Genomic DNA, 72,089 nt, shown 5'->3' on the forward strand with positions numbered 1-72,089 from the left:
TGGAAGTACATGACAGTGACACTTAATCCAGTCCCAGGAGGGGAGTGAAGGCTCTCAACCCCTGTGCTGAAACATAGAGTGAAGAAAAGAGAAGGTTAGTGGGAGGTCTGAGTAGAACACAGACATTCTAAGACAGAAGGGACAGTGTGAGCAAGAGGTAGAGTTCTGGAAATTAATGGCTAGCGGGTGCAATCTCTATTTCCAAAGTTGGGAAATGCATCCCAAGATCATGAAGTAGGGTTCCTGAAGAGAATTGTCTATGAATGCATTCAGTCACTCAGAAAACATTGCCCGAATGCCCACAGTACAGGGCGAAAGGCATGGCAAGGTTAATAAGGCTGTTCTCTTTCTTCAATGAATTCTCAGGTTAGCAAGTCTTATTTATAAATAGACAAGTGCTAGAATCAGGGTTAGAACAGAATGTTACAGGAACATACGATTGGAGTGATTACTTCTGCTTAAGCAGCTCAAGAAGTCTTCACAGGGGAAGAGATGTTGAAATTGTTAAGCAGAACGGGAAAGGGCCATTTGTTCATATTGCCACGATGTTTAAATTTGTCCACACTTATTTTAGTTTGCCCTGTTGGTGAGAATGCTTCAACTGCTGATATGCTTCTAAATTAGATGTTAATTAATGAAGTGAAAATGATGCCAGCAAGAGATGCAGATTTATTTTAGAATGACATGGTAGAATTGAGCTTCTTACCAAAGTCAAGTTATGCAAATAAAACTAACTGCATTTTTAATTGGAAGAGAACTGGGAGTGTTATTTAAATGTTAAGAATAATCTCACAGAATATTTATAATGCTAACTAATTTTCTATTGAAGTGATGTATATTTAGCATCATACATGTCTAGTTCCTTTTCAGAAATAATTTTCTCCTCAGTATTAAAGCTCTTCTTCTCTATGTACTATAGTGTATGGCCTATAATATAGTCTCTCAAATTTGATGGATGTCGCTCTGCTTTATTTTCCATCCTTGCTTTAAAAAAGATATTTTATTGAGTCAAAATGTAGACAACTGTATAAATCTGAAGTACATTTAAATTATATACTATTTTATTTACTTTTTAGTTATATGTGACAGTAGAGTCTATTTTGACATATTTGTACAAATATGGAGAATATCTTATTCTAATTAAGATCCCATTCTTGTGGTTATACATGATGTGGAGATTCACTATGGTATATTTATATATGACCATAGGAAAGTTATGTCAGATTCATTCCTCTGTCTTTCCTATTACCGTCCCCTCCTCCCTTCCCTTCATTCCCCTCTGTCTAATCCACTGAACTTCTATTCTTCCCTCTCCACCCTCTTGCTGTGGTTAGCATCCACATGTCAGAGAGATCATTTGATCTTGGGTTCTGGGGGATTGGCTTATTTCACTTAGAATGATAGTCTCCAGATCCTTCCATTTACCAGCAAATGTCATAAAGTCATTCTTTTTATGGCTAAGTACTATTCCATTGTGTTTATATATCCACATTTCCTTTATCCATTCATCTATTGAAGGGCACCTAGGTTGGCTCTGTAGCTTAGCTATTGTGAATTGAGCTGCTATAAACATGGATGTGGCTGCATCACTGTAACTCCTTTGGATATGTATGGGGGAGTGGTATAACTGGGTCAAATGATGGTTCCATTCCTAATTTTTTGAGGAATCGCCATACAGCTTTCCAGGGTGGTTGCACCAATTTGCAGTCCCACCAACAATGTATGAGTGTACCTTTTTCTCCATATTCTCACCAACATTTATTGTTACTTGTATTCTTGATAATTGCCATTCTGACTGGAGTAAGGTGAAATATCAGTGTAGTTTTAATTTGCATTTCTCTAATTGCTAGAGATGTTGAACATTTTTTCATATATGTCAACCATTCATTTTTCTTCTGTGAAGTGCCTGTTCAGTTCCTTTTCCCATTTATTGCTATGGTTATTTGGGTTTTTTTGGTTTTAAATTTTGGAGTTCTTTATATGTCCTGGAGATTAATGCTATCTGAGGTGCAGGTGGCAAAGACTTTTCTCCCATTCGGTAGGCTCTCTCTTCACACTCTTGATTGTTTCCTTTGCTGTGAAGAGCTTTTCAGTTTGATACCATCCCATTTATTGATTTTTAATTTTACTTCTTCCATTCAGGAGTCTAGTTGAGGAAACCACTTATTCATGTGACTACCATGCAGATTAAAATATAAGGCATTTCTGGAACCTTGATGGCTCCTTCATCCCCTTTCAAATTATTGCCCAACCCTGCTGAGGTACTACCTTTCTGATTTTCGTCACTCTCAGTCCATTTTGCCTGTTTTCGAACTTTATATAACTGGAACCATAGGGTTTATACTCTTGCAGACTTTGTGCTGTTTTCCTTCATTTCTATGCCTCTGAGATTGATTGTACTTTTTCATTGATGTGTTATTAGGCCATATTTATGAATATACCAAAATCAATTCATTTCTATTGAAGGACAGATTTCCAGTTTGGGGCTATTAAGAGTAACTCCTATTTTGTCTTCCTTTGGTATCTATGGCGGATTGGTACAGGACGCTTACCAAATCTCAGAATTTGTGTAATATGCTCAAGTCCACTATGTAAAACAGTGTAGTATTTGCACATAATCTATGCACATCTTCCCATTTACTTTAAATCATCTTTAGATTATTTATAAAACCTAATGCAATGTAAATGCTATCTAAATAGTTGTTATGGTGCATTGTTTAGGAAAAAATAACAGGAAAAAAGTCTATACATTTTCAATACACAAGCAATTTTTCCCCTAGTAGTTTCAACATGCATTTGGTTGAATCCATGGATGTGGAACCCCCAGATATAGAAGGCCGACTGAATATATCTTTGGTGGACATAAGCACTCATATCTAGTGGAATTACTGGGCCAAGATAGGTGGATGTAGAACCCTTTAAAGATATCACTAAGTAGCTTCTCTAAAAGTGCAACAATTTAAACTCATATCAGCAGGTTATGAGAGATTTGTTATTGCCAGTCTTTGTAGTTTTAGGCATTCTGGATTGTATATACAGTATATCCTTTGTGGTTTTAATTTGCATTTCACTGATGACTACTCATGTTGAGAAGCATCTCATATGTGTATTGTCCATTTAAATATCACCTTGTGAAGTTCTACTTAAATCTTCTATTTTTAAAAGTTGGGCTGCAACTGGAGGATTTCTGTTCCAAACACAAGTCCTTTGACTGATATGTATATTGCAAATATCATTCCCAGTATTGTGCTGTTCTACTCTTTTAATGGTGTTTGGATTTGGGAGTTGTTAGTTTGTTTGTTTGTTTTTGTTTTTTGGTAGAAAATAGCTTATTTACTTTCTTTCTTTCTTTATTTATTTATTTGCTGTGCTGGGGATTGAACCCAGGACCTTGTGCTTGCAAGGTAAGCACTCTACCAACTGACTTATTTACTTTAATGAAGTTCAGATTTAATAATCTTTTCTCCTGTGGTTAGGGTATTCTGTTTCCTTTTAAAGAAATTTTGCCCTTAGAAGGGAGAAATTCTCATGAAATGAAAACCAGAATGTGAACATTTCTCACACAACTCTCAACCCTCCACAAATAGAAATTTATATACTCACTTTGAGAGCACTAACACCCTGCAGATAGACAAACACCAAAAATCAATACCCAAACACCGGCATGAGGGAACTGAATTTTAAACCAAATGGCAAGGAGTTAAAACTTTAACGTCTTGCAAAATTTTTGCATTCTAGAGGAGTTATATGTATAATCTACATCAAATAAATACTTAAGAATTACTGTATTTCAAAGATGAAAGAATGTGAAAAAGTTCTGGGAAAAAATACAAAATGAGAAAATCAATTTACTTGAAAAGTTTTGGAGCAAAACCCTAGTTTTTCCTTCCCCTCTACACCCCATTAGGACCACATAACTCTCCCCTGGACCCGCTTTTCATTACCACCCCAACACACACACACACACACACACACACACACACACACAAAACACTTACTGTGTCAAGAGAAAATCACACAATCAAAATATTTGTGGTTTCTAAAACTTGCTCTCACTTGAAAAACCACCAAGCACATAAGATGTAATGACTGACCTATGGTTGAATTCGCTTTCAATGGTTAATTACATGCTCATATTTTAAAACTGAAAAATGCATGGAAAATCATGATTCCCCAAAAATAAATATCTTTACATTTTCATGTTTTAATTAATCAGATTACCATACAATCATATATGTATGTACATATAAAACTAATTTCAAGTAAGTAATCATACTAAAACACAATTATTCAACATAACTATACAAATTTTTTAAGCCAGGGTCTTGGGTAGTAAGTAGCATGCATTTATTCAGTAACTCCCAAAAGTTCAGATTAATTCTTTGATATGGATTCTCTGTGTAAATGAGAGTTTACGTATATAATAAAACATTTGTCTGTCCAGAAAAGTTCTAACTACAAATAGAAAAAGACACACTAAACATGTATTTTCCTTACTAGAGGCAGAGCAAATCCATGAGACAGTTAACACTGTATTTAAAATCTTGGCCAAGAGGCTGGGGATATAGCTTAGTTGGCAGCATGCTTCCTTCACATGCACAAGGCCCTGGGTTCAAATCCCAGCACATCTCATCTATCAGTGCCCCGTTAAGATATTTCACAATAATAAGATTTTATAATAAGACCCTCTGAGTCAGGTGCAGTGGCACTCACCTGTAATCTCAGCGACTAGGGAGGCAGAGTCCCTAAGCAACTGGGTGAGACCCTGGCTCTAAATAAAATACAAAATAGGGCTAGGGATGGGGCTCACTCGTTGAGTGTCCCTGAGTTCAATCCCCAGTACTCCCCCCGCAAAAAAAAGACATATGATTTATAAGTAGGGGCCTTACCTATTTTTTCATGATTATTCTAGAGAAATAAAAAGTCAGTGCAAGAACTTTATCCTTATTTTTAAAATTATCATTCATTTTAAAAAATATGAACATTTTTTGTTCACAGGTGAACAATAACTGCAGCAAAAGATGACATGTTTTGGTAGAAGGGGATACAGGGAATAGTTGGCTACAAATGAAGGTGAGCTTCACTGGGGGTGGAGAGGGACTCAGGAAGCTTCAGAGAGCTGAAAATCATGTGTGTAAGATGAATAGGGGCTTATTTCTCAGTGTCTGCCCTGCTTCCACTGTCTTTTACTCTTCTCTTCTCTACTGTTCTACTTTCCAAAAGGAATTTCTTGGATGTGTTATTAACAGCACAACCTGACCCCTCCACACAAGTTCCTCCACTAGCTGTGATGATGTGGGGGTGGAAAACAGTAATCTAGAAGCTTCCTTTAGTCTCAGGCTTGGGGAATCCATATGTGCACCTGGACTCGACATCAAAAGACCACTGATGAATAACAGTGGTGAATAACAAAGTAGTGAATAACCAGTGATGAATAGCAAAGCTCATAATAGAAAGTTTAAGGGTGAACAGTTACAAGATCCTAGATCAGAAAGATGCATTGGTTGGAAAGTTTGGAAGCCTGACTTAGGTGATGAAGGTTCAGAAAATTCAGTCATCTTTGGTTTAGCTTTAAAATCCTAATGAAAGTTGGATTTTCAGTTTCCCAATCTGTGTTAGACTGTTCCCTCCTGGTCTTAAGTACATCTCATTCTGTTCTACTAGGAGCAGGATTGAAGTTCACACAGCAGGGAGCTGATAATGCTATATTTCTAACAATTTGATATCCCTAGGGGCTCTAGTGCAATAACTACAGCGGACTTGAAGTGAAGCCCAGGTGAACTGCTCTTCTTCAACTCACATGGAGACTCTGGTTTCCAAGGAGGACTAGATCTCCACGATATTTCTTTTCTGCTAGACGTTTTCTGAAACTTCACAGTTAATTGTCAAACAACAAGCTCACCCAAGCGATTTTGATAACTAATTTCTATTTTCAAAAGAAAAATGAAGAAATATGGAGAGAACAATCTGAGTCAAAGAAATTATGCATTATTCATTCAACAACAAAAAAATCCTCTTAATTATTTCCAGCATAATGTGCTAGACTCGTCAATCCTGCCAAGTTGTTTTGTTCTTAATTCTTTCCCAAAGGCTTGGGCTTATTTTTCATATTGTATCAGATGCATGTCCTACTTAAAGGTTATTCCTCAGCAGTTTTAAATTTGGAAGACATTTTTATTAAATGCGAAGAAATTTGGGACTTTTTATAGGTTTGAGTCTCTAAATTGGTGCAAATAGGAGAGGAATAAATTGTGTGTGTGTGTGTGTGTGCATGTGAGTGCGTGCACACGTGTGCATGTATTTTGAAAAATGCAGGGATATGGTACATTGGGGGAGAGAGGTATTTTCAAGAAAATGAGGCGAGTGCTTGATGTATACCTGTAATCCCAGCCTCGGGAGGCTGAAGCAGGAGGATTGTGAGTTCAAAGCCAGCCTCAGCAATTTAGCAAGACCCTAAGCAACTTGGCAAGACCCTGACTCTAAATAAAATATTAAAAAGGGCTGGAGATGTGGCTTAGTGGTTAAGTGCCCCTGGGTTCAATCCCTAGTACCTAAATAAATAAATAGAAAAGAAAGTGACAGTGATGATAGTCCTTCCTCCAGCATGTACCGAGGAAGTACAGATATTCTTAGGGTCTACTATTGCCTAGATGAACATAGTAAGCCATCAGAAACAGTGGTACTATAAATCCCAGTTTATTTCCAATTGAGGGAACATGGACTAATGTGGAGATTTTATAGACTTGTTACAATTACTTTGTTTAAAATATGTCTTTACCAACTCTCAGCCTCTTGCCCTAACTTCTGATGTCATCTTTTAAGATCCTCAAATTAAAATTCAATTCTGTAAACACTTAGCAGCAGATGCCTTGATGCTTCAGCAGTCAAGGTCGAGGTGCCCAGCATGGCAGAAAAGTAAGACATCCTGTACTGAGCTTGCTGTTATTTTGGTGTGCAGCTCCTGGAATTTGTTCTAATCTACTTGCTCTCTAAGAATATTATTGTAAAACACCCTTAACTGCACATCCATGGCCATATTCGTGAATTAAAAGTCAAAATAAAGTTCTCTTCTTTTTTTTTTAAATTTATTTTTATTGTAAACAAATGGGATACATGTTGTTTCTGTTTGTACATGGAGTAACAGCGTACCATTTGTATAATCATACATTTACATAGGGTAATGATGTTTGATTCATTCTGTTATTTTTTCCTTCCCCCCCACCCCTCCCACCCCTCTTTTCCCTCTATACAGTCCCTCCTTCCTCCATTCCTGCCCCCCTCCCAACCACCATTATGTGTCATGATGCGTTTATCAGTGAGATCATTCACCCTGTGGATTTTTGAGATTGGCTTATCTCACTTAGCATGACATTCTCCAATTTCATCCATTTGCCTACAAATGCCATAATTTTATAGCTGAGTAATATTCCATTGTGTGTGTGTGTGTGTGTGTGTATATATATATGTGTGTGTATATATATATATATATATATATATATATTATATATATATGACAGTTTCTTTATCCATTCATCAATTGAAGGACATCTAGGTTGGTTCCACAGTCTGGCTATTGTGAATTGAGCAGCTATGAACATTGATGTGGTTGTATCTCTGTAGTATGCTGATTTTAAGTCCTTTGGGTATAGGCTGAGGAGTGGGATAGCTGGGTCAAATGGTGGGTTCATTCCAAGTTTTCTAAGGTATCTCCACACTGCTTTCCACCAGCAATGTTTGAGTGTACCTTTTTCCCCACATCCTCGCCAACACCTATTGTTGTTTGTATTCTTCATAATCACCATTCTAATTGGGGTGAGATGGAATCTTATTGTAGTTTTGATTTGCATTTCTCTAATTACTAAAGATAGTGAACATTTTCTCATATGTCTGTTGATTGCTTGTAGATCTTCTTCTGTGAAGCGTCTGTTCATATCCTTAGCCCATTTGTTGATTGGGTTACTTGTATTCTTCGTGTAGAGTTTTTTGAGTTCTTTATAGATTCTGGAAATTAGTGCTCTATCTGAAGTATGAGTGGCAAAGATATTCTCCCACTCCGTAGGCTCTCTCTTCACATTGCTGATAGTTTCCTATGCTGAGAGAAAGCTTTTAAGTTTGAATCTATACCAGTTATTGATTCTTGCTTTTATTTCTTGTGCTATGGGAGTCCTGTTAAGGAAGTCTGATCCTAAGCCAAGAAGTTGAAGATTTGGACCTGCTTTTTCTTCTATAAGATGAAGGGTCTCTGGTCTGATTTCAAGGTCCTTGATCCATTGTGAGTTGATTTTTGTGCAGGGTGAGAGACAGGGGTTTAGTTTCATTCTGTTGCATATGGATTTCCAGTTTTCCCAGCACCATTTGTTGAAGAGGCTATCTTTTCTCCATTGCATATTTTTGGCACATTTGTCTAGTATGAGAAAATTGTATTTATTTGGGTTTGTGTCCATGTCCTCTATTCTGTACCATTGATCTACCTGTCTATTTTGGTGCCAATACCATGCCATTTTTGTTACTATTGCTTTGTAGTATAGTTGAAGTTCTGGTATTGCGGTACCCCCTGTTTCATTCTTCCTGCTAAGGATTGCTTTAGCAATTCTTGGTTTCTTATTCTTCCAGATGAATTTCATGATTGCTTGTTCTATTTCTGTAAGGTACATCGTTGGGATTTTAATTGGAATTGCATTGAATCTGTATAGCACTTTTGGTAGTATGGCCATTTTGACAATATTAATTCTGCCTATCCAAGAACATGGGAGATCTTTCCATCTTCTGAGGTCTTCCTCAATTTCTTTCTTCAATGTTTTGTAGTTTTCATTTTAGAGATCTTTTACCTCTTGGTTAGATTGATTCCCAAGTATTTTACTTTTTTTTGAGACTATTGCAATGGAGTTGTTTTCCTCATTTCCCTTTCAGCTGTTTCGTTGCTTGTGTATAAAAATGCTTTAGATTTATGCATGTTGATTTTATAGCCTGCTATTTTGCTGAATTCATTGATTAGGTCTAGAAGTTTTCTGGAGGAGGTTTTTGGATCCTCTAAATATACAATCATGTCATCAGCAAATAGTGACAACTTAAGTTCTTCTTTTCCTATTCATATCCCTTTAATTTCTTTAGTCTGCCTAATTGCTCTGGCTAGAGTTTCGAGGACAATGTCGAATAGAAGTGGTAAAAGAAGACATCCCTGTCTTGTTCCCATTTTTAAAGGGAATGGTTTCAGTTTTTCTCCATTAAAAATGATGTTGGCCATGGGCTTAGCATAAATAGCCTTTACAATGTTCAGGTATGTTCCTACTATTCCTATTTTTTCTAGTGTGTTGAGCATGGAGGGGTGTTGTATTTTGTTGAACGCTTTTTCTGCATCAATTGAAATAACCATATGATTCTTATCCTTAAGTCTATTGACATGATGGATTATGTTTATTGATTTATGGATGTTAAACCATCTTTGCTTTCCAGGAATGAACCCCACTTGATCGTGGTGCACGATTTTCTTCATATGTTTTTGGATACGATTTGCCAGTATTTTGTTAAGGATCTTTGCATCTATATTCATCAAGGATATTGGTCTAAAATTTTCTTTCCTTGATGTGTCTTTGCCTGTTTGGGTATGAGGGTGATATTAACTTCATAGAATGAGTTTGGTAGGGTACCCTCCTTTTCTATTTCCTGGAATACTTTGAGAAGTATTGGAATGAGTTCTTCTTTGAAGGTCTTGTAGAACTCGACTGAGAATCCTTCTGGTCCTGGGCTTTTCTTGGATGGTAGATTTTTAATGGCTTCTTCTATTTCATTGCTTGATATTGATCTGTTTAAATTGTGTATGTCCTCCTGGTTCAGTTTGGGAGGAGCATATGTCTCTAGAAATTTGTGAATGTCTTTGGTAGTTTCTATTTTGTTGGAATACAGATTTTCAAAGTAACTTCTCATTATGTTAAGTATCTCAGTGGTGTCTGTTGTGATATTTCCTTTTTCATCACAAATTTTAGTAATTTGAGTTTTCTCTCTCTTTCTTTTTGTTAGTGTGGCCAAGGGTTTGTCTATTTTGTTTACTTTCTCAAAGAACCAACTTTTTGTTTTGTCAATTTTTTGAATTGTTTCTTTTGTTTCAATTTCATTGATTTCAGCTCTGATTTTAATTATTTCCTGTCTGCTACTACTTTTGCTGTTATTCTGTTCTTCTTTTTCTAGGACTTTGAGCTGTAATATTAGGTCATTTAGTTGTTGACTTTTCATTCTTTTCTGGAATGCACTCCATGCAATGAATTTTCCTCTTAGTACCGCTTTCATAGTGTCCCAGAGATTTTGATATGTTGTATCGTTGTTCTCATTTACCTCTAAGAATTTTTTAATCTCCTCCCTGATGTTTTCTGTTATCCATGTTTCATTCAATAACATATTATTTAGTCTCCAGGTGTTCGAGTAATTTCTGTTTTTTATTTTGTCATTGATTTCTACTCTCAGTCCATTATGATCTGATAGAACACAAGGCAGTATCTCTATTTTTTTGCTTTTCCTAAGGGTTGCTTTGTGGCATAACATATGGTCTATTTTCGAGAAGGTTCCATGTGCTGCTGAGAAGAAAGTGAATCTGCTCGTTGATGGATGGAATATTCTATATATGTCTATTAAGTCTAGGTTATTGATTGTGTTATTGAGTTCTATGGTTTCTTTGGTTGGTTTTTGTTTGGAAGATCTATCTAGTGGTGACAACGGTGCATTAGAGTCACCCAGAATTATTGTGTTGTGGTCTATGTGATTCCTGATATTGAGAAGGATTTGTTTGATGTACAGGGATGCACCATTGTTTGGGGCATAAATATTTACTATCATTATGTCTTCCTGATTTATGGTTCCCTTAAGCAGTATGAAATGTCCTTCTTTATCCCTTCTGACTAACATTGGCTTGAATTCCACTTTACCTGATATAAGTATGGAAACCCCCACTTTTTTACTGAGTCCATGTGTGTGGTAGGTGTTTTCCCATCCTTTCACCTTTAGTCTGTGGATGTCTTTTCCTATGAGATGAGTCTCTTACAGGCAGCATATTGTTGGGTCTTTCCTTTTAATCCATTCTGCCAGTCTGTCTTTTGATTGATGAGTTTAGGTCATTAACGATCAGGGTTATTATTGAGATATGATTTGTATTCCCAGTCCTTTGGCTTATTTTTGGTTTTTAAGTTGGCTTGGTTTCTCCTTTGAGTGGTTTTTCTCTAAGGTAGTTCCTCCCTTTGCTGACCTCCATTGTTGTTTTTCATTTCCTCCTCATGGAATATTTTGTTGAGAACATTCTGTAGCGCAGGCTTTCTATTTGTAAATTCTTTTAACTTTTGTTTATCATGGAAGGATTTTATTTCATCTTCAAATCTGAAGGTAAGTTTTGCTGGGTATAGTATTCTTGGTTGACAACCATGTTCTTTCAGAGCTTGAAATATGTTGTTCCAGGCCCTTCTAGCTTTTAGAGTCTGTGTTGAGAAGTCTGCTGCTATCCATATTGGTTTCCCCCTATGTGTAATCTGATGCTTTTCTCTCACGGCCTTCAAAATCCTATCTTTATTTTGAATGTTAGGCATTTTCATTATAATGTGCCTTGGTGTGGGTCTGTTGTGATTTTGTGCATTTGGTGTTCTGTAAGCCTCTTGTATTTGATTTTCCATTTCATTCTTCAGGTTTGGAAAAATTTCTGATATTATTTCATTGAATAGGTTGTTCATTCCTTTGGTTTGTATCTCTGTGCCTTCCTCAATCCCAATAATTCTTAAATTTGGTCTTTTCATGATGTCCCATAGTTCTTGGAGATTTTGTTCATGATTTCTTACCATCTTTTCTGTTTGGGCAACTTTATTTTCAAGATTAAATATTTTGTCTTCATTGTCTGAGGTTCTGTCTTCCAAGTGGTCTAGTCTTTTGCTGATGCTTTCCATTGAGTTTTTTATTTGGTTTATTGTTTCCTTCATTTCAAGGATTTCTGTTTGGTTTTTTTTTTTTTTTTTTTTTTGAGAATCTCTATCTCTTTGTTGAAATGATCTTTTACTTCCTGCACTTGCTCTTTCAGCTTATTGGTATTATCATTCATTGCCTGCATTTGCTCTCTTATCTTATCCTTTGCTTCGTGAATCATCTAAATCATGTATAATCTGAAGTCCTTTTCTGACATTTCTTCTAACATACTGTCATTGGATTCTGTTAATATAGAATCTAGATTTATTTGGATCATTTTCTTCCCTTGTTTTTTCATGTCGTTCATGTTTCTTCCCCTCTAGCAGTGCAGATCTGGGGTATTGCAGATTTCCCCCTATAGCTTATAGTGGCCCTATAGATTTCCAAAACCCTTTCTTTATGGCAAGATCAATATTAGCAGTGCCCAAATCAGACACTATGCAATCCTAGACCAAATAGCCCCTATGAGGACAATAACAAAATTGTCATAATAAACAGAATGAGTTCAATATTTTCTTCAGTAAAACAAACAGATTGCAATAAGGTCTGCAGTTTCAAATGGAGGACAAAGAGGATGCAGAGGGATGTAGAATGTGGTTGTTAATGGTATAAGAAAAGAATATACAGAAGTTCTAGATGATAGGGTGATAGTGTAATCAAAAGAAATTGGATGTTAGCATGCAAAAAAGGGAGAAAGAGACTCTGAGGGAACAGGTAAACAAAAGGAAAAGAGAGCAAGAAAAGTAAAGAAATAAAAACTTAAATTTTTTTAATAAGGAGAAAAAAGAAAATCTACTGTATAACAGTCATATACTAATGAAACCTCCCAGAGTTCAGTAGCCTGATGCATGAGAGGTACCTGACAATGAGCTTCAAGCCTCCAGCAAACGTCTCAGGATGGGTTTTGCCCCACCTAAAGATCAGAGCTACGGCTTCCAGGATTATCCAAGGTGGCCACTCTGGCTTCAAAACATGTTGGCAGATGGGGCGCTGCAGCTCAGGGTGTGGCCATGGTCAGCAGGAGGTCCTGGAGGCGGATGCGATTGGTCAGGCAGGGGTCCTGGAGGTCGGGTGTGTTTGGTGTGGTTGTGGGATCCTGGAGGCCGTTTGCAATCAGTCGGTCTGGGGTCCCAGTGATAGGGCGTAGTCAGTTGGTCTGGGGGTCCTGGCGGCAGGGAGCAGTCAGTTGATGTGAGGGCCCCAGAGGCAGTGAGTGATCAATCGGGCTGAGGGATCCTAGAGATGGGGCTCAGTCAGTTCAGCCTGGGGTCTCACGGAGCCTGGCTGTTGTCTCAAAATGGTGGCAGTCACGTGTAATCAAACCTGCAGGTACCGTAACAGTGAACTTCCAGGCAACAGCAGGCAGCTGGTGCTCCACTGGCGGTCCGCGGCGATCAGTTTGCTGACTGTTGTCGAATGATCGGGAGGTTAACCTCGTGCGTTGGGTGATGGATAGGTGTAAGGCAGGTGATGGACAGGCGAGAGGCAGGCAAATGGTGGATGATAGGCGCCTGACAGTCAAGTTCTCTTCTTTTAAGCACCTTTTGTATTGTTTGGATCTCTTTTCTAGATCAGAACTGATGCTCCTGCTTTGTGGTGGTAACGACTTATTGAAACTCTCTTGAGTTTGCTACTTTTTCTGTTTCCTCTGTTAGCTTTGTTTCCACAGTTGTCAGCTCTTGTGAGTTTGGAGCCACTTTCTTATAATTCTAAGTTTTCCAAAATTTTGGTTGATTTCAGTAGTTCTTCAAAACAATTATATTTACTCAAGGTGCCAGGGTGGGTGTGTGGACAAAAAGGCTCATCTCTGTTTGATGGTTGTAGGTGCCAACTGGTACATGTGGGATTCATCAAACTCTTCTCTCTACTTTAAAAATTTAATAATATTTGTCCTAATATTTTCATTGTTCTTTATGGCCATCTGTTTTGACGTAGGCATTCTTCATGCCATCTGTCTTAATGTAAGTGGAACTTGCCATGTTCAATAAGAGAAAAATATTCCACTTGCAGATAAGGAGGGTTTGTTAATAGGCATTCTTGTCAACGTGGTAAAGGCACTGAGAATAAATGAATGGAGACTAATTGCTGTCACAAAGCAGGGTTCCTTCTCCTAAATCAATTTTTCACCACTCTTTTCTAGGAAGATGTTTTCTTTTTCTTTTTTTAGAGTTGTTCATAGTATTCGTTTATTTTCCTGTTAATGGTCATGGGGTCTATAGTGATGTCTCCTCTTTCACTTCCTTTTTTAAAAACATTTATTTATTTATTTATTTATTTATTTATTTATTTACTTATTTTTACAGACTGCATTTTGATTCATTGTACACCAATGGGGCACAACTTTTCATTTCTATGGTTGTACATGATGTACAGTCACACCATTACTGTAATCATACATGTACATAGAGTAATGATGTCTGTCTCAGTCCACTATCTTTCCTTCCCCCACCCCTCACACCCCATTTCCCTCTTCTCAATCCAAAGTTCCTCCTTTCTTCTCTTACCCCCTCTCCCCCTCCCTGCCACCAACACCTCTTGGCCCCGTTTTTTATCATCATCCACTTATCAGAGAAAACATTCGGACTTTGGTTTCCTGGGATTGACTTATTTCACTTAGCATGATATTCTCCAATTCCATTCACTTACCTGAAAATGCCATAATTTTATTCTTAGGGAGATGTTTTCTTGATTTACTCTTTTCTAGTAGCTAAAACTTCATTTAAGTCTTATTATTGAGAGACCCTAGGAATAGTTTTGAAACAAATGCCATAGCATGGTTCAAATTGCTGTTTTTTTTTTTTTTTTTTTGGTGGTAGGGGTTGGGGATTGAACACAGGGATACTTTACCACTGAGCTCCATCTCTCTAAGTTGCTGAGGCTGGTCTTGAACTTGTGATCTTCCTGTCCCAGCTTCTCAAGTTGCTAGGATTATGAGTGTGGTAGCCACTGAGCCTGGCTGAATTGCTATTTTCCTACAAGGAAGAGAGAGGTGATAATACAACGCTCAAGGACATTCTGAGTATCCTGGTATCATATTAGGATCATTTCCTATAATATCTCTTTGAAATGTACTGTACATGGCCTGGGGAACTTTAAAAGATGACACCCAGAGGCCACCCAGATTAGTTATATCTAAATCTGGGAGTGGAGTCGGGGAGGGACATGGCATCCAGTCACTTTAATGAGCAACCCAGGATTAAGAACTGCCATTTTGTCTTTCCACTTATAACTAATAAACCAAGTTCTGTTGTCAATGATTTTCAAATTTGGGTCCTGTGCCTAGACTTAGAGCAGTGACCTTAAACTTTATCTGTGCATCAGACTTTCAGATGAATGGGGCCATACCCACATCCAAACTGACTCTAATTCAGTATGACTAGTGTTGAAGCACGGATCTCCTTTGGTAAAAGATTATCCCAAATAGTCTTTTGAAAACTAAATTTCAGGAGATACAGATCTATTTCATTCTTCCCCCTGTCAATCAAACATCAATTCAGTTGACAATTCAAGTGGGAGAATTTATACCCTGTTATTGAATATGAGGCTTCACAAAGATTATCTATAAGGAACCTGGTCATACAGAACCTTCAAGGCTAAGATAATGAGTTTATATTTTTATCCTAAGTATGAAAACTAGTTTTATATGTTTATAGGCAAGTGAGTGGGTGATATGATCTGATTTAGGCCTGTTTAAGGCCCTGTTCCTAATTTTGGTTTTGCATTTTATGCTGTTTTTCTTAAATTGTGTATGTTTTTATATCCCCTCAAATCCTGTATCTGCACATAAAGGGGTGCCTTATTTCTCTGGCTTCATCTGCCTTTGATGTCTTTGGATCTCTACCATGAGTCCTCAGACCATACCTGATTTCATGAGCCTTATAGTTGAGTGCTGCTGGAAGTCCAGGATACAGGTTAGAAAGGTTCTGGAACCCTGGTCCAGAGTCACCTGGTGGAAGATCTTGGAGAAGGAGCTGGTAATGAGTTCTCCAGGAAACTGATTGCACAGAAGTGAAAGTCTACAAAGCTAAGAAGGTGCACAATTATTGAATGGCAAAACAATATAAAAAACATAATGCTTCCTAATTAGCTTCTGTAATTGACAATGATAAATGAAATGATTATTTCTATTTTTACCAATTTACTTGGTTACCCCCATTAATATGAATCACGGTGGTTTTTTTTTTTTTTTTTTTTTTTTTTTAACCTCCAGTCTTTCTCTTCAGGATAAATTTCTTCCAATTATTTTTTAGAACTTATACTGAATATATTGTACCTAAAGACCTAAAAAAATAACTTCTGTAAAAAATAACTAGACTAAGGACATTGTGTTCCATCATTACAATGATGTGCAAACTTCCAATTATAAAATAACTCTTCCACTCCAGAAGCCATAATAGAATAGTGTTCAAATAGTTTTTATCTGATTAAATTTGGGTCACAGGGAAAAAAGTCCAGTAAAAATTGTTCTCTGTAGCAAATAGTATTTTTAATTGATTACAATTTCAATTGGTTTTCATCCATTTTCACTATTGGTTCTAGCTTCTTCCCATACTGACAACCCTAACAAGATATGGCCAGAAATAATTTCGAGTGGATTATTATTAATTATATAGGATCTTATTCCCTATAAGGTCTGTCACCATGACATCCAAACATTTCTAATCTAATTCCTTCCATTATCACTACCCCAATTTCTAACAGAAAAAAAAGTCAAAATTTACATGTCTTCCCTGGGGCATGAAATTCTCTGACATAATCAGTCACCTATTTTCGTGATGCTCTCTTGTCTCCCTGTGAATCACACTTGGGTGGAACAGGGGTTTGGTGCCAATAGCATGTCACATGCTTCAGAGCACAAATTGCAATATAAACATCTAAGTTCAAACCCAACTCCCAGTTATAGTGGAGTGACCTTGCATACATTATTTAATATATCTGAGCCACTGTCTCTTCATCTCAAAAAGGAGAAATAATCACATGTTATTGTTAGAATTAAATAAAATAATATATATAAATCATCATCTACAAAGCTTGACACATGTAAGTCTACTGCTGTTATTTTGGTGCAAGGGAACCAGTGATCATTATTACTGCAGTAACAACTATATTAAGTACCCTCTTTCCCACCTTCAATTTTGGAGGTTCAAGCTGCCCCTTGAAAGTTCTTCCCATTACAAAATTAGCCTACCTCTACATTGATCATAGTGAGTCATTCATTCCACAGATATCATGGAGTGCCTTGTACTAGGGACCACAGATGCAGAAGTCAGCAAGCAGATGGTCCTGAGTCTTGTGGACGATGTATTTCCAACTATGATGGAGTTGCAGAGACAAAACTAGTCCCAAGACAGCAAAAAACTGGAAAACTTGTCAAAATAGATGAACCACCTGTTTTCAGACACTGGACAGTATGCAGTACTGGACCATGATGTCTGAGAGAAGGGAAACGAGGTGACACAATGATTTTCCAGCTTTCTGTTCAGAAACCTTACCTGGATTGTGAGGCAGGGAAGGAATGCCCTAGTAGAGAATGTCAGTCCTGGGAGCAGAAGAGATCAGAGAAACCAGAGGCAGTTGAAATTTGCAGGCAGAGTACTGGAAAAGGAGTTAGAGAATGAGCTCCAAGATTTTGCAAACAGATCCCTCTCAGTCTTTGCCTGAATAATAAATGCACACAAAAAGGATAAAATGCCATGAGTTTGAGCAAATTTTGCAAAACTATCAAGAAAGAATATAAGTAAGAAGCTAAAAGTTCAACAAACACCAGCACTTACCCAAGGATGAGAGACACTTGAGTTCCAGCCAGCCAGAGTTAAGATTCCTTGTTTAATATCAAAGTATTTATGAAAAACTTCAGAGAAGTCACATCTTAGGAATAAGATGAAACTAGTTCTAAATTAAGGCCACTATAGACTCACCCTAACAAAATACAAAAACAAGTCTCAAAAAAAAATCGAGTTGGTTCATAGGTAAATTATCTGTCTGACAATACAACGTTCAATATTCTTTAAAGGAATAATTCACCATGTCCAATACCTAACAAACTATCTGACTAAGCTGGAAAGTATGATGTATAGCCAGAAGAAAAATCAATCAATAGAAATAGATCCAGAAATGATAGAGATGTTGGTATTCATAAGTGAAAACTGTAAAAGATGTTCAGAGATTTAAAGAAAAATATAAACTTAATAAGGAGGCAAATGGAAGCTATAGAAAATAATTAATAGAACTTGTAGAACTGAAAAATTACATTTCTAAAATTATAAATTCCTTGGATGGCCATAACATCTTGGTGGATACTATAAAAGAAAATAGTAAACCTAAAAACAGTAAAATAGAAACTGAAACACAAGATGTGACTATGTTAGTATCAAACAAAGTAGACTTTGTGATAAAAAATACCACCATGTTAGGCCTGGCTAGGTCTGCTTAGTATTTTACAGATGCGAATGTCACCAAATTCTCACACTCACCATGAGGAGTATAATCAGGAGAAAGACTCAGGGGTTAAGCAATCAGGGTCACACAGCTAGGACTGAGCCAAAAGTCCATTCTAGTTCTGCCTAATTCCCAACGTCGTGGCTCTGTACACATCACACTGCATCCTACAGAGAGACCATTATTTCTTCCTCATATTGCAGAGCCAGGTACTTCCATGCCTGAGGGTGGGAAATGGAGCACAATTTAAATGGAATTTCCTATAAGTTTTCATGGATCTCCCAAAATAAAATGTATTTTAAAATTTTGTTACTGTGTGTATATATGTGTGTGTGCATACATGTGTATAGATATATGTATATACATGTAGACAGATAGATAGGACATGCACATACAGAAAAGAGCTAAAATTTCCACACCTTAACAGACATAGGAAAGAACTCCATTGTGGTTCATAAATTAGAAATGAAGCTAGTTTCCAAAAGTGTTTTAAATAGACACAAAATACAGTGTCTCCAAATGGATCTGGTTTTGCCAATGGCTCTGACAGGGAATCGATACACAATTCTGTGACATGTTTGTCTATCACAGAACTGACTTTCCAGGAATCCTAAAGCAGTCAAGCAATCTGCCCAATGTCTCTAACCAAATGTGTATGTGAGGAACTATTGAATTGTTCCTGTTACATCTGACTCACAAGTTCTTGAGAGGAATTTAAGTGAGACTGAGAATCAGGACACAATCATTTTCCATAGTTTCATTACAGAAACTATGTGTGATGATTGCACTGGTTGTTATCTTGTGAAGAAGAAAATAATTTTGGAAAGGCAGGCAACTAAGAAGATAAAAGACAAGCTGCAGTTGTGTTATAGATTGAAAGAAAAATAGGAATAAAATCTTGCTTGGAATTACATACAAAAGAACAAATTTGAAAGAAGAAAGGTGGAACTGCAGAAGATTATTCATTAGCTCTCAACATCTGTGACTGTTTTCCAGAACTACATTCATCACTCCTTTTTACTCTGTAACTAGAGGGGAGAAAGGTGCCTATCTGAAGAGACACCTAAACAATACTTTATAACCTGAGCCATTGGTCAAGGTCAAAATAGTGCTTGAGAGTGAATGAAGGTCACACATGAAAACATTTCCATTCAACCAAGCCAGGAAAGGGCTATTCTTTTCCCTTCAGAATATCAACTACTGAGTACAGGGTAAAATCTGAAGAGCTGCCACCAGGTGTGGGCTTATTATACAGCACCTTCTGAGAAAAACCAGCAAAACCAGTTGACTCCCAGCTGGGTAGACTGCCTATAGCAGTTTTCAGAGAATCATTTCAACCAATGCAATACATATTGAACAACAGAAATAGGAGATTAAACTTTTAAAAAAGTAAGCTGATACACTTGGAGATAAGTCTTATTGGCATGTTCAGGAAATAAAATATGAATGAAAAGCAAATTTTAGCCATCAGAATAAATAAGTATTTTTAAAACTACAAGTAGTTTAGTAATCTTTATTATTCTTGGGTCTCGTAATAGAATCAGTTAAAATTATATTTATTTGACTGTTGTAAACTAAGTGCTTCCTTCAGAAAATTTCTCCCTGAAGGTAAAGACGTGAAGGGACTTACTTGCAAAGTACATGTTAACAATTTTTGAAATATCATTAATTTTTTTTTTTTAAATTCCTTGATCAGAAGAGACATCAAGATGTAGTAGGATTGATGAAGAGAGACTGCTTCTCAGACAAGAGGGGGAAATTCAGCAGGAGAACAAGCCATCTGAAGACTGTAAGATAAGAGGCCATGGACTTAGAGGAGCATTGTATTTTACTGCCCACTGTGTTTTGAAACAATAAAGCTGAACTGAACAAATGGGACTGGGAAGGAGCTCTGGAAAACACCAGAGAAACCCGGACTCATGCAAAAAAAGAGCAGGAGACGATGCTACTGCCCTGGACCTGGGCAAGCAGCTGTTCCTTCCTTGGCAAATGTCACTGAGCACCTGGGAGAGGTCAGGCTGCTATTTGGTGACAGGGACACAGTGATTAGGACAACTGGCTGTGTGAACACAATAAACACACACATACACACCCTTTATAAAAAGCCCCTAACAGTATTTTAAAGGGGAGAAGAAGAAATTCATTTAGGACTAAATAAAAATAAGCTAGCCTGCCTGTCTACTTGTAGGTGGAGAACGGAGGTCAGTGATTTGTGGGAGCCTCCAGCTGGCAGGACTGCTTTCTACAGCAGAACAGGATCACACTTAAAGAAGGCTTTACAATCAGTAGCCTCAAATGCCAAACACGATGTTTTCTTGTGCTTGGGAAAACATATTAATCCGTTAACTTTAATCCAATAGAATATAATATAATGAAAGCTCCCAAACCTTTGCACATGGCATGGACATCTCTGCTTCAAATATCTCCTCCTTATTTGTCCTCTTTTTTTTATTTTTAAAAATACTACTTTACTTAAACTCATATATGAAAAAAGACTATACTATCATGTTTATATACATACTGATACTAGAAACAATTCAGTAACAAACACATTTAAATTTTATAAGATACACAGACAGTAAAACACTGATTGGTTATAGAAAGCAAAGTAGGAAAAAAACACCATAAGCTATCATTTGTATTTTCATTAAAGAGCAGCACCCTCTGAGAAGAATGAAATCAATTAGTAATATTCATCTGCACTGTGAAATAATATATCCAAATGAATGTTAGTGATTGTACTGATTTTATTACTTTTACTAAGCTATTTTGTCTTCCTCACACTCAATGCAAAGAAATAAGACACAATATAAAGAAAAATATGTCATTATTATACACAATAAAAAGAGTCTGCTGCATTCTTGCAGGCCTAGGAGTATTGTACAATGGGGAGCACATAATGGCTCAAGTGGATCAATGTACCATTTTGATTCTGATCCACTGAATAGAATCTCATTTACATCGGGTGATTGGACTAACTCCATGGGAGCTGTGATAGACTGAACCATTTCTTTGGTATCCCAAGATCTCATTAAATAAGAAAAGACCTTATGCAAGTAAATATAACAATTGATCTGTCTAAACATGATAGGCTCTTTCTTTAGAATAAGGTGGGGGAAAAGGGGCCTTTTCAAGTACATAGATAAAAGTAATATTGTGTTCTAAAGCTTGCTGGATTGATATTGTGTTGTTACAATGAAGACAAGACACTCATCGGAAGCCAGTGTCACATTAAGAAACTTCCACAATTTTTATCAATTCTTCAAATAATGGAGCAAGTTCCTTTTCTAGGCTGACAATTAGTCCTGTATTGTCATTGCTGCTGGTTATGAAACTCACCACCAAAGATAAGCGATTAAAACTGAACCACCTGGTAGGTTAATGCTTTTATTTTTTGAAAGTCCAAGTTTGCTCCCTTGCTCGGTAGCAAGGGCAAAAGTAGATAAGAAATCAGGTCTCAAAGTGTTAGGGTCCAATATCGACTGGTCCCTGATATCGACTGATCCCAAGAGAGTCAAAGTGCACACACAGTAATGCAAGACACACAACGAGGTTTTATTGCAAGCTCGAGCCTGGACCGCAACCAGCCTCTCAGACCATTGCAATGGCTGAGTGGGGAGCGGCCCCGAGGAGCGAGAAAGCCCTGTATTTAAGAGATTTCCAAGCATTCACACACAAAGACCTGTACATTATTGGTTGACATTTGAACAGCTAAACATTTGTCCTCTTTGGTTGGGTCCCACCAATCTATTTGATTCTCATTGGGTCCCGTCAGAACTGAACGGTCCTAGAGGAAGAAGGGAGAAGGGAAGGGGTGAACTATGCAGGAGATGAGTTGGGGCTAGTCCCCCCTGTCCTTGATAGATAAGGTTTCCAGGCAGCTGCACATTCCTCAGACAAATATCTCTTAACAACCTTGATAAGCACAGGGGCCCAGCAGTCCTGTTTGTCCTGTATTGGCTCTTGAGGGTGCAGGCAGTCGCGACTGCCTGCACCCTGGTGATTAAGACAGTTAGTTGCACAGATATCACCCTGTTCTCAACAAAAGCATGTTCTGGAGCATTATCATTGGCCACTTTAATAACAGGTACTCCATCTCTATCTGAAACAACAATAGCATGGAGTCCTTCAACACTTGGTAACTTCTTATACAGGAATCGCTTCAGGTCATCCGCCATGACGAACTCCTTTTTCCCACAAGATCAATCTCCATGCCTGGTTTATGGACTGCCGGATTAGTTCCACTGCTCTACAGAGAAGGTTCCAATGAAAGGTTCCTCTGCAAAGCGCTGTCACATGATTCGTGACCTCGACAGCGCTCCAGGAAGCACTCCGAGGCCTTATTTGTCCTCTTGAGAATGTCTCTTTATTCAAAACTCTGCTCAAGTGCCTCCCTTCGGATGCCCACTCCAAACTCCCACCAGAATTCATGTTCTTCTACATTCTCTGTCTTAAATGCAGTTCTATTTGTATGCATCACTCCTTCCTGTTGTGTTTGTTTGTATGGAATCCCACCTGCTGCATTAGAAAGTGAGGGTTTTTTTTTTTTTTTAATTTATTTTTAGCCGTCAATGGACCTTTATTTGATTTATTTGTATGTAGTGCTGAGAATTTGAACCCAGGGCCTCACGCATGCTAGGCAAGCACTCTACCACTGAGCTACAACCCCAGCCTGAGAAAGTGAGGTTTTAAAGAACTTTTTTATTTGTGCTTTTTCGTTATACATGACGGTTGAATATATTTTGACATGTTCTACATACATGGATAACTTCTCATTCTTGTGGATGATATAGAGTTACACTGGCCATGTATTCATATATGAACATAGAAAAGTTATGTCCAATTCATTCTGCTGTCTTTCCTATTCCTATCCTCCCTCCTTTCCCTTCATTCCCCCTTGTCTCATCCAATGAACTTCTATTCTCCCTCCCCACACACACTTATTGTGTGTCAGCATCTGCATATCAGAGAGAACACTTGGTTTTTTGGGGACTGGTTTATTTCACTAAGCATGATAGTCTCCAGTTCTATGCATTTACTGGCAAATGCCATAATTTCATTCCTCTTCATGGCTAATATTCACATATATCATATATATATAATTCATACATATATATGTATGTTATATATATGATTCATATATATATGATATATATCATATTTTCTTTATCCATTTATCTGTTGAAGGGCACCTACGTTGGTTCCAAAACTTAGCTATTGTGAATTGAGCTGCTATAAACATTGATGTAGCTGTGTCACTGTAGTATGCTGATTTTAGGTCCTTTGGGTATAAACCGGGGAGTGGGATAAGTGGGTTAAATGGTGCTTCCATTCCAAGTTCTCTGAGGAATCTCCAAACTGTTTTCCAGAGTGGTTGCACCAATTTGTAGTCTTACCAGCAGTGTATGAGTGTACCTTTTCCCGCACATCCTAGCCAACATTTATTGTTACTTGTGTTCTTGGTAATTGCCATTCTGAAAGAAAGTGAGTTTTTTTGAGGAGCAGCATCACACCTTATATACATCTCTATGCCCAGTACATTCCGTGGTTCAGTTAATGGTTGTTAAATTGAACTGAACCTCACTATTCTTTCTGCTTCAGACCCCCATAGCCCTAGGTCAAACACTTTGATCGCACAAGCTCAAGACTTCCATAGTATTCTTAGGGTTCCATTCAATGGAAGATCCTCCTTCAAACTCCCTCATGTCTCCAAAAGTTCCCGAGGAGGAAGATCAGTTCAATCCTACATCTTTAACTATTTGTTAGTCACCTGGTCACCTGCTAAGATCTTGCACCCTCACCCCCATTCCTCCAGTGATTGCTTCCCATCCTGTGCTTTCTTCAGGACCTTGATGCCAATGACTGTTACTATTACTCCTGCTTGAGACTCTTGACCTACAACCAACAGTTTTGATTTCCTGGACTATCAACAACTTGGAGCAGATACAAGCTATCCAAATTGTCCTGAGTACCATAGCTTATATTGCTATTTCCTCCCCACATTCACCCTTTCTTCCCATCCCTACTCCTTCTCCCAACTTCCAATATCACCCACAGAGATGACATTCTGAAAGTACCACAATTCAAACATTTCCAGCTTTACTCATTCAAATACCATCCAGTGAATGATTGTTCTGTGCCAGGCACTGACTCTCCATGGGGACATAACAACGGATAAGTCCTGACCTTTAGGATTATTGCCTACCCTTAGGAAGAACACCAAGGGGGCCCTGTGTGGGTTAGAAAGAAATATTTCTTCCCACCCATTCAGAACTCAGATTTTTATAATGGTTGACCACACTCACTTTCCCATCCGCACCCCCCCTTTTTTACTTAATCACACAGTCACTTCTTAACTCACTATAATCCAGTTCTTCCATTCAAATCTTTCTTCCCAACATTATCAGTGTTGGTTTGTTGCTCAATCCAGTAGCAACCTCTCAGCTCTTTTCTGACTTGACCCTTCTGCAGTGCTTAGTAAAGTCAAGCACTTCTGTAAACACTATCACAGGCATCTAGCCAAGACGCTGTCCTGGGAGTTTTCCCCTCAGCTTTCTTCAAATTCCCTTCTTACTGTCCTAAAGGTTTCTGTCCCCTGAGGTGAACACTACTTACTTCTTAAACTTTGCATACCCCTTGACAGTTATTTCCCCAAACCTAGGGACATTGAAGCATAACTCCAGGGAACACTGTTCATGCATTGTTACAATGCTTAACTTGAACTTCCTCTAACCTAGTGTAGTCTACCTATTTCAGTGTGGGACTTTTGCACTCTATCCACCTGGAATGTTCTGTATGCACACTGCCCTGCACTCCTGAGTCCTTTACCACTGCTGAACTCTCCACCTGAAAAGCATTCTTTTTTCGTCCATTGTGACAAAACAGTCTCTGGATTTTCTTCTCAACTCCCCAGCAGCAACTTTTTAATCTCCTTTGTAGGTTTTTCTACCTTGGCCCAATATGAAAGCTCTTCCCTTTTATTATTCCTTTGAGGCAGACAAATAAATACTTCTCTTCAGTCCATGCTATAAGTTCTAGTTTTAATAAATAAAATTGCATAAATATTTTTATGTTCTACAGTTTCCTGTAGAAAAAATAGGTCTCATCTAAAATCATATGCAGTTCCCAAAAAAGTTTAGATTATACAAATACATGGCCCCTAAACACTCTTGAGTAAAAGGTGATAGAGCTATGATTTTGATCTCAAAATTCTTTGAACATTTTTCTCTCAATGAATGAGTCATCTAAGTTGGCTAAAATGATTGCTCTTTCACAGTTCCTTATAGGAAATGATTTAACCGCCTGCTCTCTAAGTGAATGGTGCGTAGAAGTGATTGTTGGGTGTGTTGGGCTTCACCATGACAACTCTTCACAGGGAAAGTCAATGCTGAGCAAATAGAGGGTTCGTGTTAGGTGCATAATCATCCAAAAGCTGTTCTTTTGAGTGTTATAAGTTATTTGGCATTTCAGAGGGTGGATAAAAATATTTTATTAATTTAGAAAGGTTCACCCACAAAATATGTATGAATCACTTCAAGTTGTTCTTTAACAGCTGCACAGTTAAGCACTATCAAGTTTGTCTCCTGTCTGTGGCATTTGGGTCAAGAGCTCTGACCAAATATCACCTCCATCAATGTTAGATTTAGCCAAGCATGGAAAAGATCACACCATTTCTTCAAAGTCCTCCCCTCTCCTGAATTAGTTACATAATTTGAGGGATGCAGTGCAAAATAAAAATGTGTAACCATTTCTCTTCCTCCCTCCCTCTTTTCTTCCTCCCTCCCTCCCTTCTTTCTTTCCTTCCTTCCTTCCTTCTTTCCTTCCTTCCTTCCTCTTTCTCTCTTCTTTCTCTCTTTCTATCTTTCTTCGTCAGGGATTGAACCCAGGGGTGCTTAACCACTGAGGCATATCCCCAGCCCTTTTTAAAATTTTTATTTTGAGACAGGGCCTCACCAAGTTGTTAAGGCTAGCTTTGAACTTGAGAGAATCCTCCTGCCTCGGCCTCCCAAGCCACTGGGATTACAAGCATGTGCCACAATGCCCAGCAGTGTAACCATTTTATAAAAAGTTATTAAGAATTCCACTACAGCCACAGTAGAGCATGAATCAAGCACAAGACCCTTGGAATACCTGCACAGCTGCAAGAAAGGGAGGCAGCCCATGCCCCTGACTCCTTGCCTTCTCTCCTGCTCATCCAGAAGGGCACAGAAGGGCTCAGTGCCTTCCCCACACCATAGAATCTCACTGACTTCTCATGTCTTCCAGGTCAGAGAAAATAGAATGTCTCCCTTCACCAGCAGATTTGGTGATGAAAGCAAACCATGTTTCTGAGTATCAACTATCCAGAATTATTAGCTTCAAAGAGTCAGAGAACATTTAAAAGAGAATATAGCTCTGCCCTGGTGTGGGTTACACTGAAGAGTCTTGATATTATCCCATTTGAGAAATGTTTCAAACTCTGTGAAAATGTGTAAATATATCACACACTTATCATATAACAAATCTACGCTCATTGCTTTAATAATAGGAGGAATATATCTATTATTTATAGGAAGTCTGGTCTTTTTCTTTCAAGTATATTACCATTTAAGATTCTTAAAAAAAAAAAAAAGATATGAAAACTAGTCCTGTCATCCAACTATGGTATGATACAAGAAAAAACAGCCATGGTTGAGGGATATCTTTCTCAGATGGAGCATAACTCAGTATTTCCATAAATGTGCCCTGCAGATTACTAATTTTACAGCATGAAAGGACTCTGTATGCAAATAAGACTGGGACCTGCTGCACTGGGGAGTCACATAAAAGGTGCATGTCCTGTGATACTTTTTATAAGAAAGGAAACAAAAACTAAGAAAATCCATAACCTATTTATCTTGGTATAATCCTGTTTTGCCAAAATTATTTAATCAGATAAATCTTTCTTTGTAAAAACTATTCCTCCAGAACCAATAATGAGTGAACTCTCCCTGGGAAACACCGAATTAACAGACCCACAGAGGTCAGAGGTAGAGAATTAGCATGGTTGAGCACCTTCCAGATTCTATGCTCTGTGTAATTGGCATGATTTAAACTCAATACAAAAACCAGCCCTTACAGTGCTACCTTGATCCCTTTGAGGTTGATATGCTAAATAACAGGGAGGTTTGTTTTTTTTTTTTTTTTTTTTTTTTTGCAATACTGGGTATGAAATACAGAACTTCATGCATGCTAGGCAAGTACTCTACCACTGATCTGTATCCCTGGTCATAAAAGTGCAGTTTTAGGTAGTGTTGGGGTTTTGATCCAGTTTCTGACTCTAGAATCCCACTCTGGCACTCAGAACATGTCAACAGTGGAAAGAAAACAACAGAAAGTATTTATACCACCTTATGAATGAATCTCAGTTCTGAAGGTTGAGTGTTTCATAGGATATGTGAAATTTTTTTTTTTTTTTTACAAATGAAACAATGAATTTGCCTTCTTCTGCAGTCTGCCATCTGTTATGAGCCCCAAGAGACAAATAGTTCCTTTCACAGCAAAGCTAGACTGAACAGTCCTACCAAGTAACTTAAATCAGAATGCAGAATCCTTTTGTGGAGAAGCAGAACTGAATAAACTCTTCTGAATACTGTCAAATTGTGGCAAATGCTGAGAATATTATAAATCTCATTAGATTCATTTTAGAGACAAATGTGTTAGGAGCTTAACTTTTAAATTTTATTAACCAGTTCCTAGAGGCAGTGGCATCCAAATCAAAGTGGACTTTTCAGTTTGCATTAACTTCTGATCAGATCCTGAATTACACTTAAGTCTTAAAATGGAAACTGATATTTGCTCTTGAGCATCTTTTCACTCCATTTGAAATACCTCAGCACTTCACACTTGCCAGTTTCTCAGGAAATGGCTAATCTTTAATTGGTGAATCATGGCACATATTCATATTAAATAAGTATTCTCTAAATAAAACAAATCTAGAATCAAGGCTGCATATAGTAGACACCCTGAAGGCTAACAAGGAGAAACAGAAACACAGGGTAAAATGGGGTAAACCAAAGAGGCTGCTTAACTGGAGGTTACAGTGAGAGAAGACCCATTTACAGAAAGCCCAGTTCATAATGGCACCACTTGAGGGATAAGTAGGGATTAACTAAAGACACCTAGTCGGTTGACTGTGCTGCAGTCCATCTGAAAACACTGACACTCAGCTAGTAAGAGTCTTTTATTCCTCTTCAAATTGAAAAAGCATGTATCACCACCGATTTTTTTTTCATACCATGTGATATTTGTACTGCGAATTGTTAGCTCCATGGAGAGTATTTGCTGACTTGGTTGGAGGGTAGGGCTTGGGTAGGACTGGGGGAACTGGGGTTGAAGACTCAGGGGAGGTTGGGAGCGCAAGGGTAATACCCCGGCTGCTGAAGGACAGGAAGATTCCAAGAGTAACCTCTTCTGGAAGCTGGCGGGCCCATCCCTATCAGAGAGCTGTGTCCCCTCCCTCAGGGTGGTGGCTGGGTAAAAGTGGAAGTCACACTCATAGGACTACTTCCAGAAAGCCACAGTATGATGAGGGGACCACAGCAGCAAGGGGTCAAGATTAGCAGGCAGCAGGTGAAACCCAGAGAAACTCATTCTGGGACACGCAACAGAAGAACCCCCAAAAACTCTCAAGAACTGGGGAGAGTCTGGAGGGTGGCTAATTTCTAGCAATCCGCCACTACACAGGAAGTATAGCTCCATGTTATTGTGGCAGGCTGATGAGTTCTGTTAGAAATTGAAACACTACATAACAATATAGAGTTAGATGAACTGGTTGTACTGTTTGTGCCAGTCCAGCACCTACCTCTCCTGTAACAATAAAGAGCATATAAACCAGGATGGCCAATCACAGTGTGTGGTGCCTGCAAGTCACTGTGAAGGGGTCAGGCATGAGCACACAACCAAGAGCAAGTAGGTCAGAATATATCCTTAAACTTACTTGAGACTGATTCAAATAAATAGTATGAAAGAGATCCAAGATGGTGGACTAGAGGGTGACTGCATCTCCTGTTGCTCCAGAACCCAGGATTCAAGAAGGGGAGGCATTGAGAGACTCGGACTAAAATAGAGCCACGGGGTGAGTCTCCCCCACCGGGTGAAGCTGGGCCTGGGTGGCAGGCCCAGATAGGCGCGGCTTATCAGAGTAGGGCAGGGCAGCTAGAGTCTTCCCCAGGCAGCCCTGCGCACTCGGGCGGTGGGCTCTTCCCACACGGCCAGTTTCTCCAGCTTCTCGGAGCAGGTCCCCCAGTGAGAGCCTTTCTGCACAGCACCAGCTCCAAGTCCTGAAGCCAGCACGGGGAGCTCTGGCCCGCAGGCAGGACAAGGATAGGGCAGCCAGGGACTTCCCCGAGCAGCCCAGCCCCTTCCGGCGGGAGGCACCTTTCAAGGCAAGCTTCTCAGAGCAGACCGCCCAGTGAGAGCCTTTCTACACAGAGCCAGCCACAAGTCCCCAAGTCAACGGAGAGCTTCGACCCGCAGGCAGCCTCTGGGACGAGGGCAGGGCAGCCAGAGACTTCTCCAGGCGGCCCTGCCCCCTCTGGCCGCAAGCCCTTTCCACAGGGCAATCCAAGATGGTGGACTAGAGGGTGACTGCATCTCCAGTCCCTCCAGAACCCAGGATTCAAGAAGGGGAGACATTGAGAGACTCGGACTAAAATAGAGCCACGAGGTGAGTCTCCCCCACCGGGTGAAGCTCTGCCTGGGCGGCAGGCCTGGATAGGGGCGGCTTATCAGAGTAGGGCAGGGCAGCTAGAGTCTTCCCAAGGTAGCCCTGCTCACTACGGTGGTGGGCTCCTCCCACAGGGCTGGCTTCTCGGAGCAGACCCCTCCAGTGAGAGCCTTTCCGCACAGAGCCAGCTACAAGCCCTGGAACCAGTAGCGGGCTAGGGCAGCTTTGTTCCGAAGCACTGCATTTTCAAGTTCCTCCAAGACTTCAGGCTACGGAAGGCTGGGAGTTGATACACTGGAAATCTACAGGGACATTATAAACCAATAGAGGAAATCTGCAATATCTCAGAGTCCCATTGACATCTGACTAATATGAGAAAACAAGGGAAGAAAATGTCCCAAACAAACCTAGATACTATATCAATAAAACCCAACGACAGCACAGCAGAAAAAATGTCAAAAAGGGAGTTCAGAATGTACATAATTAAAACAATCAGGGAAGCAAACGAGGAGATGAAAGAGCAAATGCAGGCACTGAAGGAAGAGATGAAAGAGCAAATGCAGGCATTAGATGATCGCACCAATCAACAGTTAAAAGAGCAAATACGGGAAGCAAAAGATCATTTCAGTAAAGAGTTAGAGATACTGAAAAAAAAAAAACCAAACAGAAATCCTTGAAATGAAGGAAACAATAAGCCAAGTTAAAAACTCCATAGAAAGCATAACCAATAGGATAGAACACCTGGAAGACAGAACCTCAGACATTGAAGAAAAAATATTTAATCTTGAAAACAAAGTTGGCCAAACAGAGATGATGGTAAGAGATCATGAACAGAATCTACAAGAATTATGGGATATCATGAAAAGACCAAATTTAAGAATTATTGGGACTGAGGAAGGCTTAGAGAAACAAACCAAAGGAATGAACAATCTATTCAATGAAATAATATCAGAAAATTTCCCAAATCTGAAGAATGAAATGGAAAACCAAGTACAAGAGGCTTATAGGACTCCAAATATACAAAATTACAACAGACCCACACCAAGGCACATTATTATGAAAATACCTAACATACAAAATAAAGACAGAATCTTAAAGGCTGTGAAAGAAAAGAACCAAATTACATTCAGGGGGAAACCAATACGGATATCAGCAGATTTTTCAATCCAGACCTTAAAAGCTAGAAGGGCCTGGAATAACATTTTTCAAGCCCTAAAAGAAAATGGATGCCAACCAAGAATCTTATACCCAGCAAAACTTACCTTCAGATTTGACGATGAAATAAAATCCTTCCATGATAAACAAAAGCTAAAAGAATATACAAAAAGAAAGCCAACATTACAGAACATTCTCAGCAAAATATTCCATGAGGAAGAGATGAAAAACAAAGAAGCAAATCAGCAAAGGGAGGAGCTATCCTAAAGGAACTCTCAAATAAAGAGGAACCAAGTCGTGTCAAAAATAAAAAAATAAATGAATAAAATGAGTCAAATGACTGGGAATACAAATCATATCTCAATAATAACCCTGAATATTAATGGCCTGAATTCATCAATCAAAAGACATAGACTGGCAGATTGGATAAAAAAGAAAGATCCAACAATATGTTGCCTGCAAGAGACTCCTCTCATAGAAAGAGATACCCATAGACTAAAGGTGAAAGGATGGGAAAAAACATACCATGCACATGGACCCAGCAAAAAAGCTGGGGTATCCATCTTCAATTCAGATAAAGTGGATTTCAAGCCAAAGTTAGTCAGAAGGGATAAAGAAGGACATTTCATACTGCTTAAGGGAACCATAAATCAGCAAGACATAACAATCATAAATATCTATGCCCCAAACAGTGGCTCACCCATGTATGTCAAACAAATCCTTCTCAATCTCAGAAAGCAAATAGACCATAATACAATAATACTAGGTGATTTTAACACGCCTCTCTCACCACTGGACAGATCTTCCAAACAAAAATTGAACAAAGAAACCATAGAACTCAATAACACAATCAATAATTTAGACTTAAAAGACATTTATAGAATATACCATCCAACGAAGAGTGAATACACTTTCTTTTCAGCAGCACATGGATCCTTCTCTAAAATAGACCATATATTATGCCACAAAGCTAATGTTAGCAAATACAAGAAGATACAGACACTTCCTTGTATTTTATCAGATCATAATGGATTGAAATTAGAAATAAATGAAAGAGTAAAAACAGAAATTACTCCAACACCTGGAGATTAAACAATATGCTATTATATGATGAATGGATAATAGAAGATATTAGGAAGGAAATTAAAAAATTCTTAGAGGTAAATGAGAACAAAGAAACATCATATCAAAATCTCTGGGACACTATGAAAGCAGTACTAAGAGGAAAATTTATTTCATGGAGCACATTCAATAAAAGAAGTAAAACTCAACAAATAAACGACCTAACACTACAGCTCAAAGCCCTAGAAAAAGAAGAACAGACCAACACCAAAAGTAGTAGAAGACAGGAAATAGTTAAACTCAGAGCTGAAATCAACGAAATTGAAACAAAAGAAACAATACAAAAAAGTGACACAATAAATAGTTGGTTCTTCAAAAAAATAAACAAAATTGATAAACCTTTAGCCACACTAACAAAGAGAAGACGAGAGAAAACCCAAATCACCAAAATTCGGAATGAACAAGGAAATATCACAACAGACACGATTGAAATACAAAACATAATTAGAAGCTATTTTGAAAATCTATACTCCAACAAAATAGAAAATTTCGAAGATATCAACAAGTTTCTAGAGACGTATGAATTGCCTAAACTAAACGAGGAGGACATACACAATTTAAATAGACCAATTTCAAGTAATGAAATAGAAGAAGTCATCAAAAGCCTACCACCAAAGAAAAGTCCAGGACCTGATGGTTTCTCTGTGGAGTTCTACAAAACCTTTAAAGAAGAGCTCATTCCAATACTTTTCAAAGTATTCCATGAAATAGAAGAGGAGGGAACTCTCCCAAACTCATTATACGAAGCCAATATCACCCTGATACCTAAATTAGACAGAGACACATCGAGGAAAGAAAATTTTAGACCAATATCCTTAATGAACATCGACGCAAAAATTCTGAACAAAATTTTAGCAAATCGCATACAAAAACATATTAAAAAGATAGTGCACCATGATCAAGTGGGTTTCATCCCAGGGATGCAAGGTTGGTTCAACATTCGGAAATCAATAAATGTCATTCACCATATCAACAGACTTAAAGTCAAGAATCACATGATTATTTCAATAGATGCAGAAAAAGCATTTGATAAAATACAGCACTCCTTCATGCTCAAAACACTAGAAAAAATAGGGATAGTGGGAACGTTCCTTAACATTGTAAAGGCCATCTATGCTAAGCCCATGGCTAATATCATTCTTAATGGTGAAAAACTGAAAGCATTCCCCCTAAAATCTGGAACAAGGCAGGGATGCCCTCTCTCACCACTTTTATTCAATATCGTCCTTGAAACTCTAGCCAGAGCAATTAGACAGACCAAAGAAATTAAAGGGATACGAATAGGAAAAGAAGAACTCAAACTATCCCTATTTGCTGATGATATGATTATATACTTAGAGGAACCAGGAAATTCCACCAGAAAACTCTTAGAACTCATAAGTGAATTTAGTAAAGTAGCGGGATATAAGATCAATGCTCATAAATCTAATGCATTTTTATACATAAGTGATGAATCTTCAGAAAGAGAAGTTAGGAAAACTACCCCATTCATAATAGCCTCAAAAAAAATAAAATACTTGGGAATCAATCTCACAAAAGAGGGGAAAGACCTCTACAATGAGAACTACAGAACACTAAAGAAAGAAATTAAAGAACACCTTAGAAGATGGAAAGATCTCCCATGTTCCTGGATAGGCAGAATTAATATTGTCAAAATGGCCATACTACCAAAAGTGCTATACAGATTCAATGCAATTCCAATTAAAATCCCAACGACGTACCTTACAGAAATAGAACAAGCAATCATGAAATTCATCTGGAAGAATAAGAAACCCAGAATTGCTAAAGCAATCCTTCACAGGAAAAATGAAGCAGGGGGTATTGCAATACCAGAACTTCAACTATACTACAAAGCAATAGTAACAAAAACGGCAAGGTATTGGTACCAAAATAGACAGGTAGATCAATGGTACAGAATAGAGGACACAGACACAAACCCAATAAATACAATTTTCTCATACTAGACAAAGGGTCCAAAAATATGCAATGGAGAAAAGATAGCCTCTTCAACAAATGGTGCTGGGAGAATTGGAAATCCATATGCAACAGAATGAAACTAAACCCATATCTCTCACCGTGCATGAAACTAAACTCAAAATGAATTAAGGACCTCGGAATCAGACCAGAGACCCTGCATCTTATAGAAGAAAAAGTAGGTCCAGATCTTCAACATGTCGGTTTAGGACCAGACTTCCTCAACAGGACTCCCATAGCACAAGAAATAAAGGCAAGAATCAATAACTGGGATAGATTCAAACTAAAAAGCTTTCTCTCAGCAAAAGAAACTATCAGCAATGCGAAGAAAGAGCCTACAGAGTGGGAGAAAATCTTTGCCAATCATACTTCAGATAGAGCACTAATCTCCAGAATCTATAAAGAACTCAAAAAACTCAACACCAAAACTACAAATAACCCAATCGACAAATGGTCTAAGGAAATGAACAGACACTTCACAGAAGAAGACCTACAAGCAATCAACAAACATATGGAAAAATGTTCAACATCTCTAGTAATAAGGGAAATGCAAATCAAAACCACCCTAAGATTCCATCTCACCCCAATCAGAATGGCGATTATCAAGAATACAAGCAACAACAGGTGTTGGCGAGGATGTGGGGAGAAAGGTACACTCATACATTGCTGGTGGGGTTGCAAATTAGTGCAGCCACTCTGGAAGGCAGTGTGGAGATTCCTTAGAAAACTTGGAATGGAACTACCATTTGACCCAGCTCTCCCACTCCTTGGTCTATACCCAAAGGACTTAAAATCAGCATACTACAGAGATACAGCCACATCAATGTTCATTGCTGCTCAATTCACCATAGCCAGATTGTGGAACCAACCTAGATGCCCTTCAGTTGATGAATGGATAAAGAAACTGTGGCATATATATACAATGGAATATTACTCAGCCATAAAGAATGATAAAATTATGGCATTTGCAGGCAAATGGATGAAATTGGAGAATATCATGCTAAGTGAGATAAGCCAATCTCAAAAAACCAAAGGAAGAATGATCTCGCTGATAAGTGGATGATGATACATAATGGGGTGTGGGAGGGGTTAGTTTTAGGGTTAGAGTGAGGGTTAGGGAGGGGGGCAAGAATGGGGGAAGGAAGGACTGTATAGAGGGAAAAGAGGGATGGGAGGGGTGGGGGGAAGGGGAAAAATAACAGAATGAATCAACCAACATCACCCTATGTAAATTTATGATTACACAAATGGTATGCCTTTACTCTATGTACAAACAGAGAAACAACATGTATCCCAGTTGTTTACAATAAAAAAAAAAAGAAAGAAACAATGGATGGAGGCAGAGAGCCACCTTAATAGAAACTTTTGGTCTTTGTATCCTAATACTAAGTAACCTTGGGACCTGGATCTTCTTTAATTCATGGCTGTATTTCTAGTGCCTAGAACAGTGCCTGGCACATAATAAGTACTCAGTAAATATTTGTTGAATAGAAAAAAAAAATAAAATAAAATAAAATAGAACATATTTTATGCCACAAAGCTACTGTTAGCAAATACAAGAAGATAGAGATACTACCTTGTACTCTGTCAGATCATAATGGATTGAAATTAGAAGTAAATGACAGAATAAAAAACAGAAACTTCTCCAATACCTGGAGATTAAATAATACGCTATTATATGATGAATGGATAACAGATGACATCAGGAGGGAAATAAAAAAAATTCTTAGAAGTAAACAAGAGCAAGGCACATCATATCAAAATCTCTGGGACACTATGAAAGCAGTACTTAGAGGAAGATTTATCTCATGGGGCGCATTCAACAAAAGAAGTAGAAATCAACAAATAAATAAATAAATAAATACAGCTCAAAGCCCTAGATAAAGAAGAGCAGACCAACACCAAAAGTAGTCGAAGACAGGAAATAGTTAAAATTAGAGCAGAAATCAATGAAATTGAAACAAAAGACAATCGGAAAAATTAACAAAATAAAGAGTTGGTTCTTTGAAAAAATAAACAAAATTGATAAGCCCTTAGCCACACTAACAAAGAGAAAGAGGGAGAAAACTCAAATTACTAAAATTCGAAATGAACAAGGAAATATCACAACAGACACAATTGAAATACAAAACATAATTAGAAGCTATTTTGAAAATCTATACTCCAACAAAACAGAAAACCTCAAAGACATCAACAAGTTTCTAGAGACATATGAATTATCTAAACTGAATGAGGAGGACATAAACAACTTAAATAAATCAATTTCAAGCAATGAAATAGAAGAGGTCATCAAAAGCCTACCAACAAAGAAAAGTCCGGGACCAGATGGGTTCTCAGCCGAGTTCTACAAAACCTTTAAAGAAGAGCTCATTCCAATACTTCTCAAAGTATTCCATGAAATAGAAGAGGAGGGAACCCTCCCAAACTCATTCTATGACGCCAATATCACCCCGATGCCTAAACCAGACAGAGACACATCGAGGAAAGAAAATTTCAAACCAATATCCTTAATGAACATCGATGCAAAAATTCTCAACAAAATTTTAGCAAATCGCATACAAAAATATATTAAAAACACAGTGCACCACGATCAAGTGGGTTTTATCCCAGGGATGCAAGGTTGGTTCAACATCGGAAATCAATAAATGTCATTCACCATATCAACAGACTTAAAGTCAAGAATCACATGATTATTGCAGAAAAAGCATTTGATAAAATACAGCATCCCTTCATGCTCAAAACACTAGAAAAAATTGGGGTAGTGGGAACATTCCTTAACATTGTAAAGGCCATCTACACTAAGCCCATGGCCAATATCATTCTAAATGGTGAAAAACTGAAAGCATTCCCCCTAAAAACTGGAACAAGGCAGGGATGCCCTCTCTCACCACTTCTATTCAACATTGTCCTTGAGACTCTAGCCAGAGCAATTAGACAAACCAAAGAAATTAAAGGGATACAAATTGGAAAAGAAGAACTCAAACTATTCCTGTTCTTTGATGACATGATTATATATTTAGAGGAACCTGGAAATTCCACCAGCAAACTTTTAGAACTCATAAGTGAATTCAGTAAAGTAGCAGGTTACAAGATCAATGCTCATAAATCCAATGCATTTTTATACATAAGTGATGAATCTTCAGAAAGAGAAGTTAGGAATACTACCCCATTCACAATAGCCTCGAAAAAAATAAAATACTTGGGAATCAATCTCACAAAATAGGTGAAAGACCTCTACAATGAGAACTAAAGAACACTAAAGAAAGAAATTAAAGAAAACCTTAGGAGATGGAAAGATCTCCCATGTTCTTAGATAGGCAGAATTAATATTGTCAAAATGGCTATACTACCTAAAGTGCTATACAGATTCAATGCAATTCCAATTAAAATCCCAATGATGTACCTTGCAGAAATAGAGCAAGCAATTATGAAATTCATCTGGAAGAATAAAAAACCCAGAATAGCTAAAGCAATCCTCAGTAGAAAGAGTGAAGCAGGGGGTATTGCAATACCAGAACTTCAACTCTGTTACAAAGCAATAGTAACAAAAACGGCATGGTATTGGTACCAAAATAGACAGGTAGATCAATGGTACAGAATAGAGGACATGGACACAAACCCAAATAAATACAATTTTCTCATACTAGACAAAGGGTCCAAAAATATGCAATGGAGAAAAGATAGCCTCTTCAACAAATGGTGCTGGGAAAACTGGAAAACCATATGCAACAGAATGAAATTAAACCCCTATCTCTCATCCTGCACAAAACTCAACTCAAAATGAATCAAGGTCCTCAGAATCATACCAGAGACACTGCATCTTATAGAAGAAAAAGTAGGTCCAAACCTTCAACTTGTTGGCTTAGGATCAGACTTCCTTAACAGGACTCCCATAGCACAAGAAATAAAAGCAAGAATCAACAACTGGGATAGATACAAACTAAAAAACTTTCTCTCAGCAAAGGAAACTATCAGTAATGTGAAGAAAGAGCCTACAGAGTGGGAGAATATCTTTGCCACTCATACTTCAGATAGAGCACTAATTTCCAGAATATATAAAGAACTCTAAAAACTCTACACCAAGAATACAAATAATCCAATCAACAAATGGGCTAAGGAAATGAACAGACACTTCACAGAAGAAGATATACAAGCAATCAACAGATATATGAAAAAATGTTCAACATCTCTAGTAATAAGGAAAATGCAAATCAGAACTACCCTAAGATTTCATCTCACCCCAATTAGAATGGCAATTATCAAGAACACAAGCAACAACAGGTGTTGGCGAGGATGTGGGGAGAAAGGTACACTCATACATTGCTGGGGTTGCAAATTAGTGCAGCCACTCTGGAAAGCAGTATGGAGATTCCTCAGAAAGCTTGGGATGGAACCACCATTTGACCCAGCTATCCCACTCCTTGGTCTATACCCAAAGGACTTAAAATCAGCATACTACCAAGATACAGCCACATCAATGTTCACTGCTGCTCAATTCACCATAGCCAGATTGTGGAACCAACCTAGATGCCCTTCAATTGATGAATGGATAAAGAAACTGTGGCATATATATATACAATGGAATATTTCTCCGCCATGAAGAATGATAAAATTATGACATTTGCAGGCAAATGGATGAAATTGGAGAATATCATGCTAAGTGAGATAAGCCAATCTCAAAAAACTAAAGGACAAATGATCTCGCTGATAAGCGGATGAGGGCATATAATGGGGGGTGGGAGGGGTTAGTGTTAGGGTTAGGGTTAGGTTTAGGGTTAGGGATAAGGAGGGTGGTAAGAATGGAGGAAGGAAGGACTGTATAGAGGGAAAAGAGGGGTGGGAGAGGTGGGGGGAAGGGAAAAAAATAACAGAATGAATCAAACAACATTACCCTATGTAAATTTATCATTACACAAATGGTATGCCTTGACTCCATGTACAGAGAAACAACATGTATCCCATTTGTTTACAATAATAAAAAAAAAAAGAAAAAAGAAAGTCCCAGTGAAAAGGTCAGTCTTGAGGAGTATATAACAAGGCCTGGGAGGGATTTGGGATATTGGAGGCCATTCCATTTGGTGGGAACAGTGTACATGTTGGCCTCGAGCCTATTCCAAAATCTCTCCTTGGTGATGTCCAGAGAGACAGCAGGAGCTATAACTGAAATATTGAGAGCTCTGGGCTATTTTCACCATCTATTTTTTTTTTCTTTTTTTCATTTTCACCATAGAACTAGAAAGGCCAGAACTTCTGAGACCTAAAGAAAAGAAAAGAAAAGAAAAGAAAAGAAAAAAGTAGTCATGGTATTGGGTCCAAAAAGAAAACTGTAAAATTGAATTCAATAAATATTTAAGCAACTACAAAAAAAAAAAAATAGTATGAAAGAAGTCAGAATCAAAATGGAGTCCCGTATGTCAAACCTTAGCAAAAATTTAAAAATATAGCCAGGAAGTGATGACGAAGGGAATCTTATGCACTTATGTCTGATAACAAGAACTATTGTGAGAAACCCTACCAGAATCACAAACTTGCGCAAAGGCCACCTCAGCCTTACACAGAAAATACTTTTGTGCTGACATTTACTGAGTGACTGCCTATTCAACCTGGCACTGTTCAATCTTGAACTGTTTGATCTTGTTATTGATTCTTATAGCCAAAGGTAATTACTTCAAAGCAGCTTATGTAATCTTCCTCGGTTTATTTTTAAAAACTTTCATCTCCCTTTGCCTTCCTGAATATGCACATTGTTTACTGTGGTACACATATCTCTGTCGCAACGTTCATTCTTCAATAAAGTCATGATTTGGGGGTAGCTCTCCATTTCTTGTTTCAGGTTGACAATAGTCACAAAATATTTATATTTGGGGAACATCATATGCTGATTGGATATTTAATGAAATAGAAAATCAAAATGAATGGTTTAGTCATGCTAATATTGACTTTGTCCTTTAGATATACATACTGAAATATTTATGGATGAGTTCATTTGAAATCTGATATTTGAATTGATACATTAAAAAAAATTTGAGATGGTAAGAATACACATGTAATTTAGCTTCCTGTTGCTATAACAAATGCCTGAGATAATCGATGTTTAAAGAGAAAAGGTTTATTACATTGGCTCACAATTTTGGAGGCGTCAGGCTTTGATTTTTGGTGGACCAGTTGTTTTTAGGCCTCTGTGATGGTGCTGATGGCAATGACAAGGAGCAGATGGTGGAACAAAACCACTTACCTCATAGCCAGGAAGCAGAGAGTGAGGAGAGGGCTGTGATCCCACAGTCCTCTTTGAGACAATGCCCACAAGGGCAATGACCTAAAGACATTCCACTCTCACCCCATCTCTTCAAGTTTACACCACCTCCTACTAACACCCTGAGACCAAGTCTATAAGGCATGGTCTTTGGGAGGATATCTGAGAGTAGAATAATTAAAATTGTCCAATTTAAACAGGATGATAGGTACATGGGAGTTGTTAGACCGTATTCCCTACTTCCATCAATGTTCAAGTATTTTTTTTTTCATGATTATAAAAGAAAAGAAAACAAAAATCACAGAGATTTTCTCCACTGAGACTTGGGGAAAGAAGTTCTGTATCTTCTTAAATTGCTATGCTTTGAATTACTGGCAGATATCTCTACAGCAGTTGATCTTTACCCTGCTGGAGAAAACCCATTTGTGGCGAGTGGGAGACCATCCTGCAGGGAGAAGAGAGACAGTGGATGGAGAATGAGAGAAAGGGTGCTGATTTATGGAGCCCTGGGCCAGAACTTTCTTTATATACTAATGGAAGCCTGCTGATTAAACATAATCCTGTTGCATAAAATGTATATTTGTTTATATAAAGAAATGTATGTATCTGTGCACAGAACACACACACATATGTACATGTTTGTGTGCATATATATATTGCATTTAATATATTTCATAAATGAAAATGTAAATATTGCTCTTTAATCTTTAGTCCTTCTGCACTTTATTTTTAGAACATAATTAGAAGTATATGATTTTCCCCCCCAAGTAATTAACCCAGCATCACTTATTGAATAGTTACATGTGATTTTCCCACCAATTTGATATGTCAATATGTCATGTTAATGGAATCCCAAATGCTTAGGCCTGCATGATCTCATCTATTATTTTCATCTGCATATTAGAGCACATATGTCACATGCTTTAATTTTGTTTGTATACAGAACAATGCAAAATATGAAAGTTCAAGTTCTTGCTTCCAAAAATTACTCCCATTTTTCATTATTTTATTTTTGGTACTAGGAATTGAACCCAAGGGTGCTTAACCACTGAGCCACATCCCCAGCTCTTTTTTAATTTTTTTTATTTTGAGACAGGGTCTCACTAAATTGCTTAGGGCCTCGCTAAATTGCTGAGGCTGACTTTGAACTTGATATCCTTCTGCCCCAGCCTCCTGAGTTGCTGGGATTACAGGCATGTACCACCACATCCAGCCCATTTTTCACTATTTTAGATGCCTTCCTACTCTTTTAGCCTTCAAATAAAATTTAGAATAATATTTCCAAGGTTTTGCAAATCTACTTTTAAATTATAATTGTATTACATATACAATTCATATATTATTTAGGGGGATATTAAGAACCCTGGAAATGTGAATAAACTTTTTACTTAGTTTATAGATCCTAAAACACCCTGATCAAGGAATACAAAATGCATAGTGCTTTGAGTTTTCTTTTTAGGAAAACTGTCACAACCTTTTAAAAATCTGAGTTTTTCCATTTGATGTTTCTACTAATATTTTTTCTTTTCCCCTTCTCATTCTTCTCCTTCTTCTTTTTCTTCTTTTTTAACAACATGCTTCTTTATTTCCAGTATTGTGGACAATGAAGAATCTGGTAGGACCAGTTCTGTCAACAGAACTTTATTTGAATTGTCTTCATTTCTAATGTATGTTTGAGTTTCTGAAAAATTTTATCAAAGCCAGGTTCTGTATTTTGTCATTTAAATCACTGTTGAATTCCAGAGAAGGCAAGTGACTATGCTTGGAAATTGGGTTCCCCCTACTGGTAGATTTAGTGCCTTTATTGCACCCTATTCTCAAGTCTTAAAATCCAGTTCTATTTTATAGCATCTTGGACCTAAGAGATTAAAGTATTGCTTACTACTGTGCTAGATTGTTGGTGTGGAGAAGACTTATGGATGAAGACTTATGGAAGTTTATAGGACCATATAATTAATTCTAAAGTGTGCAAACCAGAACTAAGAAAGAGAAAAGATGGCTATGGTTTGAAGGCACTGAGTGGTGTGCTGGTAAATGTTTAACAACTAGCTCTCTGAAAAGCATTGATTTATAGCATTTGCTAATTTTCCTGGTATAAATATTTCCACTATGGCTCATTGCAAGATACTTACTATGAATTCACAAAATATGGATTGAGAAAGGGGCTAATAATTGGCTCCCACAAGCCAGTTCCAGGACACCATTTGTAGGACATGGGAAAGCTTGAGCAGTTTTGTTTTCTGCATAGGTTATATGAAAGGCCATAGCGCACAGGAGAAAAGTCAAAGTTAAATCCAAATCCACAGCTTTCTAGCTTTGAACAATGTCTTCTTTGAATCTAAGAGTTCTTGTCTCTAAAATGAACAGATAATACCTACCTTGCAAGATTATTTTAAAAATTTAATTGGATAATCCATATAATCACCTCAGTACAGCATGTATTTCTAATAAATGGCAAGTTAGCTGTACAAATACATACAGAGGAGGAAGGACTGTCTAAATTAGAGGACAAGATAACTAGGGACCGGGATGCTTACCATGCCCTGGACTGGGGCTGTTATACTCAACAGTCACTCCAGTCCTCCAGCCTCAGAGAGTTGATATTGAGGAAGGGCAGTCTGTTCAATTTGCTTTTAGGCAGTCACTGTGGTCATCCTGAGAAACACATGTTGGAGGAATATGGAACATGGGATAGCACATAAACATTATGTCTTGATTTTTATTTTCTCAGGAGGCAAGAGAAGGCATTAATTGTCAATGATGAAGAGCACGTTATTTGGGGCTGTGTGGTCTTGGTCTAATGGCAGAAGGACAAGGAGGTAGGTTTTTCTCCTTTTTGTATTTTTCTGCTGGGGTGGATTTATTTCTAGTCTTTACTCTTGGAAGAAGAGCAGTCCTTTAAAAGTCTTTACTTAGTATAGGCCTCTCAGTTCCATCTTCCCACCCTAAGCAGACCCAAGACTTCATTCATCTCTCATCTCTCTCTAGGTATTGAGAAGATTCCCTGGGCAGCTGAAGACTAAGAGTCTCCTAGATTAGTGAGACCAACAACCCGTCCTTCAACTGCCAGAGCATTGATGTGCTTCCAACCTCCCACAGTCTTCAACACCAGTTCTTCAAGCCCTTCCCAAACCCTGCCCTCCAACCAAGCCAGAGAACACTCTCCATAGAGCTAACAATCCACAATGGATAAAAAAGTCTGTGACAATAGATGCTTTTTTGATTTGAAGAAAACTAAAAGCAGCAGAAAAAGCAGATAGAATCATCAAAGAAAAAATTTCAAAAGTTTTTTAAAAGTCTCATCTATAAATGATTTTGTTAAAAACCTCCCATGGTAAATTTCCAATATTTTTTAAAAGGGAAATTAAAAGCTTCAGTAATCAAAATTAAAATTACATTTTGTGTAAACTCTTACACTAGGTGTACAAATTTTAGTCTTTAATGTTCAGTGTCTGTACTTTAAAGTCACCTACTATGTAACTTTCTATCATGGTCAACGATCTGTGTCAATTTGGCTAGGTTATGGTACCCGGTGGTTTGCTCATATAGCAATATTTTTAAATGAGATTAGCATTTAAATCAGTAGTCTTCAACTAAAGCAGATTATCCTTCATAACATGGCCTTCATCCAATCTGGCCAAAAGAGAAAAGACTGAGATTTTCCAAAAGGGAAGGAAATTCTGCCTCAAAACTACAATATGGAAACGCTGCTTGAGTTTGCACCTTGCAGATTTGGATTCAAGACTGCAAACTCAATTTGTGTTGAACTTCTAATCTGTTGACCTGCTCTGCAGTTATTTGCTTTGCCTTTTCCTATCTTTTCTGTCTCTCCATATGTATCATTTTGATTCTATTTCTCTGTAGAACCCTAACACAACTGCTATTTTCAATATGGAAACTAATATTTTTTAAAAAAGATGTAACAGTCTATCTTTTAGATGAAGGGATGAGTGTGTCTATTCTTTGAAAAGAGCTAGGGACCTGATTTTGCAAGGTTTTCCTAAAGGGAATACTCCTTGCACATTGCACTAAGACCTAACTTAATGGGAAATGTTCCAGCAGACACTGTATCTTACCCTTCACCCAGCAAGGCTGTATTCCAGAGCATCAGTCAAAATATTGTTTATGGGAGGACTCTCTGATGTGATGAAGAGATAGAGGTTCCAAAACCTTACCTCACTGCATGTCTGTATTATGTTATTAGTAGATATATTCAGCACTGAAACTACTTCAAAGTATGTTAAAAGATGAGTTGTAAATCCCTTCTTCTCACACACATTAAGAAGGTTATTATAAAAAAGTGGAAAATAAATGTTGGCAAGAATATGAAGAAATTAGAAACTCTGTCCACTGTTGGTGCAAACAAAAAATGGTGCTGCCACTACAGAAAACAATCCTCAAAAAGTCAAACATAGAATTACCATATAAATGAGGAATTCTACTTCTGAGTGTATACCTAAAAGCACTGAAAGGAAGAACTTGAAGAGATACTTTTATACCAAAGTTCACAGAAGCATTATTTGCAATAGCCAAAAGGTGGAAATAATTCAAGTGTCCATCAAGAGATGAATGGATAAAGAAAATGTTGGATACATTGGGATATCATCCAGTCACAAAAAGGAAGGAAGTTCAGACACCTGCTACAACATGGATGAAACTTGAAGATATTATGCTGAGTGAAATAAGACAGACATAAAATGAAAAATGTTCTATGAATCTACTTATGTGAGATATTTAGACAGTCTATAGAAGAGACGTCACTAGGGACAGGGAGTAAAGAGTTTAGTGGAGAGTTATTTATTAGTGGGACAGAATTACTCTTTGGGATGATGAAAAAGTTCTGGAGATGGATGTTGGTGATGGTTGCACAACAGTGTGAATGAACTACTGCTCTTGAATTATACCCCTGAAAGTGATTTTAATGGTGAATTTTATGTTATGAATATTTTACCACAATAAAAAAATTTTTTTTGAATCTTGCACATAAGTCCAGAACAAACTCATGCTGCTGTAGGAGATGATGTCAGAGCCGTTATTTAATTCTGAGGGAGATCACCAGTCAAAAATTTCCTCCAGTTTTACAAAGAACTTACAGATAATCCAATTTGTTCTTGTATTTGTTAAAGTGATAAACATGATTGGATGGCACATTTTAAAGGGTAGATATGCAGAGCAGGCACTATTCATGATACCTGTAAGCAGAATGGGACCACATCACATGAACCCCACCTAAGAAATGGTCGCGTTGTACTAGAGGATTTGCCTTGCTCAGCTTTCCATTGCTGTGAACAAATATCTAAGACAAGTAACTTAAAAGGAAGAAAGATTTATTTTGGCTCATGATTTCAGAGCTTTTGGTCCAAGGTTTCTTGGCCCCATCACTTTGGGTCTACGGCAAAGCAGAACATCATGATGGGGTTGCAGGTGAGCAAATCTACTCACATTATGGCAATTGGGAAGCAAAGAGAAAGAAGGGTCCAGAGTCCCAATATCCCTTCCAAGACTACACCCCTAACGTCCTTCCACTCGTCCCATTTCCTAAAGGTTCCACCACCAACAGAGGGACCAACCTTTTAATACATGAGGCCTTGAGGGACATCCGAGATCCAGCCCATAACGTGTTATGCTTTTGTTTTTGTTTTTCTGATCTGAGAAAATTTGGGAAAAGTTCTAGGAAGGATGAGGCTATATTTTCCCCACTGGCCAAAGTGCGTCGAACATTACAGGCATGTCTCAGCTTATGTAGAGCAACCTGAGTGCTTTACAATTATCCCCGACAGGGAAAAGCTATTCTTCCCGGTGTTCCTGATGATTTTGCTTCGGCAATAGCTAAGATCACTGTCAACACACTGAAGATGTTATTGGCTGTCTCCACAATAGATGTCCATTTAAAAGAGAAAGCCTAGGGAGACAGAACATCAGAATGCCTAAACAGTCACTTTGAAATGGTCAAGAGAGTTCTGAAGCCACTTTTTAAAAATTATTATAATTTTTAAAATTTTTTACAGACTGCATTTCGAATCATTGTACATAAATGGGACACATCGTTTCCTTTCTATGGTTGTACACGATGTAGAGTCACACCATTTCTGTAATCATACACGTACACAGGGTAATAATGTCTGTCTCATTCCACGATTTTTCATACTCCCCTCCCTCTCATTTCCTTCTACATAATCTAAAGTTCCTTCATTTTACTCTCACCCCCACCTCCCAACCCCCATTGTATATCATCACCCACTTATCAGGAAAAACATTTAGCCTTTAGTTTTTTGGGACTGGCTTATTGCAGTGACTACACGTCTGTCTGTCTGTTGTTAGTGAAGCAAATAGAGAAACTTTGGCAGGATCCATCCTGCTGAATGAAACACAACCACAACCACAACTATGACTCAGCAGGCTAGCACGTCACATGCTTCACACCATCTGATCTGAAAGGATGTTGAGAGGATGAAGGGAGATGTGACTTTGCTTCAGTGATCTCACAGAAGTGTTCAGTGGACAGAGCAAGAGGGAAGAAAGCTCTCCTTCTTAAGAGGGTTTGAGCCCCGGTTGCTTAACTAAGACCCTGGGAATCATTCAGGTGGGACATTATCAACCAGAAAAATCTTGTTTTGGAAAAAAAAAAAAACACTATAGAAAGTTAACAACCCCAAAATTTTCCCTGAATAAGTTGAAACAGCTTTAAAATGTGACACCATGACTGGAGGAAGAGTGTTTGTGGGTAAGGATCTAACCTATCTGGCCTGCTCTGCTGTCCTTCCTGTCATTCTCCACCTAAAAGACAGAGCTCAGCATTCTGTGTTATGTCATCAGGAAACCAGTCCACCAAGCCCTCCCAGGCCAAATCATATTTGGGTTCCATGAGATTAAGGACAAGGAATTTTCCTTCCACAGGTACTCCAGCTAAACTATTAATAAAAAGTAAACTATGATGGGTATTGTCTAAACTTTATACCATTTCAGAAAAAAAAAATGTAAGCTCTAAAATGTAAACAAAGGCCAACTTTTCCATTTGCTTATTTAATTTGAATTTTGGTTGCTGGGCATTGTGTTAATCACCACACCCAATCCTGTCACTCACTCACTCAGCTCATTAATTGACCCTAACACGCAGTCACCATGTTTGTATCTATAAATATTTCCTTGACACTATTTGTTCATCCCCTTTTGCAAATGTCTTCTCTTTTAAATATCTTTACATGTCACCCTCTTTCAATGCACTGTAGTTCCTTTTTATTCACATTTTTGCTTCCCAAGATTTTAGTTAGTGTAATCAACTGTAGTCCAAAAATATTAAATGTAAAATAAAAAATGCATACGTTTAAAATTGCATATCATTCTGAGTGATGTGACAAAATTTTGTGCTGTTCTGCTCTATCCCATGAAGGATGAGAATCATTTCTTCATCCAGCATATCCATACAGTTGACCCTCAGCAGTCATAAGTTCTGCCTCTGTGGCTTCAATTAACCAGACTTATATTTTTTCTGCTACTGGGGATTGAACCCAGGGGTGTTCTACCACTGAGCGACATCAAAATTTTATTTTGAGTCAGGGTGTTGTTAAGTTGCTCAGGCTGCCCTAAGTCTTGTGATCCTCCTGTTTCAGACTCCTGAGTTACTGGAATTACAAAAAAATGTGCAAAAATGTCATCTATAGGACTTTGGGAGATTGTACAATAGGGGAAATTGAGGTGATCAATAGAAAAGTTGTTATTAAATTGTTTTATGTATTGATTGTGGTGTGTGGTGTGTAAAAGGGCTAATTTTACTATACATACATTATGTCTCAATAAATTCTAATTTAAAAACAAAGTGAAAATCGTACCCAAATAGTACAAATTCTCAAAAATGCTATGGTCTAAATGGCCATAAAATTAAATATAGCCCTTAAATGTTAGTGTGTTTAATATTACCAAACAGTTCTACACAAATGTTAGTGTATTTAATATTACCAAACATTTGAAATTACGATGCACTGTAAGCCTATTATTGCTTTGTATTTCCACTTAAACTTTATAAGACATAATGCTCTTTGTAAATCTAAATGAATCTAGGTGATACATTATTCCTGCATATTCTTAATAGATGTCAACTTATATCCCTATCTAACTATCTGAACTTTTAAAAAGTTTATTATTTAGTAAATAAATTTAATAAAAATAATGATTTTCACAATCATTGTTAGTTATAATATTTTATCTTTGTCATCATAAATATTCATTTCTATTTTAACTGATGCCTATGAAATTCCAGGTTATAGCTAGAATGTCTGTTTATATTTGAAGATGAGAATGACTTGTTTGAATTACTGACATTATGCCACTTGGATATGGTGGATATGGTGGCAAATTATGTAATTGACGAATCATTCCTCATTGATCAACACCGAAGTTCAGGGATACCAAATGTGATTTTGAAGCAAACATGTTGTGATTTGACTTTCCAAAAACTGAACACAAGTTTAAGCTTAAAAGACATATTTCTGGTGAATAACATAGCCAACACTGAATTTTATATGTGTTCTTATTTTACGTTAATCATATGTAGTAACTGCCAATACACAGAATAAATTAATTTTGGAGTTTTAAATATCTTCCTTAGGAGGACCTCTGTTAATTATGAGTGGGAGTGAAATGGGTAGTCAATGCACTGGTCATTTTTGACCCACTAACATACCAGAAAAAGAACAGCTCCCTGTAGCCAACTTCAAATATACCAGGAGTAATGTGATAAACTTAGGTTTTGATGAAGCACTGTGATCACTCACTCTAGTGTCTAGGTCATCAGATACTTCAGTCTATTCCAGAGGAAAAAACAAAGAGAGATTAAGGCACATTTTTTTTTTCTTCAAAGAATCCTTTTTTGTTGCCATCATTGTTATTTTTATCTTTGCAGCGCTGGAGATTGAACCCAGGAGTTCTTGGGTGCTAGAAAAACACTCTACTTCTGAGCTGCCTCCAGACATTTTTTGTTATTTTATTTTGAAATAGGGTCTCAATAAATTGCCCACACTGACCTTGAAAGAACCACCCTTCTGCCTTGGACTTCCAAGTACCTGTGATTATAGGAGGGTACCACCATGTCTGGTTTAAATAATTCTTTGAAAAGTTTGTATACACCTGTGAATATTTGTACTTGCTAAAAATATTTTGTTGAGGTGAAATTCACATAACTTAAGATTAAGCACTTTAGGGACTCACCATTAGCCACTAATACTTACTGCATTTACAGTGTTCCGCAAACCACACCTCCACTAGTTCCAAAATATTCTAATCACCCCAAAGCAGACTGGTTCCCATGGCTGCTTAGCCACTCTCCGTTCCCCTCCTGGTTGGTCCTGGCAACCACTAATCTGCTTTCTGTCTATGGATTTACCTCTTGTGGATATTTCATATAAATGGAATCATACAACAACTGATTTTTCTCTCTGGTTTCTTTCACTTAACATAATATTGTCAAGGTTCCACATATGCTTTCATATACTAAACCAGAATAAAATAAAAACAAGGTCACCTCACTTTGCTGAAATGCACCTAGTCCCTGAGGAGAGATTTCTTGCTGGTGCTGCAGCCATTATCTGTTGTGATGTCCTCATAACCACTCACTTTTTTACAAAACTTCCAAAATCTCTCAGTGGGTATTCATTAGCCATTCTGTTGCCCAGACTCTCTGGAATTGTTTTTCTTAGCACATTATAGTTATGCATAGTAGCTGGATTTATTTTAACAAAATCATACATGCAAGGACATTCTCCTTCTACTCTGCTGATCTTCCTCAGGTGGGGCTAGTTCTTGTGTGGGGTGAGCTCGCTGTTACTTGGCTGAGTTGTGAGTATTGCTCTGCAGCAGGATCTCAACTCTGTGATCTTGAAGAGTACCAGTCACTTTCCAGTCCCGCTGAGAGGAAGGGGAAGCAGGAATAGCACTAATGTTAGCAGCAGATGTACAGCCTCGAGATAAATGTCTGGTGTCTACGTGGATACCTATAACACTAATTGTCCCCTGTATAGAAATACTGGGGTCAGTATTTAACAACAGTATCAACAATAAAAAACTGTAAACTGGATCAGGCATTAGAAGCTGATGTCTGTCAATCCCTGTATCAAAAATCATAACATGAATGGGGTAGAAATTGTTTAAACTATAAATTTGTGTTATTTTGTGGGATTATAGTTTCTTACATGAAGCAAAATTAGGGTGGGAAGGCAAGAGAAAGTTTGAATAGTTTAAAAAGTGAACACCAGAGAGGCGGAAGATAGCAAATGTCAGCTCTAAAGAAGAGGAAATAAAAATAGCTGAAAGTAATGGAAGAAAAAAAAGTGGAAGAGAAAACAGGAAAATTTGGCTGTTGTAGGGTAAAGATTAAAGATCAAGAAAGGGGCGATAAGAGGGACAAAAACCAAGGTGCAAAAAAAAACAAGCAAATCTAAGATCAAAACAACTCAAACCCAAGTATAATTACACCTTACCTGTTAAACTAAGGTTAAATAATAAAAAGGTACAGAGGAAAGCAGTTAAAGTGAAAGTAAAATCATATATAATTTTTTCAAACCTCTCTGCACAGTGAGAACACCCCCCCACAGATACATACACACAAAATTGTGTACAATGGAAAAAGGTAAAAACAAATATTAAAACACAATAAAATGATATTTGAGAGAATTTTAAAAATTAAAATTTTTTAAAAAGTTAAAAAAAGTATATTTTAAAAAGGGGGAAATCGGAAAGAAAAAATAAGAAAAATGAAGGAAAAAAGAGAAAAATCTAAATGATAAAATAAAGGGCTTATTTCTGCTGTGGTAGTCAAATATTTTGGCAGGAATGCATGTTCATTCTTCGTATTTGTGACTCTGTAACCCTTAGGTCAAGGGCTGGGGGTTGCTAGCAGTGTCTTGAGTTCCTCACTTAGTTGCCAGCCATGGTGACTAGGAGGCAAAGTGCACTGCAGTAGCTTCCTGTCACCCCATCTAGGGTGGGATAGACTGGGGGGTGCTGCCATATAGTGCGTTTCTGTCACAGGGTGGTGCAGAATTCTAAACTAGAAGTTACAGCAGTCGGAGTTTAGTCTTGACTAAACTTAGGAACTTTGTCAGTGAGTATTTGAGATTAGATCCTATTGCTGGGGTGATTGATGCCAGTCTCTGCAAGATGTCTGGATCTCTAGGGCCTCTAGTAAAATCCACTTTTAGGGTACAGGGACTAAGCCTCCACAGGTTTCAACTTCACTGCTATTAATATGGATTACCAGGTATTTGCCCTAGAGTGCAGAATCTCCTGCGTGACTCCTGTGCTTTAGATATCTTCCTAACACCTCTGGTGGGGCACCAGCAACGAACGAAGGGAGCATTCTGCCCTTAGTAACCAGAGCCTACAGGGTCCAGGTTTAATTTTCTTTGTGTCTAGTTTAGTCACTCTGGTTTGGGTACACTCTGGGAATTTTAGTGGGTGATTGTTGGCAACTTCCTTTATGAGTTCCTGATCGCCTGTCTACTCCTGCTGCACAGTGCTTATAGCTGATTCCTATACCTGCTGATTTCTGTACCTGCAAATGTTTTCCATGCCTGAGATCCCAGTTCCTGCTGAACTACTCACCATTGGGGTGAGTGATTTTTTTTGTTGGGTTTGGTTTAGTTTTCACTTAACCACTTCCCCCATGGACTCTGTGTTTTTTAAGATTGCTCTTCCTATCTAATCCACAGGTTCTCCCAAGCCAATTTTTAAAATAAATTCTTTATTCACCAGCTATGCTGTCTTCTTTATCTTCCTGTGCTCCCTGTTTCCCTCAGTCACCCCAGCTACTCTTGCTAGCAGCCAAGCTCTAACGTATTGTTTCTTATATTATGCAAAAGGTTTCTGACTTTCTGTGCCTCTGGTTTCTTTTACAGTCCAATATTAAGTTTCAGGGTGTTCTGTTAGTTACTCATCTTGCTGAGGAACAGTCTTCCAGGTTTTTAAGTCTGAGGTCAAGGACCTGCTGTAAAGGGCATTCATCCCCTAATCCACCATCATCTCTCTTCCCTCTCTGAAATTTCATCAGAGGATTCCTAGGCATCAGATAGATGGCTTTGCCCAACTCAGCTCTCTATTTGCCTGGTCTTCTGTAAGTGTCATTCCTTCACATTAAACTCATGGGATAAATCAAAATATCTTTCACCCCCTCTGGCAACTGAGTTTTGGCAGTAGGAGTGGGTCTCCCAGATTCTTTCTCACAGGAGGATTTCTAGCTGGAGAAACCTTTGGATCACTAAAATCTGCTTACCTCTAAATCCTAGTCAACAGTAATTTTAAACATCTCCCCTCTAAAAGGGACACTTTTAACCCATTCCAGTAAAAAGTATGAAATATTATCTAGCATTTTTCCCAAGTCACTCCAAAAAAGAATGTTCTCAAGACTACCATGCCACATTTGGAGAATTAGTTTATATTTTTAATATTTATTTCTCAATGGAACACATTGTTAGGTTGGGACTTAAGCAATTGCATGGGAGGGAGCAGAACAACTAAGGTAGCGGGCAGCGCGCCAAAGAGCTAACGATCAAACACGGACAGATAAACCTCACTGACCCTTACCTCCACCTATCACTCAGCAGGACCCCCGCCTATTTCAGCCTATAAAGACCCTGGGCAGCTGGGACCACATGCGATTTTCTCCGGCTCTCCACCCTGACCTGTACCCGAGGAGGGTTGGGAATTTCGCCCGAGAGCCAAATTGCCATAAAGCTTTGCTTCAGTAGTTTCTGTCCGCTTTTTGGTCACCAGCCCTCACCCTCGAGTTTATGCACATAATCTTTTTGGAGGGGCCTGAAGCATCTAACAGGAAGATTCTCTGCAAACTCTAATGTTTTTCTTAAATCCCAATTGCCAAGAGAACCAAAAAGTTGGTACTTTTTCTTCTTGAAGGATTATGGAATGAAAGGAGGAAGGCTAGGTGGAGCTAGCTGCCTGCCACTTGTGGAACTTCCTTTGAAAGATTTCATCCAAGAAGTTAGATCTCGGGAGCATGCGCGTAGGTCTCATGTTAGGGCTCAACTCTAGAATCCCTTAGGTCCTGCCAAATGCGTATAGGTTCCTTAGGAAACAATTATAGTGCCCTTTGTAAGTGGAGATTTTACTAAATAGAAGAAAGGTTTCAGAAAAATGTGGGGGAGTCTCTTTAAAGAAAAAAATCAAGAGCCAAGCACGGTGGCGCACACATGTAATCCCAGCAAATGGGGAAGCTGAAGCAGGGGAATCACATGTTCAAAATCAGTCTGGGCAATTTAGTGAAACCCTGTTTCAAAATAAATAATAAAAAAGGTCTCGGAGTGTGACTTAGTGGTAAAGCACCACTAGGGTCAACCCCCCTGGTTCTGCTGCAACAACAACAACAACAAAAAGTTTGTGTATTTGTATGTCTTGTTGTTTGCTTTAATTGGAAACTGAGTTTGATAGGTTTTCAGAAAGCATTTGACAAGATATTTGCTTTAAGATTTTAACCTGTTATTTTTGTAGCTTAGTGGCTTATTTTATTTGTAAATCCTTTTTAGAAACTGAGGCTAAGAGACTTTTAAACAAAATGAAGTTTTTAAAATGGCCTCTCTCTCTCTCTCTCTCTCTCTCTCTCTCTTTCTCTTTCTCTCCCTCTCTCTCTTTTTCTCTCTCTCTCCTATTTTCCTACTTTAGATTCAGAAACATGGTGGAAAGTTTCTATAAAGGAAAATGTTTTGTTTTGAGCTTAAAGGAAAATGTTTGTTTTGAGCTTTAATTTGTTTTTAATTAGAAATAGAGGCTGGAGCTTTAAACATAATTTTTTTAAAGCCTTGTCTAATTTTGTTCTTTATATCTGAGGATCTGGATTTTCTTAACTTTTGTCTATTACTTTGTTTGATACCAGAAAATGTGCAACGGATCTTAAAACACTGTTAGGTATTGGAAAAGTTTTTTTTTTTTAATCACTTAAAAATTATAGAGACAGACTTGAGGCTGCATGCTTCTGCTATTTGTTTTACTTGAAAGCATAAGCTTTTAATTGTAAATTGCGTATTTATACCACACAGTTATTTCCAGATGGGTAGTGGCTAAATTCATTCGTTCTTTATTTTATTGAAGACATAATTACGGAGCTCCCATTCTGTGCCAGCCACCTCTTAGACTTTGAGATACATCAGTGAACAAAACAAAGTTCCCAACCTCACTAGACGTGGACTCAAGCAGGGGCTTTTAGAAGAATAGGGGGCAGAGTTGATGAAGCAAGAATTAAAGACAGGCAGTCAGTGTAGACAGGTAATCGGGTCAAATTGTGAAGACGGAAGCCAGTTTGGGTCTGGGAAGTTGAAGACCCCCTCTGGGGGGTTGAAATGGTCATGCCTCCATGAACACGGAGAACCCTTCCTCCAGTCTTACAAAGAATACCTGCTCCTACTCCAACCTGTTGCTAAGGTAACCTGTCCCAGCAATTGTCCCTCCCTGCAGGGGGTTGTGAAAGCTGTTAATTAATGCCTCCTGGGCTGCTGTCTGCCTGGACCACTCCATTTGGCCCTCCCCCCACCATCTGCCTCTCACCTTTTGGCCATCCCACCTGCGGCATCTCCTGGGTCTAGTCACATAGGCAGCAAGGAGAGAGATAAGGGGGAAGAGAGCAGGAGAACAAAGGAAATCTAAAATGTATAAAATGGGCAGGATGCTGCAACTTCTCCAGATACCAGGTTTACCAGGTGACGAGTTCTGCTTCCTCAGGTGTTGAAGTATAACATCACAGAAGCACGCCAAGGCAAGCATATTAAGCAGGTTTTATTTAAAGGTAATAAGACAGACTTCTCCTGGGAGGGAGGAGGGGGCCATGGCTGATGTTCTAAAGTCCCAAGAAGTGAGCACACCCTACATCTTTTATAGGTTAAGGTCTCTTTTGTTCTCCAGTTCTCTCCCCCATTATCTCTCCTTCCTGCCAATGTGACTAGGCCTGGTTTTGCAGGTGAGATTAAAAAGTGAGAAGCAGATGGGGCAGGGGAGGGCCAAAATGATTCAGCCAGGTAAGGGCCCAGGGGGCATTAATTAGCAGCTCCTTGCCTGCAATCCCTGACAAGTACAGGTATATTTGATAATCAGTGGACTCCGGAGATCCTTGATATTCCATTCTCCCAGGGGCAGTCTCCAACTTCCAGAGGCAGATGGCTCTCATGGCCTCCACTTCCCCTTTGACCCGATCCCCTATTTCTACACTAACTGCCTGTCCCCAATTCTGGCTTCACCAGGACACTGGCCATGGCCCCCTTCTCCCTCCCTGGAGGAGTCTGTGTTACTATGTTTTACATAAAACCTGCTTCCGTGCTTACCTTGTGATGGGCTGACAGATATGGCTCCATGAGAATGTTATAAGCCAGACTGGGGGAAATGACTGGACAGACTCCATTTTGCTCTGAGACTCCATGTTATGTAGGAAATAAGCTTCTCTAATGGGAGCACCCCACCTCTGTCCCCATCGTTGATTGCTTAGCATGACATGTTTAGCAATACAAAATGACAATTCTTATGTAATGAAAAATTGCTCTCTTTTTATTCCTATTGCTCCTAAACAATGTACCATGTGAATGGTGATTGTGTGGATGTCAGTAACCATTCTTTAATTTGTACCTAGGTAAGGGTCATTTTGACCCACTTTTCCCTCTGTTGATGATCTCATGGTGTTAGTTTGTAATTTCAAATCATAGCAACAGACAATTATGGTTGATGTGAATTTTGGTAAAAGAACCCACCCCTACAACCCTGTGTTTGGGGCTGTTCTCCCAATAGCCATTTTTTGGGGCATTGTGTGAGACAGTCAGCCGACCAGCTTAATAAAGACCCTCAAATTTGGACTTCTCAGTGGTGATCGGTCTGTTCTTAAGTTGTGCCCCATAACAACCTTGGCATGCTTCTCTAATGTTCAAACTTCAACATCTGAGAAAGCAGAACTCATCACTGAGTGGTATCACTGGTGACTGGGAGTAGATCAAGAGGACGAAGGTTATGAGAATTTGGTTTCCCATCAAGCTGATGAATGTAGAGGAATGGACTCACTCTAGAAAGAATGGGCTAGAAATGAGAGAGATGGCAGAGAAAAGATGGGGACTGGATTTAGGTAATTCAATTGTGGACTAGTAGGATTAGGATTTCACTGTGTGTGTCAATTCAGAGGATGAGAGAGTAGACTGCTCCTGTTTTTCTAGTTGTCTTAGTGCCAACTAGATGATCTGTAAACATGTAGCAGTGTTCCCCCCCATCACTAAAATCCGCACACAAATGTGGAAGGAGGTGAGGTTCATTCATTCTCTGTTTCATTTGACAAATATTTTACTGGGCTAAGCTTTGGAGTATGTGAATAAAAGTTGGCCTCACTTTGCTTAGATTCAAGTTGGCGTAGGACTTTTTAAAAAACACAGAACTGTACTACAACTTGGTCTAGAAGTTAAGATCAGCTCTTAAGCTAATACACTTATTAGCTTAAAGAGTTGATTTCAGTACTGGGGAAAGAGATAAGGCAGAGCTCATGCAAAGAGAGAGTTGTAACTGAGACTCCTCTCTTGAGTCATGCCACTTAAGTGGGACCAGAAAAAAAATCCACACACTTGCCCATGAAGACAATAAAAGAAATGTGTCTGTCTCGGTGTGATATCTGGAGGAAAAAAATTCAGTCCTAATTGTAATACAAAGCTACTCTCCCCGCCCTTTCCACTGCAGCCATTTCCCTGCCTCCCAACTACTTGTCAGTCTGTGAACATCCTAGCTAGCTATTGGTTCATCAGTCAGCTTGCAAGTATCCTTCTCCATTATTGGTCCCCTGTTAGCCCAGCGGAATTCAATGCTTAGGGATAGCACCACCACCCCCGCCATCTTTTTTCTTGCTTTCTCTCTCCTACTCACTTTCTTTCTCTCTCCTCCTCGCTTTTCCACTCTCTCTAGTGTGTGCCCTTTCTCTTTTCCTCCCATTTTCTCTCTTACCCTGCAAGGAGACACTTTGTTTGCTTAATAAACTCACATGTGATTTCCCATGTCCGGCGTGGTTTTTGTGGGTTTCTTACACTAACTATCTGTTATGATTTGGATATGAGATGTCCCACCAGAATTCCTGTGTTAATGAGGGAGGTAAAATAATTAGATTATGAGAACTGTAAGCTAATTATTGGGTTGATCAATGTGATGGATTAATAATTTGAAAGGACTGCTGTACTGGGCAGCAACTGTAGGCAGATGGTACATGACTGGCAGGTCTCTGGGAGCCTGCCCTTAAGGATTACATATTGTCTCCTGCTGTTCCCTCTCCTTCTCCTCCCCTCCCTTCCCCTTTCCTCTCTTCTCATCCTCTCTCTCCTTTCCAGCTGCCAGAAACTGAGCAGTTTTCCTTTTCTGTACCCTCTGACTTGATGTTCTGCCTCACCTGAACCCAGAGCAATGGAGTCAGCTGTTCAGGGACTGAACCTTGGAAACCGTAAGCCAAAATAACCTTTTCCTCCTCTAAGTTGCCCTTGTCAGATATTTTGGTCACAGTACCATAAAATCGACTAATACACTATCTGAAAACATAAACCAGAACCTAACCTGATTTAGTGATTTGAAATTGCAACAAGATGTCTAGGAAAAAAAATCAGAATGTTTGGCAGAAGCAAACGTAATACTACTCTAAAATTATATTCTTACAACTCATTCTGCAGAAAATTCTCTCAGAAAAGCAAGTCTTAAAATCTAAGATGAGCCAAGTATTAAAAATGTCAACTTAGAAGAGGAACAATTGGTGAGGGTAAACAGAAACAATGAAGTGGGTTTCAGCTCTGGAAACTTAGTCCAGTAGAATATCAGTCTGAAAGAGAATATCAAGAAAGGGAATTTTAAAAATTAAGAGAGAAATTAGGGAAAGCAAACAAAAATCTTAAGAAAAATCAAGATCTTATGATATGAGGGCAGGCATATTTGAAAAACTAATCAAATAGAAACTCTAGAAATAAGACAGGCATTGAAGGTAAAAACAAACAAACAAAAAACCCTATGTAATGTTGGATTAGACATAAACAATGAAAGAATTAGTGAACTAAAAGATTGGAATGACAAAATTATTGGTAATGCAACATAAAGAGAAATATAAATGGAAATAGCAAAGAGGCCAAGTATCATGGCAGTTAAGAGAATGAAAATTTATATATAAAATAAGTTTTAACAAGAAAGAATAGAGAATTAGAGGAAAAGCAATAAACCAAAGATAATGACTGACTTCTTTCTAGATTTAAGAAAAACATGGTTCCTCATATTAAAGAAACAGATGAATCTCTGCTTAGATAGCAATGTGGAAGTAATTCTGAGTTCTTCTTACAGACAGGAATACACCTAAAATTTCGAACGCGAACAACATTATCTACAAAGGAATGAAAATCAGAATGACAAGATTTGCCATAACAACAATGGAATGCAGAAGACAAAAGATTATGATGTCTATCCCCTCCACTCAATAGTGAGGTCAGAATTAAAAGAAAAAATATAAACAAAGGTAGAATTACCAGTCACAGTCTTTCCTAGAAGAAATCACTAAAGGAGACATTTCAGAAAGAAGAACATTGGACAAGAACAAGAAGAACAAGAAATAAGACTGAGCATAGAAACTGTTACCATGTAGGTCATCCCAACCAGTGCTAACTGTATAAATGATAATGGTGATAATGATGAACTTGGGGGTGTCAGAAAGTTGAAATAAAATGAACAGCAACTAGTGCATCAGAGAGGGGTGATTCAAATATTCTAAACTTCTTTATTTATTCAGGAGGGTAAAGACTGACCTTAGATATTGTTATGTAAAGTGTGAATCTTAAATTTTAAGAGTAACTATAAAAGGAATAGAAATCAGATGTATAATATCAAAATAATTGGAGGGGAAAAAATTTAAAGATTCACTTATCCCATTTGAGTTTAAAAGCAGAGAGAGAAGAAAACTGTAGGAAAGGCAAGGTAAATAGCTTTAACAAAATAGAGATATAAATAAGTCTACATGCTTGAGAAAATTATACTTAAAGCAAAACAATATAATTTACCATTCACAAGATACAGGTTTTGGCTTAGTATGTGTGAAGTCCTGGGTGCAATCTACGGCACTAAAAAGAAAAGTTTGTATATGTATTTTCATATACGTACAACAAAATCAAAATAAAATCCACTCTTGGGCAATTTATAGGAAATAAATCTTAAAAAAGATATAGAGTGAAAATAATGATAAGAGAAGGAAATGCACCAGGCAATACTTTTTTTTTTTGCAGACTTTTTTCTTTTTCTTTTTAATTATAAATTTTTCAGTATCTCAGATTAGTGTATATACATAAAACAACGCTCAGTTAGTTTAATAATAGTTGCTTATTAAACAAGTGAATTTTAACTCAAGGGCAATGCGTCTTATTTAATAATCACAGAAATAATTAACCGCTATAAGAAAGGGGGGGAGAGAAAAACACAGGCTGCCTCAATAAGAAGACAAAATTTGGAAGGGTTATTTACTGTATATAGGGAGATTCAAGAGTGATATTTAAATACTATGGTACAAAAGCTCCTGCTCACTTTATAACTGCAGAAACCAATTGGGTTTGCCAGATCACCATTACCTTTGCCAGTAGGTGTACAGACCATGCTGAAGTTACCCTTTTGTGTTAAAAACCTTCAAATTTTTGGTCAGTACAGAATATTGCGAGGTGATACACGTGCAAACTCTTCCTGAGGAATTATTTATGTGTGCAAATTTGCAACCTGACAGATATGTGGCATGCAGCAGGGGAGTTGCACCAGGCAATACTAATCAAAGAAATATCAACTGGACACTTCAAGACACAAAGCATTAACAGATTTTTTTTTTTTTAAAAAGAACAATTTATTAAGAAATAACATTTCTGAACTTACATGACCCCAAAACTAAAGAAAATTCTACAATGATTACAAAAATAAGATTAAAACGGTAATTTTTAGAGTTTTAACATATCTTTCTTTGTGTTGTTTGATAAATCACAGAATTTGAAAAACACAAGTTGGGCTTTATTTAGTGGACCCATGTAGAGCCAAGCACTAGAGAATAAACATTCTTTTTAAGCACACTTGAAGCATTTACAAAAATTGACTGTAGTGTAGGCCAAAAGGCAGATCTCAACAAATACAAAAAATAAATTTAAAAAACACTATGTCATCTAAATGGAAAACTATAACATTAGTGTTATTATAAAAATAAATAAAATAATCCCTCCAAATAATACATTTGGAAAATGTTAGGCAATGTTAGGAGTAATTCACAGATTGAAGCAAATTTTAAGTGGAGGAATGGGGAAATATTTAGATTATAATGATAATAAAAACTATATATAAAAACACATGACATAGCTAAAGTAGTACTTAGAAGGGAATTTAAACTCCAAATTCATGTTTTAGGTTTCTTTTGGCCAAAGATAAAGACTGCCTTTTTAAAAACCAAGTTAATAAGTTCTTAAAAAGGCTCTTTATCATGAAAAGTTTCAAATATATATGGAAGTAGAAAAGTTGTGTAAGGAGCCATCATGCACCTACACCTGCTTCAACATCATCTAGTCAGGCCAGTCCTGTTTCACCCACCTTCCCTTCTTCCCTCCCCTCCTGCATTCCACTGGATTATTTTGAAGCAAATTACTGCCATTTTTGTCATTTTATTTACAAATATTTCATTACACACATTCAAGATATGTGCAAAGTTTACTTGTTTATTTTATTTATTATTGATTTTTCCCTACTAGAACCTGAACTCCATGAGGGTAGGAATTTTTCTTGATTTGGTTCACTACTGTATTCCCAGCACCTAGATTTCAGGCCCACATACATGCTCAATAAATATTTGTCAAATGAGTTAATGCATTTATATTGATATTCAGCAAATTTTTAAAAGTCCCATTAATAGACAAGAAAAAGTTGAAAGACAACATAAGCATGAACAAAATATGTGAGTAGGATTTCACAGAAACTTGAATGGTCATATATGACATAGTCAACTTCTCTAGACATCAGCAACTAAACTGGCAAGTGAATCATTAAGATTTGCCAAAAAATATTCCATCAGTTAGCGGAAGAGTTGTGGATACTCATGCACAACTGGAACCCCCATTACTTGATGGAAGTGCAAATTGGTACAACCTTAGGGAACAGTTTGGCAATACCTGGAACGCAGAAAATGTGCAACTCAGCAACGTCACTCCTAAGTGTATCTCTAGAGCAGTGGGTAGTCAAAATGGGTGATTTCATTTCTGGAGGACATTTGGCAGTGTTTGGTGACATTTTTGGTTGTCACACTATGGAGATGAGGGTGTCACCGGTGTTGAATGGATAGAGACCACAGGGTTGCTAAATGTCCTACAAAACGTAGCAACCCACGACAATTATCCAGTCCAAAATATCAGTAGTGCTGAGGTCAAGAAATCTTGCCCCAGAAGCATGTTCATAGCAGCAATATTTGTAATAATAATAAAACATACACAGATCTAATTCTTATAACAGAGAGCCATATAATGATGTGAATAAATTATAAATATGTATTGATGGGATAAATTTCAAAAAAATTGAGTGGAGGAAAAAACCCATATTGCTACAGGATATGTACAAATGCAATTTTTGTAAATTCGTAAGTCAAAACAGTAGCGTAAGCAATCTTTGCAACCACTTGGCCTTAAATTGAATGCGGCTGACCTCTGACACCTGTTCTCCTTGACACATCCCTTTGTGGGAACAAGATCTCTTATTTTTCATGATTCCTTGTGTTTTTGAGAAATAAAACCTTATAGATATAGAGAACTCCACGTGCATTACAGACTTCCTACCAGATGTGACCACTTGTCTCATGTTGGAGCATATCATTTCTAAATTTTTTTATCACATATGTATGTTGCAGCAAACATTTTTTTTTTCTTTCTTTTTTTTTTTTTTGGTGCTTGCATACAGTCTGATTTACAGCACTAATTTTTTTATAATGATATATTTATTATTCAATTAGAAGAAAATGAATATAATTGAGAGGTTCTAAATTATAACTTTAATTGAATACTGAGTCTTGGGTATTCTGGGGTGAGAGGTACCAAAGCCCTGACTTTTCTTCCCACCCACTCCTTTGCTTCTGGCCTCTATTTCAGAATGTAAGTGATCATTCTTTTGGAGCACAAGTTTGGAGTGAGCTGACAAGTAAATAAACAGTGTCACACATGGTGATTTCAGCTGTAGGTCAAATAACTGTCTTCTCAGAAGCCGGATTGCAAAAAAGTTTGGCCAGAAGCCCTTTCAGCCACAGAAGTAAATGCACTGGGGTTTGCACCAGCAGGAGGGCTCAGAGCTTGGGTTACAGGATGGTTGCCCGGAGCTACTTGTAAAATGAGGTCCTGTGACTCATGGAGTGTTGTGACTCATGGAGTGCCCTGCTCCACTAAGATTTTTACTTTAGTCCCAGTATGCTTTCAGGGAAGGGATCACGATGTAGATAATTAAAAACCCCAAGTACAATCTTCATTTTGAAAAGTAGCAAGAGATTGAATCTCAAACTCTCTTCTTCATTCAAGAGGGAAATCCCTCTTTAAAGGTTTGGCAAGGGAAGCTTAGATCTGGGGAATGTCTAAATGTTAAGCATGCATGTTATCCTGGTTCATCAACGAAATGCCTAAAGGAAGAGTTAGCACCATGTATCAGAACAGCTCAGTCAAAAATATTTTGTAATTACTATGTACAAGCTATCAGAGTAGGAGCTTTGGGGTTTATGCAGAAGGTCTAACCATTGTCCCTAATCTTATAGAATGGATCCTACATTCGACTGAAAGATATATGAAGACCAAATAGCAGGATACTCTAGAAATGATCAGAAATTCATTTCAACACTTTAAGAGATGTTCTAGAACAGCTACACATGGGATCTGCTCCTGAATAAATAGAGGTTATAACAGCTGGATGATGACCTGGTTATTGTTTGTACCATTCACTGAGTGCTTACATTGTCCTAGGCATCTTGTGAAGTGCTTTTCAGATATCACACAGGTGCTTCCAAATCTTTCAGCTTTCCTTGGGTCTGTCTCCTTTTATATTGAGATAAAAAACCATCTGCCATAAGATGCAAAGCCCAATACCTCCCACAATGTTTTGTGAGCTTTCTGCATGTGTTTATGAGGGAGTGAGGGTAGGGATGGGGCATTACATTTGTCTGTCTCCTCTCCCCAGATTCCTCCCCCTTGACTGATGCTCAACTTCCTGCCTGTCAGCTATCCACTTGATCGCTGGTCCTCTCTCTGCCCTCATTATGCCACTCAGAAATCTCCTCTCTTTTTTTTAATTCCCAAAGCATCACTCACCTACATCCATTGTAGCCACAAATGTTTCTAAGAGGAGAAAAAGATAAAGGACACTTAGTACAGAAGAAAATAGAAAATAGTGTAAACTTGTATGTTTTACCCCTAAAAGTTTCTCAAAGACGACTTCTACCTAGTTGTCCTTCTCTTCAAACTGTAACTCCTCAACTTGAGGTCCTCTTTCCTGCACTGAGTATCTGGGTCTCAAATTCTTTACTAAATAAAGAAAATAAGCTCTTTTAAAATTTGGTCTTTTTCCAAGATCTAAACTCGTGGGCAGGGGATGAGGAAAGTAGCTTTACTCTTCATACCAGAAAGACACAGCAAGATAGCTTTTAACCCAAAGAGCGATTTCTCCCCCTTAGGAAGAATTCTACTGGCTTGACCACGTGACTCAAATGGAAACAATCTTTAAAAATAGCAATATCTCTAGTAATTAGAGAAATGCAAATTAAAACCACCCTAAGACTTCATCTTACTCCAATTAGAATGGCTATTATCAAGAACACAAGCAATAATAGGTGTTGGCGAAGGTGGGGAAAATGGCACACTTGTACATTGCCCATAGAGTTGGAAATTGGTGCAGTCACTCTGGAAAGCAGTATGGAGATTCCTCAGAAAACTTGGAATAGACCCACCTTTTGACTCAGTTATCCCACTCCTTGGTTTATACCCAAAAGACTTAAAATCAATATACTACAGTGATGCAGCCACAACAATGTTTATAGCAGCTCAATTCACAATAGCTAGATGCCTTTCAAAAGATGAATGGATAAAGAAATTGTAGTATATATACACAATGGAATATTACTCAGCCATAAAGAAGAATAAAATTATGGCATTTGTAGGTAAATGGATGGAATTGGAGAATATCATACAAAGTGAGATAAGCAAATCCCAAAAACCGAAGTCTGAATGTTTTCCCTGATAAGCGGATGATGATACGTAATGGGGGTGTGGGTGGGGAGTAAGAGAAGAATGGAGGAACTTTGGATTACTTAGAGAGGGACATGAGAGGGAGGAGGAGCGGGAGTATAATAGATGGTGAAATGAGACAGACATTATTACCCTAAAAACATGTATAATTACAAGAATGGTGTGAATCTACATCGTGTACAACAATAGAAATGAAAAGTTGTTCCCCATTTGTATACAATGAATCAAAATGCAGTCTGTAAAATTTTTAAAAAATTTAAAAAGTGTTCTGGAGGGTGGTATTCCTAGTGTGAGGCCCCTTCCCCCATACCTTGCTTAAATGGATCTCTTCCATCTTGAAGTTCTTTTGTAGGGCTTTTTATAATAAACAGGTAAAAAAAAAAAAAAAAACCCAAACTGCTCTCCAGACTTCATATGCATCTCCGTACACATCTGGGGACAAGTGATTATTATTCCCATTTTATAGATGAAAAAACAGAGCCTAAAGAGATTGATGTGCCTAATTCACCCAATTGGTAAGTAACAAAGCTGGAATCCAGATCTGCATCTGCCCACTCTCAAGCCTCATCTGGGGTTAGAATGGTAGCTCAGTAGTAGATATTTGCTTAGCATGAGCGAGGTCATGAGTTCACTCTCTAGCACTATGTAAAGAAATTCATCAATAAAGGCTTATCCACTTGACCATCTCCTCTATACGTTTCTGATCCAGAAAGCTAGGGTTACATATTTTCAAAAAAAGTGAGATACACAGGTGAATAGGGGAGATCTTGGTTGGGAGGAGGAAAGACATGTAAGTGAAAACCAGTAGACATGAAGTTGGGGTGGCAGTGAGTTAAGAACATTGGCTATTTAGTGGGGAACTAAGAGAAAATTTTAAAATATCATCAAGTTTTCTAGCCTGACAAGCATCATTCATTCATCCAACTAATAGTTATTGATATGTCAAGCACCATATGTATTAAGCATTGTGTTGAGGACTGAGAAGAGTAATAGGAGTGGGAAAGTCGGGAATGAGAAGATGAGGTGTCTGCGTCAGCGAGGAGACAGTCTTTCAGTGTAATGTCCAGCAGGCAGCAGGAAATACCGAACTCATTGCCCTTAAAGAGGGAGGTGCTCAGAGACACCAGGGGGCAGCATGTGCTCAGCAATTAAAGTGAAACCGGTGAAGCCAATATCTAGGAAGACGTCAATGTGGCATTTGAAACAGTTTAAGACAAAACACCATTTTCCTGGGTGAGAAAAGAGTTTTTAACTCATTAAATGCTGGTTTAAACCCAAACAACACCCCCAGGTTTTTTTTTTTTTTTTTTTTTTTTTTTTGGTGGTTTCATTTATTCATTTATCTATTCATTTATTTATTTATTTATTTATTTTGGTTTGCTTTAGTAGAAAGATATGTGTGTTAATTTTGCTTACCTCTTACATACTGTAATTAATCAAAAATCTTGAGCGGCTGGGGAGATAGCTCAGCTGGTAGAGTGCTTGCCTCGCAAGTACAAGGCCCTGAGTTCGATCCCGCAAAAAAAAAAAAAAAAAAAAAAATCTTAAGAAGTATGTACACTATTAGGACGATTGTTGTTCAGATGGACATGTTCCTAATATTATTAAATTGTACATTACCATGTTCACAGTTTTTAAGCAAATAGCTGCCCCTGCAGAAAGGGATGGAGGATACTGAAACCCTGAGAATCTTGAGGTTATATTACTGCTATGTTTTCTTACATAATTAGCCCATGGTATTTCTATGTGTTCAAGTGGATCTCTTTCTATATTTAACGTAATCTTCGTACAATGCTTTCCATCCCATCCCACCTAGCACTAAGTGCACTTAATAACCCCTTGCTTTCAGCTTGCTTCATCTTCCTGGTACAATTAGCTCCCTACCTTCTCACTTTCCCTGCACTACTCTCCAGCCTCCCATAAAACCACAGGACTCTGTTATCAGGGAAGAAACCACTGTGAGAGCTCAACACGAAACCCACAGGACAGAGGCAGCGCCTCACTCCCCCAAGCTGAGCTTTGCACAGACACTTGAGAAGGAAACATTGGTAATTAATGCCCGTCTCACACTGTGGATACATGGCTTGTAAATCCATGATTTGCATTTTGCTGTAGAGAGTTGTTCTTAATTGTTTCATCAGTGGTAAATGGTTTGTTTCAAACTGATTTAATTGTCATCAAGTCCATTTGTTGTCTTACATAATTCCAAATAATTGAAATTCTTCAGGTATTGATTCTGAGTGCATCCAACCAAGTTAAAAAAAAAAAAAAAAAGTAAAAATAAAAAAAATTAGAAGAAGCTTATGTCATGAGCAATCCATCCAACAAATGTCTCTTTCTGGGATTTGGTTAAACTCAAGAAGGCAGAAAAAGAACACGTTGGAAAACTGGCACAGAAAAGGAGAGAAGATAAATGAAAGAAATTATCTAGAGGAAAGCATCATACCCAAGGGAAGGAGCATTTTACAAAACAACCGTCAATGTTACAAAAGATCAGGAAAGCCTGAGGAAACTGCTGCAGATTAGAGACAAGACAGTTAAATGTGATAGTTGATACTGGATTGGACCTAAAATGAAAAAAAAGTTACAAATAAAAAAAAAATCGAGATAATTGGCAAAATATATGGGTTATATATTAGACAAAGTAGTAGATCAGCTTCCTGAATTTGATCATTGTACCTATATTATATTAAAATAACTATCCTAGGAGACAGTGGTAGAAAAATTTAGGGGGAAAGGGGTAAAATGCCTTTTTTTAGAAGAAAAACTATATAAAAATGGAGAGAGGTAAGAAATCAAATATACCAGGATATTAACAAATATTGAGTCTAATGTAGCTTAAAGGTACAGTTCTTTGGATTATTGTAAAATTTCCATACATTTATTGTTATTGTTAATTTAAAGGTAATTATGATAATAATAATTCAGACACTTGACCTAAAGCTTCACACTAACAACATTTTTCTGTTTCAGATTAAACTAGTACAGTTGGACACATTTTTCTAATCATCTATCACGGCTGTAGAAACAGGTATGCCTGAGTCTGTGCAAGATTTACATTAATTATCCTTTGTTTTAACTTATTTTCATGTTTATTTTTTATGTAATGTTTTATTTAAAGGGTTTCTTAAATAGGAAAGTTATCAATATAATACAAAGACTTTTTTTTTTTTTTCTGAATCATGGATAGTAACTTACTAACCTGACACACAAAACCATCGAATACTCTAGTGTGCATTCCCTACAAACAAGGACATTCTCCTACATAACTACAGTACAGCCACCCAAATCAGAAAATTAACCATGATGCACACTTATTGACGAATTCTCAGATCCTGCCTTGCTAATGGCCCCTATGGTTTAGAGTGCATGGGTCCAGTTCAGAACCTCACGTTGGATTTAGTTCTTGGTTCCTTCATTCTCCACTCTGAAACTGTCCCTCAGACCTTCTTAACTTTCATGGCCTTGACACTTTTGGAAGATTACCAGAGTATTACTTTGGAGAATGTCCTTCACGACTGAATTGTCTGTTCCCTCCTGAGTTGATTCCAGTCACATGTCTCTGGCAGGTGCATCTCAGCTGGAAAGCTGTGGTCCTCTCGTCGCACACTTTTGGTGCACTATCACATTGTTGGTTCACTGTTTTTATTTGTCCTATTACTAGTGACATCCTGTGATGACTTGACTAAGCCTGGTGTCTACCAGACTTCTTCAATGAAAAGGTATGTTTTTGTTTTTTTTTTAATCTTTGTAATTAGTTTTCTTGGAAAGGTACTTTGAGAATAATATCCCATTCTTCATCAAATGTGCAATTTGTTTGTATTATGGATTTATAGTTTCTAATTTTATTCAATGAGTCCTAAATTATTATTATTATTATTACTGTTATTATTATTATTTGAAATGCAAATTGACATCAGAAGCCTCTTTGTCAGAAGAGAAGAGATGTCTCTGGAGAAATGTCCTAGGAGTTTCCAGAGAGAAGGGGGAACTTGACTCAGAACCGGTGGGGTTCTTGGTCTTTATGAGGTGATGGAGAAGAGTTTCAGCACATGTCAGTCAAAGGCATAGACAAAGGTTTATTTAGGAAAGTTAGACAAGATGGTGGGGGGTGGGATTCTGAAATGAGTCACACCTTTGAGATAAAGCAAGGATATTCATTCAAGGGAGAGTGCAGGCCATCTTCAGAGGGAGATATAACAACCATTAGTGTGAGAGTTAGTGGTATTTATAGAAGGACAGTTGGTAGGGGCTGGACTAGAGGTGGAGGAAAGATGGAGCTACACAATTTTGTGCCAGTCTCCTCTGTTCCCCCACACTTGTGCATTTCCCTCATTTTACAAGGGTGTGGACCAAGAGCCTGTCGCTCAAGATTTACAGCTGTGCTTTCTGCATCTCAGGGGCCGGTGGGTGTTTCCTGTAAGACTCTCTATATCTCTCTGTTTATCCTAAATCCCCATCTCACCTCCAAACTGGTCCCTTTGATGTATTTCCCTTATTCTTTCAGTACTTTCTTAATTCTTGATGCAAAAAGATGTTTGTTTGTTTGTTTGTTGCTTGTTTTATTTTGATTTGTGTGCTGGGGATTGGACCCAGAGTTGTTCAGAGCTGTGTGCATGCTAAGTAGGCACTTGACCACTGAGCTACATCCCTAGCCCTGACTCAGCTTTTATTTTCGCTGCCCCATCTTTACAAGGAAATTAGTTCCTTTTTGTGAAGACCAGTATTAAGAAAACCAGATCTGGGAGCTGCATATTCTGCTCATTGATACCAGAGCATCACTTCACCCGTAAAGGGGTGGACTGGAGTATGTTTGTGTCTATTAATATTTCTTTACCCGCCTCTGTATACTGTCAGTCCTCCATACCCACAAGTTCCATATCTACATTTTCACCTAACCACAAATCAAAAATATTTTTAAAAAATTCCAGAAAGTTCTCCAAAGCAAAACTTGAATTAGCCACATATAGAGCACTATGTTGAGTTCCCTGGAATGAAGTGATGTGCAGACACATACTGCTGAAGTCTCCTGCCATTTCCCAGACCCTCGGTCTCTCTAGCACTCACTGTTGGAGCACAGTTCACCTCAGGTCTACTTCATGTTCTCTGTGGTTAGGCCTGGAATGGTTGTGTCTATATTGAACAAGTACACAATGTTTTTTTGCATATCAATGTTATGTAATGACTATTTACATCATAGTTACATTAAATCAGGTACTGTAAGTAATCTAGAGATGATTTAAAGTACACAGGAGAATGTGCATAGGTCATATGCAACTACTATGTCATTTTATATGAGAAACTTGAGCATTCTCAGACTTTGGAATCTTGGGGGTGGGAGATGGGTCGTGACACCAATCCCCTATAGATCCTGAGGTGTGACTGTGCATGGAAAAACCTTATGTTTACACTCTGATACTACCAATTTCAGTTCAAAATCCTTGAGTTCATTTAGTTTTTTTTCCCTTTCTCCAACAGTGAGAAATCTGTTCATTACCCTTAATCTATCTGCTTGTTTGATCAATTTCTCACTATGTACATTATCTCTGATTGCTGCCACCACTCACTTGGTCAGAGGAATGATTTCTTCCCCCCTGGGGCTCCAACACTCCGAGGCTCAGCTGACACCTCTGCCTCCCTTCACGACCTCCATCCTGGTACTCACAGGGCTTCAAGCCTCACAGGTGGCCTTCTCTCCTATACAAGTTCCTGCTTCTGCAACCTGGAGCTCCATAAGCCCATGCTAAGCCTCCACCTCTAAGAGTGTCCTTTACGCTCGCCCCAGGTTCCAACATCCCAAGCAGGACGCACCCATGCATGAAAACTGTTCCAACATTGCCCAGGGGTGGAAGCTCCTGCTTTTAGCAGACCTCTTCACTTTTCACTATTTTTTATAAACCAAGTGAAAATAAAAGAGAAAGTAAAACATACCTGGGGTTAATTCTGCAACTGGACACAAGGCAAGGTATTTATAAGCTTCAATGCAGCATGCTTGAATTATTTATTTATCAAGATAATAATAGCCCATTAAGCCTTAAGTTCTCTGAACTCAAATCAAATGACATTCATCAGAACTGAGGAGAGTTGATAGATAGCACGAGATTCAGACGTCAAATAATAGAATCAGCTCTAGCCTTCTTCACAAGATTATGGAATGATTTATGAGCATCCCAGATGATATCAAGAATTCAGAGAACGTTCTTCAAATCTGCTCCATTTTAATGAAGTCATCTGTAGATTCCATTTTTGTTATTAAACAAGCTATTTTCTCATTGAATGGCACATTTCTTGAGCAGTCCCTGATCCAGTGTTTATTTTAGTGGTCGGGAGCTAAAGTAGGCCCTGGGACAGCCACAATGGGAGCCATATTTATCTCCTGCTTTGTTCTCTGACTTCGAGAATCTGTAGGCTGCTTAAATAGTGTGCATGATGCCATTTACCTGGTTTTTTTCTGGTGTCCTCTCTTGGCTCTTGACCTGTGTTTAGACTACCAGGTACCCGAGGTACCATTGTATGTAGGAAAGAAAATAGATTTGGAAGCCAGTGTGACAAAGTTTGAAATCCGTTTAAATAAAATTTTATTTCTTTTTATATACAATAGCGTAAAAATATACTTAGTCTGCTGAATTTCTGTGACGATTTGGGAAAGCATAAGTGCAATGGAGGAAATAATTGGATAATTATGTGTTTTTATTTCTTATTTTTTCACTTCTGACTTTTCAAACACATGACCTTGATTCATGAATACTCAAGGCATCCATCTGCCTATGGGAGGAAGATTAAGATTTCTACAAAAGGAACACACAACAAAATTGACAACAACAGAATGACAAATAACATTCAGTTTCTGTATTTTAAACTGGGATTTAAAGTATGATTCAGTTTAAATGAAGCAAAACATTTAGAACTTTGAAAGACATTAGAAATGTGATTTAAATGAAGCAAAACAAAAGTCTTTCCGGCAGGGCCTTTGCCACAAGAAAGGATTAGCTCAATTCATTTATCTTTTTCCTTAGCATGTGGTTTTATGAAAGGAACAAACAGAGCCAGAAAATGGAGGAGAGACCACTCTTCTTTCCTGGGACAGTTATGTAAGTGGGAGCGAAAAAGAGGAGAGTGAGATGACTAGATAGATGATTGGTGATCTTTCTCTCTGGACTTGGTTCTATAAATTGAGTTCATGGACTTGTGGTTATTTGAGTATCAGTGAGGAGGGCAACTCGTCAGCACCCACATGCCCAACAAGAAGCTGTCCACAGTGGCCAGG

The 72,089-nt window shown here is 38.0% G+C and overlaps 1 protein-coding gene across 1 annotated transcript; it reads right to left on the reverse strand.

Moving 5' to 3' along the window:
• Window positions 1-21,552: 21,552 nt before the first annotated feature.
• On the reverse strand, window positions 21,553-22,550 carry LOC124984015 (ragulator complex protein LAMTOR3-like). The gene is given in 4 exon segments (XM_047551770.1): window positions 21,553-21,732; window positions 21,734-21,752; window positions 21,754-21,854; window positions 22,416-22,550. Coding segments are annotated over 4 exon segments (384 nt in total). The 3' UTR covers window positions 21,553-21,603.
• Between the last annotated feature and the right edge of the window lie 49,539 nt (window positions 22,551-72,089).

Source organism: Sciurus carolinensis, chromosome 4 (genome assembly GCF_902686445.1).
Source record: "Sciurus carolinensis chromosome 4, mSciCar1.2, whole genome shotgun sequence".
Classification (NCBI taxonomy): domain Eukaryota; kingdom Metazoa; phylum Chordata; class Mammalia; order Rodentia; family Sciuridae; genus Sciurus; species Sciurus carolinensis.